A 72089-nucleotide genomic window follows, 5' to 3' on the forward strand; every position below is an offset into this window, starting at 1 on the left:
CCTCCGCCCGCGCCGGCGGGAGACGCGAGCCCCTGCCTGACGGCGCCGCTCCGCCTCGCCCCTCGGCCCACCCCGCCCGCCGGCCTGCCCGCCCGCCACCTCCGCTCGCGGCCGCGCCGCCATCTTGCGCTTCACCGACGACCGCCCCGCTCCTGGGGCGGGGGGCGGCGGGTGAGCCGGGAACTCCCAGCGCCGCCGCCCGCCCGGGCCCTCGCCTCGCCGCCTCCCACGGCGCCCGCTCGCATCCTCCCGGCGCCTCGCCGCCCCGGGGCGGGTGCGCGGGGCGGTCGGGCAGCCGCGGCCGGTGCCCCGGCTTCCCAAGCAGGGAGCGGGGCCGGAGCCGCCCCGCCGCCGCCCCGCCCGTCAGGTGGCAGACACCCGCTGGAGGGCGGCCCGGCCCCGCCGAGGAGCGGCCGGCCGTGGGGGACCTGCCCCGGCGCCGCAGCCCGCGGGCCGCCGGCGTCCCCTCGCCCTTCTTCCTGACGAGGTGCCGGCGCGCAGCGGCTGCGGCAGGGAAGAACGGGGGCAACGGGCCGGCAGTGGCCGGGCGGCAGCGGCGCCCTCGCGGCCTGCTCCTCCGCCGGCAAACTTCGGCTCCGCGCTGGCACCCGTTATGAACTGAGTTCTTAAAACTGGCTGAGTCAGAGTTCCCAATTTCTTTATTTAGCAAGCGGCAACAAGCAAAACAGCGCTGGGCGGCCGGGGAGTCTCCTGCTCCAACAACGGACCGCACCCTCCAGGGCACTCTGTTTCAATCTTATACTACAAAGTATTACATAGTCATTATACACCTATACATATTCATTACTTGAACCCGCCTACTCCCGCTTCATATGGTAATTAGCTTATCAGTCCTTTAGGCTTGCACAGAAGTTGTTAAAACTACGGTCAGGGGTCTTCAAATTGTGGGGGGTGGTCTTCTGGGAGGAAGGCTGTAGGTCCTCCTCACGGTGTAGCTTGGAATGTGATGATCCTCTTGAGTTTGTAGTGTTCTTATCAGTCTAGGCCCAGTAATCTCTTTGCATAATGAGATTCATGGTCGTGAACATCCTCCTGTTTTATTCAATTATGCGCCTGCAATTCTCCACATCTTCTGACATACAGATGCTTCTTCTCTTGTTGTCCCCCCCCCTCCTTCCTGTCACTTTTTTTTTTTTTACACTATCAGGTTAGTTCAATTAAGCATTTGTTGTTAGTATTACACAATATGCAATAGTTCATATTACAGTTTGCTGAATTTGATGAACAGTCAGCTTACCACCTATCACAGCACCCTCCCGCCACACACCCAGGCGGGCGCTGAGGACCGCGTCGGCCGCAGCCCCGGGAGAGCGGCTTTGCCACCGCCAGCCCCGAGCATCCCTCAGGCGCCCCGAGCTGTCGCTGAGGGAGAACACTGCCGCAGGCTCCACAGACCCAATCCAGGGGCGAGGAGCGCAGAGGGAACGACTCTGAGGAAAAAAACACACACCCGTTTTTTTTTTTTTTTTTCCGTCTTGTTAAAGAACTTGGAGAAAGGGGACCTTTTCCTTTAGTACATACCTAGATATTTTAGTCAATATTTATTAAACTCCCCCTGCCTGCTTCTCAAAAATGTTGTGTTTATACGTACTTTCATCACTCTTTGCCTTTTTAGTTCGGACAGTAAAATGTGATTGTTTCCCTGAGAAAGAGAAAGAGGTGGCTTATGGGAACTGTTAAAGAGTTAACCATTGGTCATGGAAGATCAAGATTTACACAATTATAATTTTTTTTTAAAACTGCATAGGTACAGTATCCTGTTGAGACTGGCAACAGGAAGGAGTCTGATCAAAGCTTGGAAGAGCAAAAGTTCCAATCCCAGTAATGTTCCCGGTTCCTCATTTCCAGTCACTCCCGTTCAGTTTTTCCAAGCGTAATCTTGGGGAACACGGTCGGCGAACCACCCCCACAGTCCCATCGAGAATCGGTGACAGCAGCCAAGGTGGAGACCAAGAGAAGGAAAAATTACGTTAACTCCTGTATTACATTTCCAATGGAACACATTACACTGAAATGCAAGTTTTCAGTGTCGATTTTTTTCCTCCTGGACTTGCCTTTGCTGTATAACCAATACAGCAAGATGGGGGTAAGCTGCTCACATACAGTCCTTATTTTGAAGTCTTCAGACTCACAGTGGTTTTTAAGGGTAAGGTTTTGAATGATAAAAATTATTTTGCGATGAAAGTAGGTAGAGCAGACAAAAAAAAAAACCAACAAGGGGATTCATTTGTTATCAATACTCATCCAAACAACAGAGATAGATGAAAAAATTCTGTGTAGGTTTGGACAAACACACTAGAAAGAAACAAAAAAAAGAAAGCTAAAACATAAGAAACCAAACACACACAGAGGGATTGCAGTTAGGCGTTCACTATCACCAGACATTCTGTATGTGAGATGACATTAACACAAGAACAAAGTCTAGTGCCACCTATTTTATTGCAACTGATACAAAATTTTATTCTCATAAAATTAAGCTTTGCCTATCTTAATATTAATTTTAAAAAAATAACTCTGTCCAATTAACTGAGAAATGTGCTGGTTTGAAGAGTCATAAATCTTCAAAATGGGCTATTGCTTTGCTTTTATTCTAAATATATTTATCACGAACAATATATTCACTTCTATGTAATAAGGAGATACAATTCTCTCCAGGTTACTAGAAAAATAGTTACAAATTAATTCAACTACAAGATCACCTCATCTGCAACTAGCAATTTCTATTAAAATGCTACTCCCCAGTATCGAGATTGTCATTACAAGCAAGAATAAACTTCACCTTAGAAAGTTAGAGGGGTAAATCTTGCTTTGTTTCAAGTTAGGCTATTCTGACTGGCAAAAATAGGCCACAGCAGAAGTTCTTACATTTGTGGAAGGAGTGTTTCTCCCACATTCTTCAGGTTGTTGCTCTATGAAAACCACTTAAGGTGCTATCAGGTAATTAAAAAAACCCTCCCTCTGAAATGTGTGAAGAGGTTTCTAAATGTATTGGGTCTGGCTGAACTGGAATCGGTTTTCCCCTATAGCAGCCCTCACGGTGCTGTGGTTTATGCTGGGAGCTGCAGGGTGTTGATAGCACCCTGGTGTTGTGGCTGCTGCTGAGCAGTGCTTACACAGCACCAAGGCTCTTTCTGATATTTTCCCCAGTGGGACGGGGTGGGCAAGATCTTGGGAGGGGACACAGCCAGGACAGCTGACCCAAACCGACCAAAGGGATATTCCATACCATATGACGTCTGCTCAGTATAAAGCTGGGAGAAAGGAGGAAGGGGGTGGGGTCACCCTTGGTCCTCCGAGGCAACTACTACGCGTATTGGAGCCCTGCTTCCTGAGAAGGCCCGACATCGCCTCTTCATGGGAAGTAGAGAATAAATCTGTTTGCTTTTGCTTCCGCGCGCGGACTTTTGCTTTGCTTTGCTTATATTAAAACTGCTTTTGTTTCACCCACAAGGGTTAGTTTATCTTCTTTCCCCTCTTTACCCTGTTGAGAAAACAAAGGGAAGGGGGGGGGGAAGTGATAGAGCGACTTGGTGGATACCTGGCATTTAGCCAGAGTCAAACCATCACAGTCTATTCTGGCGCCCAACGTGGGGCAAAACAACGGCAGTTTTATATTAAATGTGCTGTAGCTATAGTAGTTATTAAGCAACAAGCTCTTGTGCTGGTCACGGGCTTGTTTATTGCGCTGCTTATCTTTATTTTGTTAAGCTCGGGAACATGCTGCAAGGAATCGGGAACATCATGAGTGGTTTTATTTTGCAGGCTCCCGAGGTACTTAGTCATCCTTATGTTAGTTCATTGATACTCTTTATTAATGCTGTTCGCCTGTTGTGGGTTGTGTGGAGCTCGGTATGCTCTTGGTGTAAGAGAACGCAAATTTTGAGTGAATCGGTGCCAAAATGTGCTCTGAGGCGGCCTGTTCCTGGGTGGCAGGGAGAGTGGAAGGAGTTGGGCAGATTCCTAGGACGGTTATCACCTCCTGTAGCCTGGGATCTCACCCCTGAACAGGCAAGCAACCCCACAAAATTGACACATCACCTGATAGAGGGGTGCCTTGCCTATCCCAATGAGAATCAACAACTTCTAGCACTTTACTGGGGCCTGGCCTGTGCTTATCGAGCTGCAGTTCAGCACTCTCAAAGGGCTGTGGTTGACATGGGAACTCAAACAATAACAACAACAGAGATTGCCCCAGTAGTAAAAAAGAAACAATGGACAAGGAGAACAACAGGCCCATACCCTCGATTAATAAGGGAGGAGAAAGAGGAGGAAGAAGCTGGTCCTTCAGCAAAGGTATCAGAAGAGGGAATAACAGAACTGAAACAGGAGGCAGAAACTACCCGGTCCCTGACGTCATCAGAACTGCGAGATCTGCGGAAAGACTACTGCCGCCAGCCGGGTGAGCGGATCGCTGCCTGGCTGCTGCGATGCTGGGATAACGGGGCAGATGCTCAACAGCTGGAAGGTAAGGAAGCCCAACAGCTGGGTTCCCTTGCTAGAAATCGAGGAATTGAAAGGGGCATTGGAAAGGAGACAGCAATTTGCAGTCTGTGGAGACGGCTCCTTTCAAGTGTTAAAGCAAGGTATCCTTTTAAGGAAGATCTTATGGACCACACCCCAGGGAAGTGGGCTACTGCAGATGAAGGTGTCCAGTACCTGAGAGAATTAGCAGTGATGGAAGTCATCTATGGTGATCCAGATAATGATGAAGCCCCTAAAAATCCAGAGGATGTCCCATGCACACGGGCCATGTGGAGGAAGGTGATTAAAGGTGCGCCATCCTCGTATTCTGCCGGCTTGGCCGCAATGTACTACCCAGAAATGGATGCAGGAGAAGGACTAAGATGTACGCCAACTGTGGAGGCAGTCTCTTCCTGGCTTCAGAACTTTGAAGAGAGTCTTGGTACCTCCTCATCTCTACGGGCGAGTGCCCTGGATGTTAGGAGCTCCCCAAGAAATCATTTCTCTTCTGTCCCAGTCAGGGGGAAAGGAAAGCCAAGGCGCATGACACGTGGCGAACTCTGGTTCTTCCTGCGCGACCAGGGGGAGGACATGAGGAAGTGGGATGGTCAACCCACCTTTAAGTTGGAAGCACGTGTACATGAATTGCGAGGAAAGACCCCTGCCAACAAGAAGACATCTAAGAAGGTTGCTAATGTAGCTGGTGTAAAACCACAAGGAAGTAACCAGCGATCTCCCAGATACAGAAAGACTGAGATCACCTCCCTTGATCCTGAAGAAGGAACCTCTGGCCTGGCACGGCAAGAGTCAGACAGTGAGTACTCCGACCAAGAACAGGAATAGAGGGCCCCTGCCTCCAGCCAGGAGGAGGAAAGGGATGATCGGGTGTATTGGACAGTGTGGATTCGATGGCCTGGCACATCAAATCCACAGAAGTACCAGGCTTTAATTGACACCGGGGCACAATGTACACTAATGCCGTCAAGTTATAGAGGGGCAGAACCTATCTGGATCTCAGGAGTGACAGGGGGCTGTCAAGAACTATCAGTATTGGAGGCCGAGGTTAGCTTGACTGGGGACAAGTGGGAAAAACATCCCATTGTAACTGGCCCAGAAGCCCCTTGCATCTTGGGCATTGACTATCTCAAGAGGGGATACTTCAAAGACCCAAAAGGATACCGATGGGCTTTTGGTGTGGCCAGTGTGAATACAGAAAAGGTAAAACAGTTGTCTAATCTGCCCGGCCTCTCAGAAGATCCTTTTGTTGTGGGACTGTTGCAAGTTGAAGAACAACAGGTGCCAATTGCTATGAGGACCGTGCACCGACGGCAGTATCGTACAAACCGAGACTCTCTGGCTCCCATCCAAGAATTGATTCGTCAACTGGAGAACCAAGGTGTCATCAGTAAGACACATTCGCCTTTTAATAGCCCAATATGGCCAGTGCGAAAGTCTGACGGAGGGTGGAGGTTAACAGTAGACTATCGTGGCCTGAATGAAGTGACGCCACCACTGAGTGCTGCTGTACCAGATATGTTAGAGCTCCAGTATGAACTGGAGTCAAAGGCAGCCAAGTGGTACGCCACAATTGACATTGCCAATGCATTCTTTTCAATTCCTTTGGCAGAAGAGTGCAGGCCACAGTTTGCTTTCACGTGGAGGGGTGTCCAGTATACCTGGAATCGACTGCCCCAGGGGTGGAAGCACAGCCCCACTATTTGTCATGGACTAATTCAAACTGCACTGGAAAAGGGTGATGCCCCTGAACATCTACAATACATTGATGACATCATTGTGTGGGGCAATGAGGCAGAAGAAGTGTTCAAGAAAGGACAAAGAGTAATTGAGATTCTTCTGAGAGCTGGGTTTGCCATAAAGAAAAGCAAGGTCAAGGGACCAGCACGAGAAATTCAGTTCTTGGGAATAAAATGGCAAGATGGACGCCGTCATGTGCCATTGGATGTTGTCAACAAGATAGCAACTATGTCTCCACCGACCAACAAGAAGGAAACACAAGCTTTCCTAGGACTTGTGGGATTTTGGAGGATGCATATTCCAGGTTACAGTCAGCTTGTGAGCCCTCTCTATCAAGTGACCCGAAAGAAGAACAATTTTCAGTGGGGTCCTGAGCAGCAACAAGCCTTTGAGCACATCAAACAAGAGATAGCTCGAGCGGTAGCTCTTGGGCCTGTTCGGACAGGACCAGCTGTGCAAAATATACTTTACACATCAACTGGGGAGCACGGACTCACATGGAGCCTCTGGCAGAAGATACCAGGTGAAACTCGAGGTCGACCATTAGGATTTTGGAGCCGGGGATATCGAGGATCAGAAGCCCACTACACTCCGACTGAAAAGGAGATACTGGCAGCATATGAGGGGATTCGAGCTGCTTCAGAAGTTGTTGGTACAGAAGCACAGCTCCTCTTGGCACCACGGCTGCCTGTATTACATTGGATGTTCAAAGGAAACATCCCTTCCACACACCATGCAACCAGTGCTACCTGGAGTAAATGGGTCGCGTTAATCACTCAACGGGCTCGACTGGGGAAACCCAACCATCCAGGGATCCTGGAAGAGATCATGGACTGGCCAGAAGGTAGAGATTTTGGAGTGCGGCCTGAGGAGGTGGCTCGTGCCCAAGAGGCACCGCCATATAACGAGTTACCAGAAGATGAGAGGCGTTATGCTCTCTTTACTGATGGATCCTGTCGTGTGGTAGGAAGCCATCGGAAGTGGAAAGCTGCTGTGTGGAGTCCCACAAGACAAGTCGTTGAGGCCACTGAAGGAGAAGGAGAGTCAAGTCAGTTCGCAGAAGTAAAAGCGATCCAACTTGCCCTAAAGATTGCTGAACGGGAAAAGTGGCCAGTATTATATCTCTACACGGACTCCTGGATGGTGGCTAACGCCCTGTGGGGGTGGCTACAGGAGTGGAAGAAGACCAATTGGCAGCGCAGAGGTAAACCCATCTGGGCTGCTGCATTGTGGCAGGACATCGCTGCCCGAGTGGAAAACGTGGCTCTAAAGGTGCGTCATGTAGATGCTCATGTGCCCAAAAGGCGTGCCACTGAAGAACACCAAAACAATGAGCAAGCAGACAAAGCTGCCAAAATTGAAGTAGCTCGGCTGGACCTGGACTGGGAGCGTAAGGGTGAGCTGTTTGTAGCTCGATGGGCCCATGAAACATCAGGGCATCTTGGCAGAGATGCAACATACAGATGGGCTCGTGATCGAGGGGTGGACCTGACCATGGAGGCCATCTCACAGGTCACTCACGAATGTGAAACATGTGCTGCAATCAAGCGAGCCACACGAGTAAAGTCTCCCTGGAACAGAGGGCGATGGCTGAGTTTTCAATACGGTGAGGCCTGGCAGATTGACTATATTGGACCACTGCCACGAACACGCCAAGGCAAGCGCTACATACTCACCATGGTAGAAGCAACTACGGGTTGGCTAGAAACATACCCTGTAAATCATGCCACTGCCCGAAATACCATCTTGGGTCTTGAAAGGCAAATTTTATGGCGACATGGTACTCCTGAAAGAATCGAGTCAGACAACGGGACCCATTTTCGAAATAATCTTATAAACTCCTGGGCAAAGAAACATGGCATTGAGTGGGTGTATCACATCCCTTATTACCCACAAGCGTCTGGAAAGATTGAAAGATATAATGGACTGTTGAAGACTATGTTGAGAGCATTGGACAATGGGGGATGGAAGCATTGGGATATAAATTTAGCAGAAGCCACTTGGCTAATTAATACCAGAGGATCTGTTAACCGTCCTGGGCCTGCCCAAACAAACCCCCTTCATACTGTGGGAGGAGATAAGGTCCCTGTAGTACACACAGGGAGGTGGCTGGGGAAGGCAGTGTGGATTGCTCCTCCCTTGGGAAAAGGCAAGCCCACTCGTGGGATTGTCTTTGCCCAGGGACCTGGATGTACTTGGTGGGTAATGCGGGAGGATGGGACTACTCAGTGTGTGCCTCAAGAACATTTAACCTTGGGGGGAAAGTAATCTGTGGGATGAGTTGTATGTTGCAGGAAGTGATGGAGGAAGTAGGAACGATGAAGAGTGAACCAGACACGTGCAATGACGACCCAAACCTAGCCGGTGCTGGAGTCCAACGGTCAAGCATACTTCTGTCCTGAGCATCTATCTTGACAGATGGAAGCCAAGACACTGAACATCTGAAGAAGTGAAGAAAGCTTATGGAATAGATAAATGAATATTATGTGGGACCTGGGCATTACGTAAATGGTATGGAATAAGGGGTGGAGACTGTATTGGGTCTGGCTGAACTGGAATCGGTTTTCCCCTATAGCAGCCCTCACGGTGCTGTGGTTTATGCTGGGAGCTGCAGGGTGTTGATAGCACCCTGGTGTTGTGGCTGCTGCTGAGCAGTGCTTACACAGCACCAAGGCTCTTTCTGATATTTTCCCCAGTGGGACGGGGTGGGCAAGATCTTGGGAGGGGACACAGCCAGGACAGCTGACCCAAACCGACCAAAGGGATATTCCATACCATATGACGTCTGCTCAGTATAAAGCTGGGAGAAAGGAGGAAGGGGGTGGGGTCACCCTTGGTCCTCCGAGGCAACTACTACGCGTATTGGAGCCCTGCTTCCTGAGAAGGCCCGACATCGCCTCTTCATGGGAAGTAGAGAATAAATCTGTTTGCTTTTGCTTCCGCGCGCGGACTTTTGCTTTGCTTTGCTTATATTAAAACTGCTTTTGTTTCACCCACAAGGGTTAGTTTATCTTCTTTCCCCTCTTTACCCTGTTGAGAAAACAAAGGGAAGGGGGGGGGGGAAGTGATAGAGCGACTTGGTGGATACCTGGCATTTAGCCAGAGTCAAACCATCACACTAAAGGATTTACTTTTCATATACCAAAAGGAGACGTGGTTTAAACCTTTATGTAATAAGCCATGGACTATACAACCCCACAGATTATTTCAGAAAAATGTATTCCCACAATGTGGAAAACAGTGATAAAAGCATATCACCTTTTCAACTGTTTTCTTTTAAAGAAAGGTACTGAAATTATCTGGGAGATATTCAGATCTGCAGCATTCCAAAGGCAATCACAGCAGTATGCCACATATATGTAGATTTCTATATATAGGACAAAACTATCAAAGCACTTAAAAGACTTTCTTAATAAATTTTAAGATCTATATAATATATGTATAAATATGCAGAAGTAACCTTTGTTGAATTACACACATATAACAACGTGGAATGAAAACATCACAAAGTATGCTGAAATCAATTTTATCACTGAGCATAACTGAAGGCTGCAATTTCTTTCTTCATTTCCTATTAAGAAAAAAAGACAGTAGCAGTCAGCATGAATATATGCTTAAGAACTCTGTTTATGTCTTCATAAAAAGAATCTGTACATACATGAAAATCTTAGTAATACTTAGCAAATACACATGGTATCACCACCACAATGTCTTTCTATACCCACTAGTAGCTTCAAACACACCCTTATGCATCCAAAACAGAGAGGAGGCTAAGGAGACTCTATGGATCTGCATCAACAGTGCTTTCAACAGTTAGAAAGAGCAGGCAGTTCCTGAAAAGCCACAGCTAAAAGCTGGAAATGTTACTTTCTGCACTCTAACAAGTAATTCCTCAGAGTCCATCTCTACATAGAGCAGAGCTCGTTCCTGACTGATTTGCACAGTCACTCTGAATACGAGATATTGTTATATATGTTAAAGCTAAAGGTAGAAGCAGAAAACAAAGAAACCCAGTCACTTTTAATTTAAGCATTAAAAGTTAAGTCACAAAAGCTCACAAGCCCTGAGATAATGTAAATAAATCCCTTCTCATGCTAAACTACGTCATTCTATGGGATGAAAGACGGGCACATATTTCACGAATGGGCTCCCTGGATCCAAGTAATCCTCACTGTTGCACAATCAGAATGGAGTGTCTGTTCTAACTCTCTACCAGGTGGGAAGAAGGGATTGAGATGACCAGGGCCAAAGAGAAGAGGCTTCCTCTTCTTTAAGGCAGACTGAGAGGCATAAAGAATTTTATCTCTCTAAGGCACAAGCATCTCGGAGACAACTGGATTCAATGATCTTGAATCTGAAGACTGAATATCCAACCTATCTAAATGGATTTGATACTGGAAATGCCAGACTGGGACCATGGGTGCCTCTGGACGGTTTCTGCTGAGTTCTGACAACTCAGAGAGCCTCTCTTACAGGAAGAGATCAGAGAATTTGACTCGGCATTAAACCAGCATAGGCAGAAAACACCCCTTATGTCAAATTAAAGATGCTTGAGTCACACTAGTTAAAAAAAGGTTGAGATGAGACTACAGGAGAGTCTCAAAGTCTTGTTATGTCTCATACTTAAATTTCTTTTCAAGAACGGAATGACTGCTATATGAAGTATCACCACCTCTGCCTATAAGGGGAGAAAGAGGAAGCAACAGGTTGAGAAAAGCACCCTCATTTCACAGCCACCCGCCCCTAAAAAGGTTCTGGAGAAGCACTACTGACAGACTGAGGTTAACTGCTTTTGAGAGGGCTGTGTGGGTGTACCCCTTGACTTCAAGCCTTTTCCTGCTGAAGCTGCCAGCAATTATGCCAAATACAACAATGGTTTTGCAATACGGATAAATGTCTTCCAGACAAATGAAAAAGTCTTGTCACACAGGTAACTAGGCACCAAAGAGTCATGCTAAGTAAGCGTGATGTCTAGAGTACATGTACATGCGTAACACACACATGCATAACAGTGATGGAAAGTGCTGTAAGACAAGAAAAACGTACCTTCGCTAATTTGGTTTTGTCGTAATCTTTCCGATGTTGGTAAATGCAGTGACTAAGAACAGCATAGAGTTTTTCCAGCTGAAATATACTGAAGTTCTCAGTTGCCACAGTGACAAAATGCAACAGTTGCTGAAGAAAAAAATGGAAACAGCAAGTTGAGAATAGTGCAAGAACCTCTGCATAGGCTCTTTATGTTTTTAGAAGCTAAACAGTAACAGCACAACACAAGTGACATCCTACTTCCTTATATTGTTAAATAAAATGAGTGATGCTTCAGAGAACAGATAAAATACCTCACAAGATTTAACTGGAGAAAATGAGGTTGGTTTTTTTCACACTTCAGAAAAAAGGAAGGATTAAATTTCAGACAATACTTTATTACTGATGAATCACATCAACAATCATAACTGTGAATCAACTGCTTCCAGAACAGCAGGGAATGACACAATCCACTTTGTTGTAGGGCAGCTGCCACAGCAAAGCCACCATTGCATTTCATGAGAGAAACTGTTTCTGCAATGCAGGGCACCACACAATGGATCTTCTAGATACAGCTGTGCCAGCTGGAAACAGAAGCATCCTTAGGGGCTCACCATTACCTGAACGTGTACTGTGCCTACAGCTGCTGGCAGAACACATTGCTCAGGTGTCTGAAGCACATCAGAAAGCAAAGTCAGATCCGTTAGCTCCCGCCTTTAAACTGACGAGTGGATAAACTAGTAGAGTATCTCTGCCTGTAGCAGATGACCCATCTCTCACATAGTTGTTTCTGGTAAAGATGTGAATGTGATAATCTCTGGGAAAGCAACAGGAACAAGGGAGTGGCAGCACCTTCTTCCCCTGCTGTAGTTGTTTAGTATCTGGGTGGTGTGTGAGGCTGTGAAGATTAGCTTAACAGAGCAGCCATACCAAATGAAAGTATTACTGCCTCACAACTGCCCATCGTCAAAGTCTGGCTGCCTCACATCAGATGCATTTCATGACTGTGTCACTCCTTGCAGCTGAAACATATACAAAGGCTCTATCGTACTTACCACCTGCCAAGTGGACAGTAACCCTGGAGCACATTATTAGCACCCTGACTCTATGAAAAACCTATGTGGCTCCTCTGCATACACAGGAAGACATGAACAAAACCCCCTCCCTGAAATCTGCTTCTGTAGGAAGCCAGCTTTAAAAAGTTAGTTTCACCTCTACAAATTAAGTCACAGCTTAAAAACATGACAGAACTGTGCTGACGAGCCCCTTCACCAAAGGGGATTCCTGTCTGGCCACAATTCCCCAAACAGGGGAAATATCCATGTAATATTCCCTTTCTCATCATGGCAGGTAAACAGCAGCCCTCCTCTGCATTGGCCAACTTCCAGGACTGCAACCTAGCCATTTTCTTAATTTTCCTCACTGCAATATTCCCTGAAGATCAGGTCCTTCTTCTACCCTCTCCAATTCATGTTAAGGAACCTCTTTTACTCCCTGCAGCTGGGCCCATCTTTAAGTCTTTCCCCAGCTGTAGCCTAGGATAGCAACTTCTCTCCTACAAGAGACTGGAAAATCCTTATCACACTGTAACTATGAATGCAAAATTCTAACACTGGATTTTGAAAGAATTTCAGAAAAGCAGGTATTTGTATTTTAGCCATGATGAGCTTTATGCCAGCCTGCTAACTTCAGGTTTAAAGTCATCACTTGTAGCAATAGAGGTCCTTTTCAGGTTCCTAATAAATAAAAACCTGCAAGAAACCAAACCAAAACCCCCAAATCCATCACAGAAACTGTTAGGACATCACTAACCAACAGTACCAGCAGGTTGTCAGTGGGCTATTTTAAAATTCAGCAAGTCCTCTTAAATTAAAAAATGAGGAGAGAACCCAGTTTCCTAAAATTTAGTTCACCAAAAGCAAGAACAACAGTCTACACCAGGTGTGGAAACACAACAGTCATAGCCCATTACCAGTTCAATTACTTCACAAGCCATATATCCTCCCCATATATTGTTTTAATTGCCATTGTTTAATTGGCATTTAATTGGCAACTGTACTCATAGCAACAAAATGTCCCGCTTCAGTATTAACAAAACAGAAATTAGACTTACTGTGAACTCCTGGTAATCGACAATCGTTGGCTGTGTGGCAGTCCCCGTGGATGGCTTGACATGTATCACCTGCAGCTCTTCGACCGGAGAATATCTTTCATGAATTACAGAGCATACCCAGAAATCTGGAATGACACAAATTTCTTAAGTCAGAATTTCTGTTTATCTGGAATACAGTATCAGTGAAGTATCCTGTACCTGGAACACAGTTCTTTCTGGAATGACAGAGACAAAACTGTTACCATTTTTTCACTGATAAATGCTTGACTTTCACTTCCTTTCTGGCAAAAGTCACTGCTCCATAAAAATCAGCAACTCAGACACAAAAAAAAAGCACTACAGAAGGCGGCAGGGGAAAAAATATCGTCACATTGCCATTACAGCACTGCATGGTAAAACTTGCAAAGTAATTCAGGCTAGGAAACACATCTTACATTGCAAACTTTAGGACATATGTCTTCTATTCCACATGTGACTCTGTGTCCACACTGCTTGAAGCACAGCTTGGTGCCATTTGAAAAACACACCTCAGAATCAAAAAAACAGCAGCTGCAAAAACCCATGAGTTTGGCTAGCATAACTAAAGGAGCGGCATCATTATGCAAGAAACATTGAGTGCTGGTTCTAGGGAGATACAGCAGCAATAACAGAATGGCATTAAAGATGACCAAATCCTACTAAGTAGTGTAACCCTCTTAGGAATAAAAAGGAGCTACATGACCTGTTTGACCTTTCACTTACCATTTGAATTTCCTTCTTCCAAACAGTCTGCTACTTGGCAAGCCATCACTTCACTGTTCGTTCTTAGGTCTGAAGGTTCAGGAAGCACGACACTCTTCTTTTCAAAAGCAGGCATTGTGAAAAGGAAAAATGTCTCATCTTCTGCCCCAGATTTATTTTCATTCCCATTTTTCTGTCGTTCTCGAAGTATATTTTCATTTTCTTCCACAGAGTAATCCTGTGTGGGCTCAACTTCAGCATGATCCATATTAGAAACATGTTTTTCTGGAGACTCTTCACTGCTCTCTACCTCATTTTGCTCTTCCGGAACTTTATTTTCTTTATTGAACTGAAAATTCCTCCTCTTTGCCCTGATACCCAAAGAGCCTTTGTTCTTTTTGTGTTTTCTTTTTGATACACCTACAAAGGGATACCAGAAAAAGTAATCCAAAACATTACCCAAGCAGTTTGTCCTTCCAAATCCAGCATCCTCATCTTACTTGACTTACAGGGAAAATGATCAAAGAAGCTCAAGTACCAGTGTCTGTCTCCCTACATGTGTCTAGAGAAAGAGTTGCAAATTAATGAGGTCAATTTGCTATTAGATTTTTCCATTCACAAAACCATCAGCTTCAAGATTTTTTGAGCAGAAAATTCTTACTTTTGATAGGAAGTATTACTGCAAAGCAAGGTTATTAGGTGAAGTTGCTTACTGTCTTACTCCGTGAATTAATCTAGATAAACAGAAAAGCGTTTGGAGACAAGCCCTTCTTCAAATCCGTTTTAAAGCTGTAAACTTCAAAAGCTAAATGTGTGTTGGGCAGAGTTAAAGAGACAATTCTAAGGGAATATTTGCTGGAGAAAACATTGTCCGTAAACACTTATGCCTCATACGCTTTCTGATTCAGTTAACCTTGTTTAAAACATAATTCGCATTCTCGCCTTCCAGAAAAAGCCACCATTCTTTGTATTCAGGGAGTACCGCTCAAAGCATATGGGTGAAGTCAATGGCAAAATTCTCAGTCATGCCAGTGAGACCCAGGAAACTTCACACTATGTCATGTGCTTTAACGGAGACACCCAAGTCCCTTTGTTCTTTCATGTCCTTTTCACAGGAAGAGTGAGGAAATCATGATCTTTCCTTTACATATCTATCATGATTGTTCCCCTATTTTTTTTCCCCTTTCCCCCTTCAATTGGAAATCACAGGAAGAGGGAGCATAGAGTTTAGCATTTCTGGGCAGGAAAGGGAAAAATGCTGTTATTATATAACTAAGAACTAGTTGATTGTTCAGCAACTGCCAGGTACAACATTTTTGGCTTCAAGAGGTAGCAATTTAGGAGCCATTACATGTCAGTTGGGCCATCAAGGCCAGTATCTTACGATGTAAACTAACCACTGTACTTGACCTTCATAACCATACTGAATGAATGATCTCTGGATTTATCTCATATTTTGAAGCAAGTTAAAAAATATGATGACTCTGGCATGAAGAACCAGGCATCACAGTAACCTGTTATGTGATAAGAACAGAGAAGGCACTGTTGACTTTAACACCGTCTCCAAGAAAGTGTGAATAAAATGCCACTTGCCTTTAGAGCAGGGTGTACTGGAATTTATCGGTGCTGCTGGCATCTTCATTTTTTCATTACACTTTGGTTCTGTTTCCTTATACCCAGGAACAGAGTTCTGCTTTGGCATTGCACAGCAGTAAGATGGAGTATATGTTGAAGAGCTACAACCTTGCAGGAAAGAAGAGACCAAAGAATTGTGTCTTGCATTGTTGGTCACAAATACTAAGACAAGTATTAAAGTCCTTAGCGTCAAAAAACATACCTCTTTCCTTACGAGATTCTTCAATCGCCTCACAGCATTGTTCAAAATCTTTGTCCAGTTCTGCCCTCACTATGGCGTATGCAGTATCTCTCAAAGTACAAGCTCTGTGCCTAATGAGGCAACCTGAAATTTTACAGTCAGAACTGAGTATTTTCTACCAGCCAATGAAATCCTTTATTTTGACTACTTAGAAAGATTTGTTCTTGTCATAGGTAGGTTATGAAAGGTTATCTCAGTGAATATTTTCCACATATATATATATCCACATATATATATATCCACACATATATATATATATTTATATATATATAAAAATATATATTTATATATTTAGATATATATATATATAAACCAACATAAGAGTTAATTATTAAAGCAAAAGCACTAGTTACTGATCAACACTTCTATCGCCATTTCACACCCACGTAGTTCAACGCTACAACACTAGCAACCTGGCAAGAAACGCTCTCTGTGGGTGTTTAAAATGATCTAATCCCACAGATGACATCTATCAATTTATAAATTTAAAATTTTTCCAAATCCAGGATAAAAACACATCCTCACCTCCACGATCTTCAGCTGTGTTGTACTCTAAAGCATTGCTGCAGATTAGATCAATGTCTTTTAGAAAATCTTCTGCAGTCAGGTACTGGTGCAAGTCAATCTTAGAAAGAATGGTCGACAGGTCCATGGGCTGCTTAATAACTCTGGCATAATCAGATGCCTACAAATGAAATAAACATGCTCAGAGATTTAACACATTGTCTACCAAAATTAATTATTTTAATAAAGTCAAATAAAGTACTTTGTAAAAACCCCAAATATTTACGATCCATCCGAAAACACAGAAATTAACAAGTTCTCTTCTTGAAAATAGAAGGGCTACTTCAACTAGCTTTGAAGAAACAGACCAGAAGAGGGAAAGAAAGCAGCAGGGAGGTCAGAAGCCTGTGTGGGGCAGGGAAGAAAACAGACACCCAGAGTGGGATTCATTTCACTTTGCTTCAGAAAATCCCAGCCAAGAAACCTTTCTCAGTGAAGCCACCTAAGATTCTCTTTGTTGTTGGAGGCAAGGAAAAGGCTGCAGGAATTACACCATGGAAGCATCTGTCCTAGACATCTAGTTTAGAATGAGTTAACTGGACCCAGAGGTGCTGATTTCTTTTCTCAGACCATAAAAGGAGCCTAATGACTAGTTTAGGTGAGGACATCTATGATTGCTTAGATTATTCACATCTCGGAAACTAGAAGTAAAGGGAAAAACAAGTCAGTGGATGCTTAGGGGAGCAGGACTTTGCTGAAACTCAAAGCTCTATTAAAACTACAGCTGACATGGAAGTATATGTCCCTGGCTTAGACTTATTCAATAAATTCAATGAGAAAGAGACTCAGAAGTGTATGGGAGGAAGAAGAAACCATACAGCCCTTACGGTTGATCTCATACTGAGGAGCCCCAGATGAAACGGAGAATAGAATCTTAACATTTATTTTAAAACTACTGCTTCTACTCTTGTCCTCAAAGAAACTACCAACAGTCAGTGAAAGAGCTTTAGACTTTATTGAAACAGTCCTATAGATACTGTTTCGAATAAAGAAAGAGATCTCTCTGCTTTTCAGTGCTGTAACACGCCTACACGTCAAAGCCTTTTAATGAGCAAACTGTGTTGATGTTTGGTCTAACTGGTAGTTGGACTAGATGACTGCCACAGGTCCCTTCTGACTAAAATATTCTAAAATTCTAATGGCATTTTAGAAGGAACCCAGGGCGTCCAGTGAATAGTCAAGTAACAGACACTCGAGAGCCTCAAGGAGTCAGCAAAAGCAAAATTCACTTCCTGCTTCTTGAAAGACCAGAACAGTATGGTCCGAAAAACAAAGATAAACCTTCCTATAAAGAGAACACAAACACTGAGAAATAGACAGAGAGAAATGATGAATACACACGGATAAAATGGTATTAAAGGACAACAGTCATTTACCTCCCCTGGGTTAACAGGCTTTGTAAATGCTCTGAAACATCCATCAGCGGCAAGTCTGAGAGTCACATTCCGTAAGAAAACCCTAAGGTGATGCAACATCTCTTCCTTCTGCTCCTCCGGCTGTCTTATTTCTTCCTCTGTCAGCTCTGGAGGCTTAGGCGGCAGTGCTACAGGCAGTTCTTCAGGCAGTTCTTCCAGTGGCTGACAAGCTTAAATCAATCAGAAACTTCTACTCAATTTATGGTACTCAAACACAAGCATATGGAAAATTATTGATAGAAAATTACCACCACAGCAAATACTGTGTACCTATTAACTTACAGCTAGCGAAGTATATCCTCACCTGCGTTGCCTTTTGATGCAGGAAGTTTAGCAGCTTGATTTATAATTAAGTCCTCAAAAAACTTTCTTCTTTTGTCCTTATTAGGCAAGTGGAGTTGGAAAACTTCATAATCATTAATAAACAAGTCTTTTATCTAAAGCATGAGGAGAAAAGATATTACAGATAGAAGGCTACACAAGTTTATATTCTCTTCCAAAAAGATGAGTACCTTTCTAAATTAGACCGAATAATCATCTAGATAAGACAAACTGTGAAAAAGTTATCTTCTTGGCCTTAAAAGGCTAGATTTTCATAGGTTAGCACGGCAGATTACGTATCTTCTCTAAGAAACTTCCCTAGAGCTCAAGCCCAACAAAGGGACCATATGACACACTGATAAAGTGGTGACATTCACCACCTCCAAGACTGATGATTTTGCATTTACCTGCCTTGCTGCCCTTTAGTTTGAATCTTTATGGCAACTACAGAAGGAATGGGCAGGGTTCAGCAGATGAGTGCGGGCTTTTTGGTAAGGTGTTTCGGTTTGGGTTTTTTGAAAATTAATTTCAGTGAGGTGTCTGAAGTTGCATACTTCCAAGTTTTACTCCCATTTTTCAATCTCTACTACCAAAAGGTATGGAAGGAATTTCAATACTTAATTTAGAAGGAATTTATAAACAGCTTAAAAACTTCTGTAGAAAGTTAAACCGTTTCAAAGCCCTTGATGATAAAACCGTCTAGCTAAGCAAACACACCTCCCCCCCCCAGTAACTGAGACAAAGTAATCAGAGCAGCATATTCACATTTGGAACACCTTTCTTTAATGCACACTCTCAGATGTCTAGAAAGCCACGCATGTACTCCTACTGAATTGTGTTAAGGAATACAGGTGAAAATCTGCTACCAAGTTAGAGAAGTTGGAACGTAGCTTTCTAATTTGTAAAGCGTTCACTTACATGGAGATTGAAATTTTTATGGAGGTATTTAAATTTGAAATGACATTCTGTCATTAATGGTGTGACCACTCTATTTTTTCAGTAAAAAGATCTTTCATTTTCAGTAAAAGTGTTTTCAGTAAAAATATCTTTTTCCCATTTACATGGCAAACACTGTATATTCTTGACTAAGAACATACCTAACTATCTAGAAGTCACTGGAATTATGATCTGAAGTAAATTTATACATCTGTCTAATAAGCATGAATGTGCGAGAAGGTGGAAAAGTTGGGTCAAAGTCAATCTCTTTACTCAGAAAACACTTTACACAAATGCCTTCAGCATTGTTTTATTTAAGCAAATTTTAAGAGACCTGGATAGGGTGCCTGAGTACTAACAGTGTAAATTTGCTTAACAGGGCACAGTACTCCAGTTCTTAAAGGACTGATCAATTAACAAGAAAGTGAATAAAAAAAAAATAAGACAAATATCAACAGAAGTACCTCGTTCGGGAGATCTGCATGACACACATCAGATGTTGCAAGCAGCAAAACTGGAGCAAATGCTGGAATGTTCCGCAGTAGTGTTATAAAAGTAGCTTTCAATGTAGGTCCAACAGCCTCCCACCACCAATGGATATGTGAGATGTAAATGATACTTGGTGCTGTTCTCTGAGCTTCTCGCATCAGCTGGTAAAAGAAAAGCTTGGATGAGAAAACTAAACCATGTAGAATAGGGTAACGAGTACGTCAAACTAAGAGTCAAGCTATCTTACGAAAGCGCTGTACACGAAGCCAAAACATCAAAACAAACCAGCAGAAGAAGAACTTCTTAACAAGAAGGTAAAAGTTTCACTTTGACTCAAATATAGACATTGCTACGCAGATAGAAACAGATCTGAATTTCTGACCGATTTCAAAACTTCCTAGGCGTAAGATAACTCCTAAAGTGTTTCACAACTCAGCTGGTGTGGTGGTGTGCCCAAGACTAGCAGGAGAACAAGATAACCCTTCAGCAAGATGTACTAGTCTGGGTAAATCACTACATGACTGCAGCGACACCATTTTCAATTCAGAGTGGGCACATATTCAAGTCAGCCTGGAGCAGAGTCAGAACAACCAAAGACCTATGTGAGAAGATGAGGCTTGAGACTGTAGAAGAGGCCTGGCTACAATTCATAATTTCAAGTACATTTTGTAAGATTTGTGACCTTTCTTTAGCCTGTCTGAATAGGTCAGCCACGCACAGCCTCTCATTACCAAAGGATCCATCAGACCAGATCCCAATGCTTTGAAAGATCACAAGCCATTTCCTACAGGTAGTACCTCAACCACAAAGGAAGACATGCACCTACTGCATGAGGAGAGTGGCAACAGTCCTTTCACATAGCAAATTTCTCTATGCACCCTTTGGGATTATCAGTATTCTGGGAGTGCTGTCACAAGATGAGAAGTGCATGTGGTATATCTGGGCAGCGACTAGACATGCTGGTTATAGGACTTCAGATGCAACCACCACATAACAAGAAAGGAATTGCTCCTCTTATACGACTAAAGAGTATCTGGCCATGTAAATGTGTCTGTCATTACTTGTACAGCTCTGAAAAGCTGCTATTAAAGGTCAGAATATTTTAATACAGTGATGTCAAACAATGAAATGGATTTCCTGCCTACAAGTAAAAAGGAAAGCAGTGCTAAATCTGCTTACATTTAATTTTTCTAGTTAAGAACCCACACCATAGTACCAATGCAAGGGTTCCATGAATCTTAATGCTTCTACTGCATATACTGCAGCAGGACAGCTGTATATGTATAAAAAGAAACACTTCTTTTCCCTAAAACCTCAATTGCTTTACCAATATAAAAGGTGGCTACAGAAAGTGCACGACAAACAGTCGGGCTGATGCAGAGCTATCTCCTGGGAGCACAGAGTCTTAAGCAGCAATGAAAACAACGTTCTGGATCCCACCGAGTCTGGCAGGATTCCTAGCCATAATGAGACGTTTATTAGCAGCACCTCCCATCTTCCCCAGCTGCTAACAACATCCTCACTGTTTAATTTGAAATGGAAAATATGGGCATGTACAACATCCTTAGTGTCATCCCATCTAGAAAAAAAAGCGGATTTTCAGACAAAAGTAAACATAACAGTACATTCAAGCCAGGCCAACTCCATTAACAATGAATTTTGCTTACTTTACTGGTTTACATACAGTTCATGTATTTTAGGAGATTAAAGAGGAAACAGATACCTGTGCACATGTTTCTTCTGGAGACGTGACGCTACTAAACAAAACAGCTAGGTCTAGTGCATAAACTGGAAACTTTTCCAGGGCATGTATTACTGCAGGTGCCAAATGAGAAGCTTGCCCATATCCTGAATCTCCAGTTATTAAGAACCGTGGCCTGCAAGATGTCGGCTGATAATGAGCATTTCTAGAACAGTAAGGAGAAAGTAAGTTTAAAAAGGACGTGATGAATAGGCATACAGATGTTAATTTTTTTTTTCCTATGCACTTTTTTCTTTTGGTAAATACTCTCCATTTTCAAGCAAATAAGAAGCTGGCCTGTGATCAGGAAGACCATCACAGCCCATTTTATTACAAACAGGTACCCTACTTCCCCTAAGAAAACCTGCCAATCCCCAGCGTGTCTGCTCTTCGTTGGGCTCAGTTAAGTACCAGCTCTTCAATTCCACAGGGGGACTGTCCAGCTCAATACACACATGACAACTCATCAGTAACCTGATATGGGGGAAAACAACTCTCAGCACACACTAGTCTGGATCTCTTCACCACCCATACGCACCAGTTTAAGTAACTGTGAGATCTCTACACCTGTCAAGTTTAGCTGAAATTTGGCCATAGTTACTGGAGATTGTGGGAAGGAAGGGGCAGAACCATATTTTTAGAAAAAAAAATAACATGGGCACGGAAACACATTAGCTGTTATCTCAAGTGCACAGTTGGATCGGTTAAATTACAGCGGTATACTGAAGACGTAGAAGATTTAGATTTGTTTTATTCAGCCACTCTAATTGTTTCACTTTGAATTGTGCATTCGTTTCTCAGTCATGTTGCTTTACTCCCACAAAACACATTTGTGAAAAGCATTTGATTTTTCCACCCCAATACTGCTGTACTTTTACTGGGTCAAGTCAAAGATCCTAGAGACCTAACCAAGCTCAGCAAGTCCAAAGATTTTCTGGACAGCACAGTGACAGAAAGTGAGAAAAATAACTGACACTACAGGGATGACAGGAATCTCTTTTTTCAACTGTTGGCTTATACGACTTCCACAGTAAAATGTCAAAAGATTAACATTAATTTAGTAGGTGAAAGTTACAAAATGCAGACATCATTTATGTTTTTCTCACAGTGTTTTAACGAGCCCTTTCTCAACTTTGTTTCTGCTACATAATTTGCTACTGGTTTAACACTCCTGGAAGGTAGAAGGTCAAAAGATGGCTACACAAATCCATAGGAGTTTTTTAGCTAGAAGGACAGACAGCACATTTCTCTGGTCTTGAGTCTTTCAAGGAATACCATGGGTTAAATCATGTTCTAATAGTCTGTAGACCACTGACTTGGGAAAAGAGGGCCGGGCCGTTCAGTTTAATGGGTTATGATCATGTACTCCGTTATAACATTAGTAACCAGCTGGACCTTCACCCTTACGTCTTGCAAAGACTGATCACCCCCCCCACCCCCCACTTTACTCCTTCATCTACCGCCCTTCACATCAAAACTCTTTACAGACCCAGCCATCTTCAAAACATAAACATAAAGGGGATAAACATTTACCTGCTGAAAGTGAGGAGGCTTTCCTTTTGTCTATCAGGCATATTATGAGTTGGCTCATCTTCAAAGATTGATGGTAATTCCTCATCGCTGTCAATCACATCATCTCTTAAAATATTATTTAAACTGTCTGAAAGATACGTTTGTTAACTTTCCTCAATAGTCCATCTCTCAATATCACATTAATCCATTAATCAAGCTTCTAACTCAGTGTTGGAAACCACTTGTATTTGAGGGCACATGCTGAAAGCTATTTTCTGGAGTTCATTCTACCACAGATTCAGATCTCTACAAAGCTGTCCTACATCCCGTGATTTGCGTAAGCTATTATCCCTCTGTTGGTGAAAACTTGGAGGTTTTTTTCCTTAGAATAAAGACGATTAGGAACAACTTCTGTAGTTCCCAGACACGTGAAAAACCCAATAAGGCTACTTCTTTCTGGAGGAGGTTCCCCCACTGGATGTGGAGCAATTAATGCGATTCATGCAATTAGTGCATGAATGCGATGGCCACAGACTTCCATTTGTCTCGGACTAGTAAGTCAGAATATAATAACCTACTAAATACAGCTCCTTGCCGATCACTGAAGGAGGAGATAAGGTAAAGCGGGCAGCAGAGAGAGAATGCCATTACCAATCCCCGAGCCTCTCTGCTTTGATTTGGCTGGTGGAGTTTTGCCTCTGTTTTTCCCCAATGCAAATACATCTCCCAGACCTACTGGGAGCAATATTGGTGGAATATTCTCCAGCAATGAGCATAACAACTAACTATTCACAAATTTCCATTAATCAGGAGTGGAGTGAGTCGATACATTTACTTGCTCACACCAACTGACAGACTAAACCTGATCAGGGCTGATACAGTCAGGAGCATGAGGTGACATATGCTATGCAAGCCAGGCCCTGAAGTATCCACTCCTAGAACATTCTGATCTCACGTGCAAGTGTACAGTGTGATCCACAAACATTTCAATTCAGAGACTATGGTTAAAAGTCATGACACCTAAACCAGTATTTAGCTTAAACCCCTTGTCTTGTGGTCCTGACAGTCTTCAGACAGGAATTAGAAGCATTCATGTAAAAATACCCTTGTCTCCCCATTTACACATTTATTTTGAAAGAGGTGCCCCATACATTAAACTTTAGATCCATCTCTAGAAATTACAAATACCGTGTTAGCTACTGTCAGAAACAGGGTGCTCTAGCAGAGAACACACAGCGCTCTATTCCAAACGACAAGTCATTCACAGCTCTCATGCAGCACTGTGCACATGCATATTATCACATTCTACTATCGTTACAGCTGAGAGGTTTGCCTATGTTGACTGCACAAACCAGAACTTTTGCCCTGGCAGAATTTTAAAGTGGATGTTCTTGCTGTACCTTGCTGTTGGTTCTCCTTTAGTGCAGTCTCTGCATGGGGAAATACTTTCTGTAAGGCTTGTAAAATTTCTGCTAGGGTGTTTTCAAGCAGTGGTTTTGAAATAGGGGGTAGCGGTTGCCCAGGTGAAGTCACAGCCCTCTGTGAAGATGGAACAATCTTCTTCATAGCCACGACAAAATCCTTTGCTGTTATTTTAATAGAATTGATATCTAACTGCAGTTTCTCATCACTTTTGTATATCTGAGGATAGCAGCGACGCAAAGCACAGAGGGCAGTTTCAGCACATAACGATTTAATATCAGCACCACAGTATCCTAATAAACAAAACAAGAATCACGTTAGGTCAGTTTCAGGCGACACAGAAGTAAAGGCCAAGGTTTCTAAAGTGCAACCCTGAAAGACTCTGTATACAGCCCAACATTAACTGGTTAAGAGAGAATTTAGAGTGACTGCACTGCGGAGAAATTTTGTTATGTGGTTTGCAGCTTGATATCCTGCACTTATGAAGCAGCATCACAGTCAAAACTTTGCTCCCAAGGAAGATGCCCAAACCCCATTCAACATTCTGACAGACAAAATAAAATCAAAAGAAAAGAAGCATCTGACATTGTCGTTATTTGCTCCCTAGACGTGCCAGTTGCCTCACCGCCTCACTCTGAAGGCAAGGCACAAGAGCTGGGGTAGCGCCTGACACAAGCCCAGATTCCTTGGGGCTCAGTCACATACAGTAACTCACTTAGTTTTCAAACTTACCAACACATTTTTCAGCTAGGTCTTCAAGAAATCTGTCCGATGGCTTAGGGTTCCAGCCTTGCGTGTGAATCTTTATAATCTCTTTTCTAGACTGGAAACAGAATGGTTGCCTTTTAGTTTGTCCCAGTTTTTTTCTTAAAAAAAACCTCAAAACCACAGAACAAAACCCCCAAAAACCTCACAATAATACAAATAATTCTCTTCTCTACTAAACTTCTAAGAATTTTAAAGTTCAGTTAATATGCTCTCTGCTTTTTCAAGCACAATATTTAATCATTCTCAACTTGTTACATTAAACTCTTCCTGGGGGTCTGCAGTGAAATCAAATGCATTTATAGCTTCCATAAAAAGTAAGTTTCCACAAGTAGAAGACCTAATGGTCCTAAGGAAGAACCTGTAGCGAAAAAATAACTAAATTATTTGCAAACAGAGATTTTTGACCAAAGAAAATTCTCTCAAATTCAGCAAAACTTCATGGTGACAGTCTCATTAGTTCATCAAATTTGCTTTTCTGCAGATGCATTCAAGGAAAACAGTCCTAGCACAACATTTCAAATTGCTACAATTGTAACAAAGAATAATAATTATGACTCAAACTACTGTCACTGATCCAGAAAGTGTCAAATGTTGCCTATCCTCATCTCCAATTAGCAAGACTTTCATTTAAGTATTTCCTGGTACATAGTTTAATTAGGGCAGATTTCTAGATTTCCACAGTAGGGAGTAGCATATTTGATTTGTTTCATGGTGCCCCCTCTCCTGTTGCTGAGAGCAGGTAAAAACTGGAGACACATGTTTGTTTTAAATACACTGTTTAGTGCACTTTCATCAGCCTTCAATCCAGTAAGTGTTTTATCCTTTTTCCAAAAAGCACTAATAAAAGAAAAAGAAGTGTCAGTGACAGCCAGAGGGAAAACACAAAACCAGCCTTCCAGTTTTGCACGCTGTCGTCACCCTTTCAATATGTTTTGGTTGCTATAATATTGTAATTAAATAATTATAATAGAATTAGAATGATATTATTATTATTTGGTTGCTATAATACTTTCATTGCTTAGCTATCACCGTTGAGCTAGAAGCTTCCCAAGCCCTCCACCTGTGCAGCGTCCTTCACCCCTTTGTCCAAATCCCTGTTAATAAGTACCTCTCCCAGGATACCCAGCCTGGGAACAATCCAACACAGAAGAGCTGCTACCCCTTCACAAACCAAGAGCAAGAACAATTCAGGGTGAAAGTGCCCAAGTGAATTAAATAAGTAAGCAAGCATGAACTGCTTTGGCAACAGGAAATTTTGCATTCACTCCTGCACCCTGGTTAAGGTTTTTGTTATCAAAAATGAAATTCTTGTGTGCACACCATTTCTTTCATTTCCAAGATGAGATAGCAGTAATTTGTAGCCAATTCATACATTCAATCTTTCTTAAACATTTGATAGAAGCATCCCATTTTCTTGGCTGGTCACAGTGAAACCAGAACTAATTACAGAACTTAATCATAAATATTCAAGTATCAGATCTGCCCTCCACAGTACAAGACAGTCTCTCCAGATATCCCTCTTTCGTCCACGTTGTACAATACCGGTTTTGATTTTAACTGCTCCGTGATACTGCATTGTTACATCGTTTTGTTATAAAGATGGACTCTGCTACATTAGCATTAAGACAGTTTAAGTTCTTACCTCTTTATTTGGCAAGCTGAAGAGGAGCTCTCGATCAAAGCGTCCTGGTCTTCGTAAAGCGGGATCTACGGCATCCAGTCTGTTGGTGGCTCCGATTACCACAACATCTCCTCTGCTGTTTAAGCCATCCATGAGTGCCAGAAGTGTTGAAACAAGAGAGCTAACAGGAAGATATAATTTTAATTCACTGGTTTAGTAAATTCTGTTATGTTTTACATGGCCTTCTCCAACGATCACCCCAAAAGGATAAGCTTTTAGTTGATTTTTAACAGATTAGTGACTCATTTGAAGACATACAAAAAATAGATAAGGTAACACAAGCCTTGTGCTGATCTCAAGCTTAGTGAATTGTTTCCAACTATTGTTTAAAAATCAACGGAAATTTAGTAGCACTGTATTACTAGTTTTCAGGATAAATGAATGTGTCACAAAGTTAAATAGGTTGTGATCTTCTTTTCACAAAGATCAAGCAGTTTCTATGTAGGTACAAAAAATGTACTACCTGTAAACTTGGTCTTGCTTACTGGACCTCACAGGAGCAAGACCATCTATCTCATCAAAGAAAATAATTGAGGGTCGCATCCGGTAGGCCTGGAATGAAAACACAGGAATGCTGACAGAAGTAAACCAGCACTATTTTAAAGAGAAAATGCATGAAAAACGTTATGGTTGGAAGGTCACTAGAACTAGATCTTCAGACTAGCATCAGGGATCTCTACTAATTGAGCAAATGGAGTAAGTGCCATGAGTAACAGAAGACAGCAGCCTATGTCAGCCCCCCTGAGACTGGGTGATAGGAAACAAATCATACCAGTACTTTTTACAGCTCTTTGGCAACCACTGAGAACAGAGCCGGGACTTAATTCAATTACAGGTTCTGGAAGCAAGCTTCCATTATGAATTTGAATGACCGTGCTTTTAGCCTGTATCTTTCTCCCTCTGATCTAAAGCCACCATATCATAAGGAGGTGAAAGTCTCCCTGTGCTCTGCACTGGTGAGGCCACACCTGGAGTGTTGTGTCCAGTTTTGGGCACCTCAATACGAGAGAGACAGCGAGGTGCTGGAGCAAGTGCAGAGGAGGGCAATGAGGGTGGTGAAGGGCCTGGAGAATAAATCCTGTGTGGAGAGACTGAGGGAGCTGGGACTGTTCAGTCTGAGGAAGAGAAGGCTGAGGGGAGACCTCATCACTCTCTACAGCTCCCTGAAAGGACATTGTAGAGAGGTTGGTGCTGGTCTCTTCTCACAGGTGACACAACAAGGGGGAACGGCTTTAAACTCCGACAGGGGAAGTTTAGACTGGACATTAGGAAAAAAATTTTCACAGAAAGAGTGGTCAGACAATGGAATAGGCTGCCCAGGGAGGTGGTGGAGTCACCATCCCTGGATATGTTTAAGGGTTGTTTAGATGAGATGTTGGGGGATATGGTGTAGGAGAGAACTTCGTGGAGCAGGGCTGATGGTTGGACTCCATGATCCCAAGGGTCTTTTCCAACCTGAATGATTCTGTTCTATGATTCATATCTCTTGCCTCTTGAAACCCTTTTTGTGGCTGGTTTTTTTTTGGGGGGGGAAAGTTTGGTGGTGCGTTTTTGTTTTATTTTGTGGCAGAGGGTGGGCGTTTGCTTTGCGAGGTTTTCTTGTTTGTTAATCTTTCACAGTACACCTCAAGATTTCAAGCCCCTAAAAAAACCCACTGAAAAAGGAAACACGGGCAATCCCATTTTAGTGGAAGGAACTGACAAAACACAAAAAAGAGTGAACTGTTCTTAAAAATACTCACCACAGAAAATTACAGTTACAGCTCAGAACACATAGCACATTTCAACCTTACCTGATCAAATAACATACGAAGCTCTCGTTCAGATTCACCCACCCATTTACTCAGGCAGTCAGCACCTTTTTTCATGAAAAAGGCTATTCTCCTGCCACCTTGGCTACATTCATTAGCAAGTGCACGAGCCACCAGTGTCTTCCCAGTCCCTGGCGGACCATAGAATAGGCAGCCTCTGCAATTACAAAAAAAAAAAAAAAAGATTTAAGAAAAAAAACATTACAACCCCCATCCCTAAAACGCACAACTCTTCTCTCCTAAATAAAAGATTTCATCTATACAACAGCAGTAACAGCTGAAGTGTGAGAAAAGACAAATTGGATGGAAGTTTTGTGTTCCTGCACAATTCAACAAGGCAGCAAACAAAATGAATAAAGAATATAACACAGATGTACAAAACCCTGAGAAAAGATCCACAAGGACACTTCCAAAACTGATGACAAACCAACAGGGGTGGTTACAGCACGGGGGAACCAAACAAGAACAAACTTCAGTGAAGGATGAGACTGGGCTCTAACATGAATCACCAGTTCAGTTTTTAGTGATGCACTGCATATTCGTTCTTGTTTTCACAAGAATCAAGATTTGGTAGTAAAGCATTTCATTCTCCTTCAAAAAGCTTTAAGTTACTGTGTTGGAGAACGGCTTGCAGAGAGCAAGGCCATGGGTCTCTGCAGAAGCTGATTGCAGCCATCTGAGGTAAACAAAGGAATAAACCCAGGGTACAGTTATGCCAAACAACAGACTGTTATGTTAACAAAGAGAGAAACTGAGGTACACAATGGCCTTGATGGTAAAAACAACCTTGGGAAAGGAGGCAGGCCAGAAGAGGGAAGATGTTGTGACATGTCTGAGATGCCACAGGGGGCTGGGATATTATAATGTAGCTTTTTACATGTATCCAATAGATTTGTGAGTAGTATGCATGATTATTGTAGAGTGCTTATATAAGGGGTGATTTCTGTTAATAAAGTTGAAGCTTGCTCTATCATTCACATTGAATCAGCTGCTTGCTTCCTCCGCCCGCCGCAAGTGGCGCACCGAACAGGGTTACCCGAACCCTGCTTTTCCACCAGACGGAACCCGGGAAGCGGCGGAACGGATTTTTCGGAGCTGGAAGGCGATAAGGTCGCTGCTGACGGCAGTAAGACGTGTGCCATCTCCTAAAGCGTCGGGATTCGTAAGTCTGACATCGAGGCAGCTGGTCCGGCTTCAGGAGATTTTGGTGTCCGTGGATGGCTACCCCGTTATTGGCCGAATAGGGGTGAGACCCAGGAAAGGCCAGGCCGAATAGGGGTGAGACCCAGGAAAGGCCAGAGGAATTTAAGGCTGAATAGGGAATTGTTACCCAGGAAAAGCCTCCCTGGTGTTTGGCTACTTGATCGGACTTTAAGGAAGGTCGTCAGCTGCGCCAGGGGTGTGGAATTTGTGGAATTTGTGGAGTTGCTGCCCGGGCAGCCACATGGAACGAGAGGTAGCCATTCAACTTTTACAGCGCTTTTTAGAAAAGCGGGGAGTAGGTCCGTTAAAAAAGACTTAGCCGCGCTGATTGGTCTGGGCAAGGCTAAGGGACACTTTAAAGAGCCAAATTTATTGTTTGAAGAAGCAGAATGGTGAGATAATCTTTTAGACCCTGATGCTGTAAATCCTGAAAAAGAGTCTGGACTGTCTGGTCTGTATCCTCCTTTAATTGGGGATGATCCATAGATAAAACTGAGGCGAAAAAATCGTAAAAGTGAGGCGAAATAACTTTGGTGCAAGGGAATATGGACACGGCAAGAAGAATTCTTACTCCTGTAAGCTATGAGCCGAGTCATCAGCCACGTTGGGAAGAACGGCATTTTTCTGTTATTAAAGATGTAAGCATTAATAAGAACGGGCTGCAAAACCTCAGACTACACCAGCTGTACTGGAGGCGATGGCTCAGGGATATCGATTGGCCCCCTAGAAATTGGCTAACACTTTTAAGAAGAAAAACCGGCATTCACGCCGGGACAGTATTCTATCTGAAACAACGAGCGTGTGGATCTCCGTGCTCAGCGTTCGGAGCTGGCGGCGGCGGCCCGGGGCCTCCCCGACCCCCCCGCGGAGCGGCCGCCTGCGGCTGAGCCCGGCACTGCGCTCTCAGCACCCCCCCCCCCCCGCCAAAAGCGGCAGGGTTATGCAGCACAGGCTTTAGATGTTCTTAATGGAATCTTCGTATTTGTAATATTTGTCATTTTATGTTGTGAGTGATGAGTGTCAGGAGCTCCTTTTTGTGTGTGTGTGTGTGTGTGTGTGTGAGACGCGGCCCACTGCAGCTGCGGAGATCCGGCCAGGGAAGCGGCCGGCCAGGAACTGCAGGGTCCTAGTGCCCGCCCGCTGGGTCATCGGCGCTGCGGTTTGTTTGGGCTCAGTGTTCTAACTGTTACAAGGTAAAATACCTCTAGCAGGATGCAGTAATTCTGTGTTGATTGTTGTTTTGAATTTAGGTGCATACTCTGTGGGGAGAGTGCACCTTTGTACCATCTGCCTAACGAAAATATTGTTAAAAAGTCATCTGCAACCTTACACGGGTTGTTTGTTTTACCAGGGGTTGTAGATGCTGATTATGAAGAGAAAAATCAAAATTATGGTCTGTACCCCTGTGTTCTGTAACAAAACAAAACAAAACAAAACAAAAAGTAAAAAAAATAAATTAAAAAAAAAAAAGCAAAAAATTGTTCAGCTTGTTAAAGACGCTGCAATTACTCAGGATTTGGATCAACAGGTATCCCTTACATATTTTTGGACTAAAACAGTAACACAAGGTTAACTTCTGGTAAAATGTACTCTCGTTAAAGCTAAAAAATCTGTCGAGCTGACATGCATTTTAGATACTGCAGCAAATGTGACCATAATATCTGTGAGCAGATTGGCTGTTAGCCCTGGTACCTCAAATGCTTTTCAGGGTTGATGTCATGCGGTAACAATTTAAAGCAAGGATCTCATTCATGTAAGAGGCCCAGAAAATTGGGTAGCAAATATTAATCCATTTATATTGGAAAACCCCTATTGCATTTTGGGGTCATAACTGTATAACTCAATGAGGAACTCAAATTGCATCAAATTTGTCTTAATCACCACTGTAGCACAACCCACCCTGAAACCCACCCTGACACTAACCTTGTAAACCGAATCACCTGTGTGTATTGTCCTGCAACAACTTAAAACTGTTATTAAGACTTTAAAAGATTTACAGACACTGTTAGGAACCATAAATTAGATACAGCCGTGGGCCTAACTCATTATGATCTGCATAGCTTATTTGATATTTGGTGAAAAGATCCTTCACTGACATCACCCAAAGTACTTACAGAGAAACCAAAACAAGATCTTCACCGCATAGCTAACAAGCATCGCAGGTATACTGCATTCCCCCACAGGACAAACCATCGTAGAAACAGCGCACCAGACCTTGAAAGTGCTTTTGCAAAAACAAAAGGGGGGAGAGATCTTGGCTCCAGATCAACCATTTGCTCTGCTGTAAAACGCATGCATTTCTTCCACCAGAATGTCAGAGCAACACAAAACCAGTTTTCTTTATCAAGGTATCCAGCTAAAAACATCACTGCAACTTGCCCTGAATACCAGACAGACTCCATCTCTTCAAACCTTTTAAATATCTCCCCTGTGTTACAGGTGTCACCAGTATTGTGTCATTTTTCATCACAGATACCAGATCAACAAGAAGTCCAGAGCAAAGCTCAAGTGTTAACAAAAACCTAGAAAGGGGTAACTGGGAAGGACCATTTTCTTTAATAACCTGGGGAAGAGGTTATGCTTGTGTCTCCACAGGTCTCAGTCTCCAATGGTCACCAGCAAGGTGTGTGCAACCACAGCTGAGGGTGAGAGGCAGCCAGCACTCAGGATCCAGCTGTGGGTGCTGTGGGTGCCCCTGTGCTGACAGTTTGCGGTCTCTTCGACTGATCTTTTAAGCAGAATGTCTGAGTAATGTTTGCTACTGCAACAGAACAAACTACACTACAGTTGCCAATTCTTTTAAGAGAAAATGCTAACAGTAATTGTAACTCCTTAATGAAATATATAGGCTTACTAGTCACTTGTGCAAAATGTAGTTTAGATAAAATATAGTTATTAATAAGGATAAGATGCTGTAAGAATATATGTATTCCACTTTCTTTGTTTAGTAATATTAAGAATTAAGAGCTCAAGTATTTAACCTTATTTAGAAACTCCCTTGGTTTTCCCCCTGGAGTACTGGCCAGGCTCCAGGTGGAACCCAACAGGAGGATGAAATCAGATGTTTCCGCTCAAAGGAAGTTGCCAGTTATTTTGGCCTGTTACTTTGAAGGCTGGACCTGCTTGCAGCGACTTTGGATGCCTCACCTACGGATGGACGCATCACGTAGGGTTTCCAGTTTGTGAGGAAGGGCACTCTAAATTCTCGCTGCATCCAGGGTTCCCCAGCAATTGCGGATCTGAATGTTAGTACCGTATTTTCCTTACTGTTTATTTTTGTACTTAGTCATATCCCTTAAATATGGATAGTGAAATTAGTCTACTCTTTTTAATTAGAACTATTCTAAGTATGCTGTGTTTTGAAGTTTGTCTAACCCTTAATTGATACAGCTCTCAAACAAGTCTTGCAGGTGCCACAGCAAAACAAAGAAAAGGGAGGGCTGGAAGGCATCGGCCTCGCACAGCTTCTGACAAACAGCTAAGCTTTGACGAAGAACAGGCCTCGTAAGATAGATAAGAAACTGCAGAGTTGTGCCAAGGTGGCAGGGAAAGATCAATCAGAACAGTAGGCATTTTGCCTGGGCTTAGCAACTGCTGCCGACCCATCTCAGACCTGTTTGGTATGCCATTTGTACTGGTCATTATGGTTGGTATAATCAGACAATCTGGCTGAGATGGCAAGATGTGACTCCTTCAGCAGTACCGGTGAATAGCACTAGGTTTTGTAGTGATGTTTATACAATAAATTTACATCTTGAAGAAGGAAGAAAGTTTAATAATGATTTGACTAAAAGGTTACCAATTATTAGATGGTTAAAAAATTCTTTTGTTTTTACATGGAATAACAGTTTAAATTGTCATTGTAATCCTTTTAATGATATTAACCTGTGTGTGAAAGTGTTTTATGAGAACGATGGACTGAACAATAAAAGGGGTCTGGATCACTCAAAAACAAAAAGGGGGATTTGTGGAAGCCTGGGAAACAGCGGACATGTTATGAGTGATCCAGACTGAGTGGCATCACTGTAATCAGGCTGTAGCTGTTGGGAAGAACACCGGCAAGGCCAAGAGGATGAGAAACTGCGTGAGTAGCAAAGAAATAAGGATGCTGGACTGTGGGAAATAAAATGTTTGCCTAACAGAAGAACTACGTGTGAACACCATAACGGGACCAACCATAGAGGGCGTGAAGGCTTGTGGACAGTGGTATAGAACCAATCCTAGTTTGTTTGCTTTCATGTGATTGCTCTTCGATAGTATGTGGGATGCTTTGTACTCGATAAGGTACCTTCGACAGTTTAAGGTGTGCTGTATTACAGAGTCGAGCTGCCATACACTTTCTTTTGCTTGCCCAGGGGCATGGATGTAAAGATTTTGATGGGATGTGTTGTTTTAATCTATCCAACCACAGTCAATTAATGCAAAACCAATTACAATGGATGAAGCAACGTTTACAAAAAACACAAGTGGTTGTCAATCCTTGAGACAAATGGTTACAATCTGTGTTTGGTCTGTCCCTATGGCTACAAGGTCTGTTACAAGAAGGATTGCGGTGATTAGGAATAGTACTATTGATTGTAGTAATTATTAAAATAGCATATAGTTGTATAATGACAAATATTAGTAAATTTATGCTTGTGCAGCCTGCACAAAAAGAAAAAGGGGGAATTGTTGGAGAACGGCTTGCAGAGAGCAAGGCCATGGGTCTCTGCAGAAGCTGATTGCAGCCATCTGAGGTAAACAAAGGAATAAACCCAGGGTACAGTTATGCCAAACAACAGACTGTTATGTTAACAAAGAGAGAAACTGAGGTACACAATGGCCTTGATGATAAAAACAACCTTGGGAAAGGAGGCAGGCCAGAAGAGGGAAGATGTTGTGACATGTCTGAGATGCCACAGGGGGCTGGGATATTATAATGTAGCTTTTTACATGTATCCAATAGATTTGTGAGTAGTATGCATGATTATTGTAGAGTGCTTATATAAGGGGTGATTTCTGTTAATAAAGTTGAAGCTTGCTCTATCATTCACATTGAATCGGCTGCTTGCTTCCTCCGCCCGCCGCATTACTGGATTTGGACTCCCAGACCATCCATTGCTGATGATAAATGAGGAGGAACTCTAAAGCTGGGAGGATATTCTGCATTTCCAGATAAACATACTCTTCATCTAAAAAAACTAATACACTGCTCTTTCAAAGAGAATTCCAATGAAGAAAGAAGCAAAACACTGAGAGATTTTATTTTGATTATTTACAATAGTTTTAAGTTCCTGAAAGCAAAGAATTTAAAGTCATATTTCAATGTCCGTGATCGAGTTTTGCTGACGAAGAGCATATAAAGCTAACAACTAGATCTCTAATAATTTCATCTCATAATGCAGAACTAATTTAGCTGTATAAGAAGTGGACACATTCTTATTTTAGCCCGAACACAAACACACACTGCAAGGTTCTAGTTGCAAGTCTTATCAATTGTAAAATTGCTACTTGAGCACTTGAAAAAAAAAAACACAGAACGAAAGAGTCAGTGGGAGAGACAAGTGGACGACTTCCAAGCAACACACATGACTACCAATAATTAACTCCTCCTTGCTTGTAAACTAATTAAGCTGACTTGTACATAGCACTCAAAAACAACATAACGCCACCTTTTAAAGGCAAGACACCTTTAAAGTGTATTCTCACCAAAAACTAAATCTTTGAGCCCACACGTATTCTGGATTCTATCCATTTTCAAGAAATTACTTTTTGCTACTGCTAAAATCCTCATCAACATCACTGAAAATTTTGAAGCATGTAAATATATTGATACCTCAGTCAAATATTCTACGGAAAACAAGTGAATTATAGTTTCAAGCAATGTCTGTTACCTTGGCGGTTGAATTTTCAATCCCTGAAAGACTTCTGGGTAAAGCAGTGGAAAAATGACCATCTCCTTTAAAGCTGCAATGTGGTCAGAAAGACCACCCACACCATCAAATCGTACCTAAAAATAAATTCAGTAGAACACATTTTTGCATGTTAAAGAAAGCTGCACCCACAATAAGGTTCCATCAGAAATCACATGTCAGCACAAATGTAACATTCTGGGCAGTTTCAAATTGCTCGAGAAAAACCGTTAACCAAGGTAGCTGTAGACAGCACGTTATTGAAAGCTTTTATAAGCCCTGTAAACAATTCACTGACACAATGAACTAAAAATACTTACCAGACCATCTGTTTGCATTGGATCACCATCAGACAGACCTGTTCCAATCTTCATTCGATCCTTGTGAATTCTCTTCAACATATCTTTCCCAAAGTTTAGTGGAAGACACCTGTTTTGAATTAAGGAGAAAGAGAAAGGCGCTTTCTAACTTACGATGCAGCTAGAAGATTTTTGCTTTTATAATGATGGGAAGCGAATGCACAAAAACCTCACGAATTACCAGAAACTTCCTAAATAGTTAAACGTTCCTTCAAATGGGTTTACATTTAATATCCATAAGTAAATAAAGGAAAATGGTCACTCCAGACATTAAAGCATTAATTATTTTAACAACTCTTAGCACTTACGAATATCCACGCCAGTATGAATGCAAGAAACAGCTATGCTGTACGTGGAGACCATGAACTGACCTTGACTCGTGTGATGGAAGAACCCCCTAAAATACACTGACATCTTTTAAAGATTTTACATTCAAAAAGTTACAGCCCAAGGGGATACTTATTTCAGTGTGGATTAACATGATGAAGGCTGTGCACCAGTGCTGGGACTTGCTGAGGACTTTACGATATATGTGCCAGAAGACACACATGTCTGAAAGACATCAGGCTGAAAACTTATCTGTTAAACCGTCATTAAAATAGTTCTTCTAGAGCATTTGTTATGTAACAAAACCTCAGTCATTTCCTCTATTTATAACATTTTTTTTTTACAGTGGTTTTCTTTCTGAATAAACCTCTGTAAAGCACAGTAATTAAAACATGATATAAGTGTTCCTCCCACCATTCCCACCTAGAGATCAAATTGCTTCTTAAAAATCAATTCTAAAAATCCAGTTTTAGAGAGTCCAGTTACAGTTGTCACTATCAACAGATGTGATTAGATATTGCGACAGTTTAGAAAGTGCACAAGAGGAAGAGGATAACATTTCACAGTTAGGCAGATGCAAACTCCTCCCAGATTCTCCAATTTCATTAACCTTCTTAAATCTCTGTTATGGGTGTTCTTCCTATGGCTCTCAAACTGCTCTTCATCTTCAGATGACGATGAGGATGAGGAATCACTGTCGTGGACTGCCTGTCTCCGTCTGCATACATTGAAACAAGCAAGTAACCAAACTGAAGTATGCACTAAGTCATATTGAAATCTAAGTGAATTCTATCGCAGAATTTACTTTGAGATCTATTAAGTTTCCAGATCGTTTCACTCTTATGAATGAATCTGATTTCAAGTTACATTACATGACTTTCCTTGTGACAGCAAAATTTAGTTTTTCTTTGGAAGGTAAAATGTTTAACCAGTTCACAAAATTTCATAAACAGATTACTCATTTTGTCCAATCTTTCTCACACACACAAACAGAACCTCACTTAGCATTATGTATCCACTCTGGGAAACATAATCCTTTTTAACTTATTTAAAAATTTGTCTTCAAAACCCCTTCCTTCCATAACTGTCTGCTTTCAAGGATGCAAAACAAAGCGCTTCCTATCTAGCAAGAGACCCCATTCTCCATGCTCTAACCGGTTACAGGATCCAAAATCCCTTTGTCATTACTATTGCAATTTATAAACTCATTTAGCACTTTTCCTGTTTAAGAACAGTTTCTTACGGAAAAATTAACTGATTCCAGAGAGGAATCAGTATTTGAGTGATCAACAAAAAATTAAAACTTCCATACAGGTTCTCCCTCTATTATCATCAATTTTAAGAAAATAATTTGTATCTCTCAAGATTAAATAGTCTATGATTTTCAGACAGATATGCTGGCTTCAATTACACAATAAAAGAATCTCAGTTCCACAATCTCTGCCACAACCTCCATAATCACCTTATCAGTGATTAGGTAGCATCAGTAAAAAGGCAGTAAAAATCCCTTTTTAAAAAATCTAATGGCTAATAAAAAGTATAGCCTCCCCCCCAACATTCGTTGTCTTTATACCCTCAGACCACATCGATAATCCTACTATTAACTTGTAATTACCACCAATACAGAAACCCTTGAAAGCTTCATTCAATAATGTGACTGACGGCACTATTGATAAAGAAGAACTATCACTATTCAATAGAAGAACTATACACCAACCTCTTATTTCTTCTGGAAGACCCTTGTGACTGGCCAGAAAAATACATCTTACGCTCTTCCGGTTCTGTTGAAAGCAAAGAATTTAGAACAATGTTACAGACAAGTTTAAGAGAAAGCAGGATAGTGAAGGAGGCAGAAAACATGATGTGTTTCACCCATCTCTAATTTCAGAAGAAGTTGCAAGTGATTTGGGAAGGGGATTTCATTTTTTGTGAATCAGTGCACAGTATAAATCAAAAAACACATACCTGCTTTTTAAGGAGAACTGAAGAACACAAGGGGAAGATTATCAAGAGTGTTTAATTACTGTTCTTCGAAGGATATGTAGGTAACTTTTTTACCAAAAATCAACAGTAAGTATGACTGATGGCAAAGAAAGATCATGTGCACAGGATACATGTATTTAATAAAATTTACTTGCAGAATGAAGGTAAGAAATGTAAATAGGAGTGTGTGTATATATATTTTCATTCCACAAAACCTCACTCATACGCAAGAAATTAGTCTGAAGAGGAACTATGCATATAACGTACTTGCCATCGGAGCTTGATAGCGCTGAACAGTTTTCCTCTGTCGAAAGTTGTAACGCTTTTGAGTGTCTTCACCATCACCTTTCGCGTCGCTTTCTTCCGATAAAACTACTGTACATTGATTGACAGAACATTAAATGGGTTTTAAGTACTGTTGCAAATTAGATTAAAAAATGCACTACACAGATGCCTAACAGGTTCTACTATAATGTTAATGTTAAGGACACAATAGATCTGAAAACCTGCAACACCTTAAGGCCAGTTTATGCAAAACACGTGCCAGAAATCAGAAAACACAGAGGAGCATGAAAACAGATATTGTTTTGCCCTCGCACCAATGGCTGGGTGACTTCTAATCAGTCTTAACACCAACAGTTCTGTCATCTCAATTAGCTAAGATGCAGCTCCTATGAAAACCACTATTTCAGAAAGTCTTGTTCTTTTGAGAAAGTGTTTCAAGGAAATGTTTTTAATACTCTACAGTGGTAAGAGTAAGCATGTTGTAATCTAGCTCCAAATGCTGCCTCTGCCACAGATTACATGAGCAACAATGGGCAATGGACAATGGTTTGAATTTCCCCAATCAGAAAACAATGTTGAAGGCATACAGTTCATGCCACTAGCTTCTGGAAAGTAACAAAGTTTTTTTCATGAAAGATGGTAAGAGTGCAAAAAAGCAGTATCATTATCTAGCAGGTTCTTAATAATACCCTCTCACATTCATAGCTGTACACCATGTGAGGAATGGACACACTCTGTTTACCTACCCGCTCGCTACAGGTAAGTGAATTTCATTCCTTGGAAAGAACTACCCTTTTTTTTTCTTCCCAAAAGGTTGCACTGCTTTCTGAATGCAAGGTAATACACAAGATATATAGACAGCACATGGAAAACTGAAAAAATGTTTTGGTATCACTACCATTCCCAGCCACTGATACTCCAATACTCCTCTTAAAGGCATGAATTTCTCTGTTTTTCTGCTTCTCTAGTCCTTCCCCTTGCTCCACTCATCTTCTTTACACCAGCACTGAAATATTTGCCCCACTCCTTCCTGGCATGCTTTTCCTTATAGAATTACATTTTAGATTTTTCCTAAATTAAAATTCCAGAGTTTGCACTTTGATCCCAAACTAATTGCCTCACTCTTACTTCCCATTCCACATACTACCTACAAGGACAAGTCTTTCCTGCCCAACTGCCTGAGATCCACACACCTGAACCAAGCCATACGGTTCCTCCCTCTAGAATGCCCATGCCTTCTATTAAAGCTGCTCTTACTAAAGTCGTGAGTTGATATTCTCCTAACTCCTAATCTCCAAATGATGAGTCCCCTGTCCTTCTCCCTCTCCAGTCAAACGGCCTTGGCATACCTAATGTTTCTTTTTGTTCATGCCTTGTCCTACCTTGGTTTCTTTAGGTCAGCCTCTCACCAGACGACTCCTATGGCTCCAAGTGTTCTCTCACTGCTCTACATGAAGGTCTGATCAGGAGCCACAGGCTAGGTCAGATCTAATCATAGGCCTAACGACAGGCCACGGACTGTTCTCAGGCCTGTTCGTGATTAGGAACAAGATCACCCCAGGGCTCAATGACACCTGGACATTTACCTTGAACCTTTCTGTAAGGTTCTATTGCCAGTGGTCAGGTCTCACACAGTCTGTGTAACATGTACAAGATACTGCCCTCACTGGTTATTGCACAAATCATCTCTTATTCAAGTTCTGATGGTCAGAGAGGTGATCAGGTGCAGGGCACCATCAGTCAAGTGTGCTGACCAGCAAACTGTTGACATGTCACCAGCCCTTTTTATCCTCTTGCCCCTCTACTTTCCCACTCTTGTTCCTCCTGAAATTATCTCAACCCCTCCCTTGTTCTGCCTTTGGTTCCTGCCCTAAAGATCCCATAATAAGTCCTGTGCAAACTGCTCTTCCCCTGCATCCTACAATATGTCCCACCTCTAGGCAGTAATCCCTTAGGCCAAAATGTCATTTGGAGAGCTGCTCCCAACGACTCATCCAGATGGGTTTCACACCTGCACACTGGGGCTGATGGCTCTGCTGGGACAGCCCCAAGAGGGGCCCAGACAAGGGAGCTGCTCCTTCTTGATTTGGGTCCCTGCCTCTCACTGTGCACCCCTGTGCTCCTCTGGGCTCGTGCATATAGGACTTGGATGGGCTGATGGCCCTGGGATGGCCCTGGCAGTAGCCCAGCAGGGTATTATTTGGACTCTCCCTCCTGCCACTGTCCCTCTGAGCTCCCTTGTGGGTGTGCAGAGATCTATCACAAAATCTAACACTGACAGGCTCAACTACTGCCACATTCTCTTCTGTTCTTAAGTACAGTCTCACCCCCTCCTTTTCCACCCAGAAAACTCCTGCAAGGGCCATTGCACTGACTGCCTTCATCACAACTATCACTCTCCTTAAAACCTTAAAGTCTTCCCCTCCTCACTTCAAACATAAAGTTAAGATGGCCTTTTACAATTTAACCTTATTCCTCATGGTATTTCCATGAGTACCAGGATGACAGCTCCTAACTAACTGCCCAGACAGCAGCTTCCACTGACTACTGATAAACACAAAAAGGAACACGTCTATCTTCTCCCCTGCTGATCTTCACACTTGGGAGGAGCTTTCCATACACATCTGGCAGCCCACCTGACTTCCACAAAATGCTCTCGCTGTGCTGTTCAAAACCATGAAAACTGTCGTGCTTGTGCTGTAGCAAGATCGTTCTTTCTCATTCGGAGCAACACCGTTCAGTTCTTTGTATTCCCACCTGTCCACAGCCATCTCTTGCCTTTTATCTTGCAAGCATTTTGCAAAAGCAATGATTTTTTTCTTTTTTTTTTTTTTTTTTTTTTTCTCTGAATACCTGATCTGAGAACACTACGCTACAGCCCTAGAGTCCATGACTATGGCTCGTAATGTCAACAACAATACAGAATGTTTCAAGAGGTAACAAACACCCAGTAGTTCAGCTCATCTCAATTGTTTAAGACAAGGCTTTTGGCTAGAGCACAGTAAAGAAAATCTAAAACAGAACTAACCTACAATGTCATTTGGCTTATCATCTATTTCTTTGCCACCTGTTCGGATTTCTTCCTCTCCTTGGGAGTAAATATCAAGATTTCCCTAATTAAAAGAAACAAGAAAGATCAGTCACAAATATGCAGAAAACCTAACACGGGCATATTTGGAGCCTCTATATTAACACTATCGAGGTACTCCATATACACAAAAGATGAAATTTAAGTACAAGAAGAGAGAATAGGAACATCATTCTGGCACTCAGGATTTCAGGACAAGAATTTCTGCTCTGAAATAGGACTTAGGACACGTGATAGTTAAATACTTCTCCAGATACAAAACCGAAGTGTATCAATCAGTCACAGATTAATAATCCAAGAGTGTGGCAGAACACAAGAAAAAGCATCTCCCAGCAGACAAAAAAAAATCATACAGGCATTTCAGAGATGATATACAAAGTACTAGGGACAATTATGGTTTCATTAGGAAAAAAAAAAAAAAAAAAAGGATTTCAGATCTAAATAAAACAGTACAAAAGTAGGCTATGAATATGTTTAAGAAATGAAGTGCCTGTCATTCAAAAGGACAGCAAGAACTTAATTTAACAGAGCAAAAATAAGACATAGAAAATATGATTGCTGTGTATAATTTTAACAGAAGTTCCTCTAGGGACAGAGGAGTACTTCAGCTCCCAGGCAAGTCTGGCACAAGAACAAACATAGCTGAAGCAAACATCAATGAATTAATTTTTCAGTAAGATTTGAAGTGAAAAGCCAAGACCTAAAACAGCTGTTTGTAACAGTGTCTATTCAAAATTCGTAAGGTAATTCAGAAAGTGTAGTAGAAGACATGGATTTCAGCATCTCACTGCCACCTCATGGCTTCTGAAGAAGATATTCCCTCCACCCTTAGAGCATATCTGTAGCATAACTATAAGAGAAAGATATTATACTATAATTACAGAGCAAAAACAAATGTTGTTTTAGACTACACTACTCTTTGGAAGAAGTTATTTCAGCTAAATTAAAATTACAACTAGTTTCCCTATGTGAAATACACTGCTGATACAAAAATAGTAAATTAAATTAATATCTTACTTTTGTGTTGCGGAACATCTCACAGTCTTCCATCACTTGCTGTCTACGTATCTTCTCCATTTTTTTCAAGACTGCTTCTGCAGTACTAAGATAAAAAGTTGACATGCAAGAGCATAGAGAGATTTAAGAACAAGCTTTGAGGACTTGCAAACATATACTCTTTTCAGGTTTATTTTCTCTAGCTAAACAGTTTGAAAAAAAGTCTGGCTTAGTAGGAAAAAAAGAACTTTGAAGGTGATAGCATCAGAAAAAAATTATGGCAGTTTTTAATAACACTTAAGTTGTTCTGCATGATAGCATTGTCATTTTTAGTTCACAGCCTTCCTCAGACAACAGGTTACTTATTCTTCTCTTAACCGTAGTTTAAGGTTCAAGTTGATTTTCCGTGACGATATATGCTGGAAAAAACATGCTGCTGCTGTTACACTTGACAAACCTTTCAGAAAACAATGTCCATCTGGGCTTCACAAAGAGAATTAAGACATTGACAGACAAGCAGAAACACTAGGACTACTTCCCTTGCTGTATAAAACTTTGCTCAGTAGCTTAACTTAACCAAGCATTATAAAAATATTCATTAAGCATGGAAGAAAAGTTAATTAAAATTTAAGAAGGCACTTTGGATGCTAAGAAAATTGATTCAGAGGGCAAGTTAAAGCTACCAAAAATCACAACATAAAGTGATCATTTGGGTTCACAAGACAACATGCAAATCCACCCAGTCCACACATAAGAGATGCTCTACTGTGAAGAGGTCTCTGCACCTGGCAATCCCAAAACAGACTGGGATTTTAAACGTAAAATTAAACGTAATTTAAACGTAAACTGTGCCCAGAGTCTTTACAAATGAAGCACCTTCCAAAGACAGCCTCCCCCACACACTTGCATGTCTGGAAGTCTAAAACAGCCACAAGCACGTATTCCCCCAAAAATCGGTTAAACAGATTGGCTGTGAAGTAAAAAGGCTCCCACCTTATATAAATCCGTATATTAACAATTACAGGACATAGGGGCATAGGAGGAGGAGGAGGAGCAGACCCTACCTGGTCCACAGCAGCTGAACACTACCAGGTCTTAGAAAGATCCAGAAAGTTCCAAGTTACGGAACGTGGTGGAACCTACTAGCCTGGTAACTATGGTAGCACGGAATGTTTACATAGGGGCACGTGGACATGTCTCAGCCTAACCACTGAATACATCTAGCTCTGGCTGCCACGAGTAGCACCTTTTTCTGCTGTCCAAAGGAGAAAGTCCCTAGCCAGTATTATGCCATAGCACAAAGGCTTGCTAATAAGGCTCATTTTAGTACTTTTGCAAGATGGTGAAAAAAAAGCCCACTTACTTTGTTATAAGTTTGTCAAACAAAACAGACTGATTTGTAGCGGTGTAATGACTCTGTCGAAGTCTGCAGCTTCGGCAGACTTCCAAAGCCTCATTTTCTTCATGGACTTGTCCTGCAGCTTTTGCTTCAGCTCTCATCTTCAATGTTCTGGTGACTAAAATGCATTCGTATATAAAATGTTGTGAGGCAGAAAATACGTTATTCCCCTTTATTTCACCATTGCTCTAATAAAATGTAAAGAAAATATGCAGTGGACTGGGGTTTTTTCTTCAAATACTGAATTGGAAGTTATTGTTGTGACCACAGCATTCAGCTTAAATTACTTCTCTTTAAACTACCTACTTAAAAGCACGACCTGTATCTCAAGTTTTTAACAGACTGAAAAGACACTCTGATGAAAACAAACACACAACTTTTGTTCCATGCAGTTACTTCTTCCCGAATATAACTCCATATAAAGTGTTTTTGCTCCATCCATGTAAAATTGTATCTAATTGTTTTTTTTAAAAATTGTTTACGTGGGAAGTCTCTCATTAAGATGCGTGGTTTTAGTACACTGTTTAAACATGCATCACTTTAATTTTCTCCATCATCACACAAAATCTCTAGAAGGTAAGAAATTCCTCAAGACAAATACCAAAGAACTCAAACCCTTGCTTGCTTGCAAAGAAAGATCTGCCCAGTACTTACCACACACCATCACTTGCCATGGGTTTGTTACTTGTACTATAATTAAAACAGTGGAGAGATCAGTGAGATAGTCAGTATAAACACAGCTATGCTTCCCTCTCATCATCAGCAACAATAACACTAAGGCAGAGCTCATTAAATAACAATGTACATTGCACAGGTAGAACTTGAATTACTACAGAAAAAGTGCATTTCAGGTCCCTTCCCGCATACAGCCCAAGGCTAGCAGGACACTGCCTGGAGCTAACGGATTTTCCCAGCTGCCAGCAAACAGCCTAGGAGCACTGAGCCTTCCTGTGCTCTCAGCACGGCAATTCAGTTCCAAGATGAATCGCTGAGCTCGAGGGACACCTTCCTGACATCAGTGGGTTTGTGCGTCTCCTGACTGAATTATTTTCTAACTTGCATGTTATAATAATTAATTCAATAGTATAAACAAACAATAAAGATTACAACACTACAATGAAATCAATATTATAGTGTATTACAATATCATAAAATATTGCAATATATAATAATCTGTTTGCTGGAGAGATGGACAGGGGGACTGAGTGCACCATCAGCAAGTCTGCTGATGATGCCAAGCTGGGTGGTGCAGTCGACTCGCTGGAGGGAAGGGATGTGCCATGCAGAGGGACCTGGACAGGCTGGACAGGTGGGCCTGTGCAAACCTCACGAACTTCTGTCAGGCCCAGTGCAAGGTTCTGCACAAGTGTAGGGGGAATCCCAAGCACAAGTACAGGCTGGGCAATGAGTGGAACGAGAGCAGCCCTGTGGAGAAGGGCTTGGGGGTGTTGGTGAGAAGCATCTCAGTATGACACTGCAATGTATATCTGCAGCCAAGAAAACCAACTGTATCCTTGGCTGCATCAAGAGCAGTGTGGCCAGCAGGCTAAGGGAGGCAATTCTCCCCCTCTATTCCACTCTCGTCAGACCCCACCTGCAGTGCTGTGTCCAGCTCTGGCAGCATAAGAAGGACATGCTTGAGTGGGTCCAGAGGAGGGCCCAGAAGATGACCGGGGGGCTGGAGCACCTCCCTTACAAGGACAGGATGAGAGAGTTGGGGGTGTTCAGCCTGGAGAAGAGAAGGCTCTGGGGAGTCCTTATAGCAGCCTTCCAGTACTTAAAGGAAAGCTGGGGAGGGACTCGATATCAGGGAGTGTAGGGACAGGACGAGGGGTGACGGTTTTAAACTCTTCAAAAAAGAGGGTAGATTCAGATTAGAGATAAGGAAGAAGTTCTTTCCTGTGAGGGTGGTGAGGCACTGGCACAGGTTGCCCAGAGAAGCTGTGGCTGTCCCCTCCCTGGAAGGTTGGATGGGGCTTTGGGCAACCTGGTCTAGTGGAAGGTGTCCCTGCCCATGGCAAGGGGTTGGAACTAGATGATCTATCTTTAAGGTCCCTTCCAACCAAACTGTTCTATGATAATACTTGTGTTGGTTTAGGCCCTGCTGGGACCGGAGACCACGTTGCCGTTGTCCCTCCCCCACCCCCAGACACAAGTAGGGCACAAACCCCAGGTTAAAATAAGAAGTTTAATACAACAGTGTAATAAAACAATCTGAACAACAACAGTAGCGATAGTAACAACAACAAACAGTAATGACAGTAAACGAGACAAAAGATATACAGAGAAATACCGCAAGGATACAGCCAGCCCGCCACGCGTGCTTTCTGCCACCAAAGCCACAAAGGAAAGCTTCCCGCACTGCCATGACGGACCTGACATCAGCATGGTGTGAATAACCCGGCTAGAGATCCCTTCCCCCTGCTTGGGAGAAAACTTAACCCTATCCTAGCTGAACCACGACAATACTGCAACATTCCCTCCTAGCTGCAAGACAGATTTTCCATTACTTGGTGTCCTGCAAACTCCAGAAAAATCTATGTCACCAAGAAACCCAGGCTAAGGAACAGATTCTCCAGTGCCTAAGAACAGGCTGGAATTCACACTGTGCTCTCCCACAGCCTGAAAGGAATTAACAGCACATCCTCCTATTTGCACTTACCTCTCTTCACAAAACTCATAGGAAATTCACTATCTTGGAGATATCAATACTCACAACTTCAGCCGATTCTGGCTGATGTGTTCAGAAGATTTTGGGGGCAAGTTAAATAGAGTGACCAAATGCAATGCTTCTCAGAAACCAGACTAAAAAGGAATCCTAAGGAATTACAACTACTTACCTTCTTTATAGTCTTCATTTTTTTGGTCTGAGTTCGGCTTTGCCAACTCTCTACATTAATAAAGAGGGCAGAGGAGAGAAGAATTACTGGATTAGAATTACTGTATAGAAGTATTGTATCGTATCGTACCGCATTGTATGGTTCCCCCCTCAAGACTAGGGAACTTCAGGTTTATAATCCAGTGCTCCACATCATGCAAATAAAAGCCTGTGGACCATACGGATTCAGACCCCAAGTCTGCTGTCTATCATGTGCAAAGAGTTTTATAGGGATGGACGTTCCCTAAACCTGCAAATCTTTAAGTCTCAGGGTCGGGCAAATAATCTCCAAAACCAAACCAAAGTGGACGAGAAGTCTCAAGGGATTTGGGGAAAGAGGCATGGTTTTTATACAAGCAAAAGACATTTCCTAAGAAGAGTGATTCTAGTTCTAAGATACTGGCACTGACATTAACATAATCATATACACCCACAGATTTTTAGCTGTAGATTTATCATGATGTGACTCATTGTGCATGCTTTCACTTTTCCTCTTCATTCTATAAAATTGTCACGTCCCGCTCCGACGAGGGGGACAAGTGACTCAGATTCGCAAATCCCCAGTTGGAGCAGACAACAAGTCTCCAAGTTCAAGTATTTATTAACTACCTACAATGCACTAATTGAACACATGATAATTGGCTAAGTACAGAGCAAGTTGTGGTGAGCAATATAATATGCTTTGCATTTCTTAATAGAAAAAGGAAAAGAGGGAGATAGAGGGAATGGGGGAATACAGATCACCGGTCTGGGTTCCTGCGCTGATCCCGCCGGCGAGGGTTCCAGGAGGCGGCCGTCTTCTTCGCTGGCATTCGTCTTCTTCGCTTCACTGCTTTCTCCAGACGGTCGGGGGGGGGGGGGGGGGGGGGGGGGGGGGAGAGGGGCAGAGAGAGAGAGTCCTTTCTTACCCTCTTTGATTTATACCCATTTTCCTTGGGTCTGTCCCCTAGGCAGACCCACATAGCTACGTATCCCATGTACAGGGAGGGGTAAGGTGTTTCATGGGATGATGTCATTAGCATGATCATGACAGCCCTCGTTAGCATATTGAGGGGTGTCAACTTTAATATGCATTTTGTGGATAATGAAGCAAAAGTCATTCACCGGACACATGGCCCTTGAAATTTGCCCAGGTGCCCCAGGGCAGAGCCGTCCTGTCTCCACAGGGCTCTCTCCCCCAGATACATCGGGCAGCGTTATCAGCTTTGGCCTCCACAGAATGCACCCTGTGACTCAGAGTTTTGTCTTGCGAGTGTTTGAGGCATTTCTTCAATCAGCCTCAACTTTTGCTTTCCCAGGTTGTTTGTCAGTTTCTCACAGGCCTGGTTTCTCTTCTCTCAGAAAAATGAACAGAGATTGGACATCTCAAAATACAATACCTCATCAAGTGTCTTCAACTGACATTTTCACTTAATATTTCCATGCTTTCGTCAAAGCTAGAGTCTGAACAGGGCAATATGTTTTTTTTCCATTGATCTTAAACAGTGTCCCTTGAAACATACAATTTTGCCAGAGGAAAATTCCTAGGAAAAGAAGGAAACAAGAACACTTTTATCTGAAACACATCTGTTGAGCTGAGAAGGAAATTCTGCCTCATTCAGGCAAGTTTGTTCTTTCAATTCTCCTGTCTTGATGGCGGGGGGGAAAAATCAGCTTCCAAAGCTAAAGCTCCTCTCTGCCATGCTTTTCTTGTGGATAACTTGATATCCTTTTAAAAAATTATTGCAGCAAAGTCTTTCATATAAACTTGTCTTTTAATGAAAAAAAACAAAGAGTGTTATTTCAAAATTGGTTCTGAGGAGCAATCAAGTTTGAACATGCATGTCCTGGGATTAAAAACTAGTTAGTAGAGTTTTTCTCCTATTTCTGTTCCATTTATAACTGCATTCAGAGGAACAATAAAAGATTTCCTTCAAGAGGACGGCATTTATCTACAGGAAACCAAAGCAACTGAAGATACACTTTTTTTTATGCCTGCTGATCTTGTTCACATTGCTATCGGACCTGGGGGTGTTGATTGATAGCCAGCTGAACATGAGCCAGCAGTGTGCCCAGGTGGCCAATGGTTTAACAGTTGGACTAGATGATCTTCCAGGTCCTTTCCAACCTAGTTGATTCTGTGATCCTGGCTTGTGTCAGCACTAGCGTGGTCAGCAGGGACAGGGAAGGGATCTTACCCCTGTACTCCGCACTGGTGAGGCCGCACCTCCATTCCTGTGTTCAGTTCTGGGCCCCTCACTACAAAAAGGACATTGAATGACTCAAGCATGTCCAGAGAAGGGCAACGGAGCTGGTGCAGGATCTGGGGCACAGGTCGTATGAGGAGAGGCTGAGGGAACTGGGGGCATTTAGTCTGGAGAAGAGGAGGCTGAGGGGAGACCTCATCGTCCTCTACAGCTGCCTGAAAGGAGGGTGCAGAGAGCTGGGGATGAGTCTCCTTAACCAAGTAACAAGTGATAGGACAAGAGGTAATGGCCTCAAGTTGCACCAGGGAAGGTTTAGACTAGATATTAAGAAGCGTTTCTTTACAGAACAGGTTGTTAGGCGTTGGAATGGGCTGCCCAGGGAGGTGGTGGAGTCCCCATCCCTGGAGGCGTTTAAGAGCAGGCTCAACATAGCACTATGGAATATGGGGTAGTTGGGAACAGTCAGTGTAGGTTAATGGTCAGACTGGATGATCTTCAACATCTTTTCCGACCTAGATGATTCTGTGATTCTGTATTTCTGCAAGGAGGAGGAGTACTATTTGCTTTTATAATGACAGGAAAGCTGTGATGACCATGAGAGGGGGCTTGTTCAGTTTACAACCCAAAGTTTCAAAGTCCACCCTGCAAAGGGCAGAAAACAGACCAGATTCTTCTACTTCTTGACACTAACTTTACCAAGAGGGACTTCCATTAGTAGTTGATGGAGATGATGACAGAAGTGCGTGAAGAAGGGCGCTACAGGAGGGCAATGATGCACATTCAAGGCCCTTGCAGGGCTGCGCAGTGAGACCTGCGGACACCCACTGCGGAAGGGTCAGCCCTGAGCCACAGAGCTTGGCAATTCTGCAACTGTCTGATGGCCTTCTCTTCAGACAGGCTTGAAACATGCAGTCCCCAATGTTTACCTGACAACCTCTCATGATAAGACAAGCCTCTCTACGAGGAAGATTTCAATCACCTTTCCTTTCCCACTCATTTTAAAGAGCGCCTCTCTTCCTGCTGTTCTCCAGGCTAGAGCCAGGCCTCACAAGATGCTTCCCATAGCTGGCATCTGAATTGGGGCATCTGAGACTAAACCCCTAAAGATATTTTCTGTTTCTTGGATCCCCATGTAGATGGATGTAACAAGACCTAATGCTTCATGAGAGGCAGTCTGGTCTGTGAGAGTCACCTTTAACAGTTTTCATCTCAAAGGTTTAAGAAAGAAATCATAACAGAAAGCCTTTCAACTTGATTTTCATTTGTCAGAGCCCTAGGTTTATTTCAAGAAGGCAGAGTTTTGTACACACTCACACACAGGAGTACATAAAGACTTAAACCAATACTTTCAGCATACATCACTGAGACAACTAGAAAAAAAAACCAAGTTGTAACTCCTGCTTCGGATATTTCTGCTTCATTGATCTAGAAGTAAGTGTTCCCTGGGAGAAATCTTAAACTGCCACATCAGTTAAAAGATGACTGCAAGAGTGTGCTTCACCAATATCTGGGCCAAATCCCAGACTGAAAGAAGAACAAACACTAAGAGAATGCCAGTACAGATGTTAGGGGAAAAAACTGTACAGTGACCTGGGAAATCTATGTATCGTTAAGCACTTGTTTGCTTTCTTCAACATATTTTTCATGCAATGTTCACAATACAGTACCTGTGTCATTTGTTATCCTTTGTACTGTCTTTTTACTTTAATCTTGGTTCAAATCAGGACATGGTAACAATGTATATTGCTAACTCTGACCGTCCGTCATTCATAAGAAGGCATCCCAGTTCAGTGGGATAGCAAACACCAAGAACCATGAGGTTAACTCCAACAAGCTTTCAGCAGAGCAAGAGTAACCATCAGCTGTATCAGGCTGAAAAAACACACTCAAGAAGTGAAATTCAGTAGAAGCAAATGGCTCAACTGGAAAGATAAGGCCACTGGATGAAGGAATTTTGAAAGCATTTCAAATTTTGAAAGCATTTCAAATTTTGAAAGCATTTCAAATTTTGAAAGCATTTCAAATTTTGAAAGCATTTCAAATTTTGAAAGCATTTCAAATTTTGCTATTTTCTCATGCTACAGGAAATGACTAACAATTATTTCAAAAAAGTCTTTTTACAAAAACTGTGTTTAGCTATCCGGCATCTCTGAGAAGTCACTCTGTGTTGAAGCACTGTCAGAACAGATAAACGTGTTTAGGCAACAAGGCTGTGAGCTCTAATGCTGAGGTCCCTACACAGACAAGTCATGAAGGCTCAGCCTCGAAAAATGAGTTTCCACTTTGTCCAGACAAAAAGGGAACTTTGGTGCACACAGTCCTCAAATACACGCCACAAGAAAACAATCTGGCTCAGCCTGGGGAATTACACCAGGGTTAGAGACCTGCAGACACACAGTTTCCAAAGGGACAGTAGCCACTTTGGATCTGCCATGGAACTTCTTGGGACTGGAAACTTGGAGGAGGATACACCCATCACATGCTGGTTTACCTTAGAGCTCTTGTGCTCCTGTATGCTCTTTACTTGCTATGAATTAAATAAGCTGAATAACTAAACTGCTCGTTAATATCAGAAAAACTGCAAAAGCTGCCACCACACCAAGGCCTTGCACATCAAGGAGTTAGGAAAGAGGCATTACAACTTGAACATGTAACTAGCACCAACATAATCATCTCTCTCATCCCGGGCCCTTCTGCATTGTCTCTGCAGCTAAAACACTCCAGCAGAGCCCAGCCACCCTACAAATGAGGTAGGGATGACTCCGTGCCTCAAAGCATGGGAAAAGTCTGCAAAAACGGGGGGGAGGGGTAGAACCACCTTACAGCCAGCTTCATAATGATCATTCTGTTTCGGTTTCAGTGAAATGTTTACATTTATCTTCCTCATTCCTGTTCTCCACGCTGAGAACATGTGCCAGCTGCTTTACCTGCCTAACTCTGCACAGCCTTCCCCTGCACAAAACGCACAGCAGAATTCCCTGTAGCCTCTGACAACCGTTTCTAGTGTAGACTGCAAAAGCATAGCAGTGACCTTTAAGCAGAATCCATGACTGTTAGCAAAGAAAAAAAAAAAAAAAAAACCACAAAAAAACCAAACCTGCCAAGGATTTCTTCCTTCGTAGTTAATTAATCTTGAAAATAATGAAAAAAAAAAAAAAAAAAAAAGACTCTGTACAACTGAAAATCCTGAAAGAGTTCTGCTGGAAGGAAACGGTCCACTACAAGCATCACTCCGAGGCAGAGGTCCCCTGAGGAGCAGACCACTTCTGAGCTGGATCTGGTCTGCCTATTTTGTCATGGAAGCAAGACACCCTGCCGAGAAAAGCCTGACTTGGAAAGCACAGAGAAAACTTTTAGTTGTTGAAGACTACATTAAAAACAATGAACTCCTCAAAGTGAAATGGTTTAGTTCTTAAAGAAGCCACACAGAGATGCAGATAGCATGGATTAATTAACATCCTTCATCATCACGGAAGTTGTCTCTTTTCTAGATGAAAAATTATAGAATATACAATATAGATCGTCATTAAAATTACAGATTATAAAAAGCTTAAGTAAAGTTTTCATCCTTTTAAGTTACAGACATAAGTGCTTTAAGTACATGTTAGTCCCAGTTTCTAAACTGAGCTTTGTTTTTAATGCATACAAAGCAGTACCTAGACACACCTGACTAAGAAGTATTTCACAGGCACTTCAGGCCAGCTCGAATACAGCTATAGGTCTAGTATATTTTGTGTCGAGCACTGGTTTTGATGCATTTTTGTCATCCAAACAGCAAGTGCTCTGTAAGCATTGCCACAACTAAAGCAAAGCGGGCTCGAAGACCTTTTGAAGATAACTTTTACTCGAGGTAACAGAGGGAATCAAAATAAACGGGGAAGGGGAAATACAGATAACACACCGAACCATACGGGGATGCGAAAAGTTTCTATCCACAGGGCAGCAGACGACCCAGGGGCTGTGCCAAGCCCCCTCTGGCTGCATGGCAACCAGCAATGGGTGCCGGGGGGGTGGGACGGGACCGGCTGCGCCCCGAGAAGCTTCACGCGCAGCCGCGCACCCGACCGAAGCTGTCGGCACTTACCCTCAAGACGAGTTTTTTCCCTGTTTTTCCCTCCACGTGACAGCGATCTCCGGCGCCTTTGCGCGGGGACTCGGTTTCCCCGCTCCTCCTCCCAGCAGCTCTCGAAGGGCCCGGCGGGGTCAACCACCCCCATCAGCGACGGCTCTCCCGCCGCGCAGCCGCCGGCGCCTCCCGCCGGGCCGAGTCCCGTCTCCCCACCCCCCCGCGCCTCGCCCGGTGCTCACGGCCTTGTGGTCTCTCCCGGCCCGCCGGGATCTCGCGGCCCCGGTACGCGTCCAGATTCGGCGGGTGCTGAGCAGGGGGGCTCTAGCGAGATGAACTGGGCGCCGGAGCCCATGAGGACGAAGGGGGGCGGCGGCGGCTGTCGCGGGCCGCCGGGCCCGGCATCCGCGCGGCGCCGCTCCGTGAGACCACCACAGCGGGGAGCCGCGCCGGCCCCGCGCCCGGCCGCGCCGCCGCCCCTCCCCGGATCCCGGATCCCGCCGCCCGCCTTCCGCCCGCCGCCGCGGCGGCCGGGCCGCCCCGCTCCCGCCGCCCGCCTTCCGCCCGCCGCCGCGGCGGCCGGGCCGCCCCGCTCCCGCCGCCCGCCTTCCGCCCGCCGCCGCGGCGGCCGGGCCGCCCCGCTCCCGCCGCCCGCCTTCCGCCCGCCTCCGCGGCGGCCGGGCCGCCCCGCTCCCGCCGCCGCGCTCTCCCCGGCCGCTCCTCCCCTCCGGCGGCCGGTCTCTCCCGGCGCGGGCGGCGGAAGGACAGGCGCCGCTCCGCCGCGCCAAAGCTCCGGCCCGTCGCTGCGCCGGCGCGGGACCGGCCCGGCGGCGGCGCTGGGCCCGATGCCCGCCTGTGAGAAACTGACTTGCGGAAAAACTAACTCCACAACTGTTAAGTTGTGAAGTAGGTATGTTTATTCAGCGCCGCGCACATGGTGGATCGCTCCTCCACAAGCATGCGCACCCCTTGCAGCTCTCGTCCTGCTTATATATTACAAAATAATGCATATTCATAGAATGCTTATACATAAACATAATATTTCCCCGCCTCCCCTCGCTTCTCATGGTAATTAGGTCTCCTCTTGCGTGTGCGCGTTGAGCTCCTTTGGTGGTCGCAAATTCCTGGGCGAGGGTTGTACAGATGAAGTATCTCCTCTTCCTCGCTGATGAACTTTTTACCTTATTCTTCTGCACAGCCTCAGTTGTTCCCTGGCTCCTAGCTAAACCGCAAGGCCAATTAGTGTTAGGATTTGAGGTGATCTATTGCTGATTTGTACTACTTCAAGGACAATAGGAAGCTTCTGTTTGAGCCAGAAGGTATGTCTTCACGTATAGCCCCCTCATCTTGGCGCAAGCTCTACACCATCAAACTAAAATTCTTTAAATTCCCTATCTCATTCCCCCCTTTTCTTCCTACTTAGTAAATTCTTTTACTACTCAAACCATCTTACAGCTCACTTTTATAACTAAGTTGTGTTAGTCTTCACTACTCTTTTGAAACTCAGGTTATATTTTATCTGTTGTGTGCATTTGCTGTCTTGATGTTTTGCCCTGTATCATTCCTTGCTTTGTTCAGTTAATCCAACATGTTGTATCTAGCATGCAATTTACATCTACTGCTTCACCTGATGGTGTAAAACAGATTCGTGCTGTTCGCCAATCAAAGTCTACTGCTGTATTAATCATTTAAACTTTATATACACATGTATCCTTGTTTATATTTAGGATAGGTGCTTTTAGGCCTAAATAACACATGCGCGTTGGGCTGGGGGCGTGGAAATTCTTTTTCTTGCTGCGTATTTGGACTTCCATTTTGGAGCTTTGGAATCTATCGCAACCATGGATATGGATTGCATTTCTGCGCTAGCTTTAATTCTTGTTTTATCAACTATTGCCTCATTTGTTATTGTAATGTTTCTTTTTTGTCGGTGTGAATGTCAGTTTAGTATGTTATTTTCACATTCTTCTGCTGCTTCGTCTGAATCTCCTGAGCAGCAACCACTGCAATCCTCTGTTAATTCTCCTGCATCTCCTCCTCAACTATCGTCCTCTTCTGCCGCTGTTTTTACTGCTACTATCCTTGAACCTCAACCATCGTGTTCTTTTGTTGACTTTCCGGAATCTCAAGTTTAGTTTATAAGATGTTTTTGTTCTATAAAGTTAGAAATAGTAGTATTGCTTATTTGTTTTGGTTGAAAATCAAAATAGAACTTTCTAGGCTCACATGACGCATGCGCTTTGGGATTGAAAAAAGGGGGGGTGCGGAGAGCCTTTTTCCCATTGCGCATGCTGATCCCGACCCCAGCAGACCGGAGCAGCCGACCGCGTGGATCTGCAGGGCCGTAATCAGTTTGTGATATCTTTTGTTAAAAGAATGGATCACCTTTTGGCATTAATTTTGATTCATGTTGTCTTTTTTTCTTTACTGGCTATTATCTTACTTATCATTATTATACTTTTGTTTTGTCCTGGTAATTGTTGTTCTTGTAGAATGTCGCTTCGTCCCTCTACTGATTCATCGGAGCCTCAAACTTAGTTTATAAAATGCTTAGGCTTTGTAAAGTTGATGAGTTTTAAACATGATATATTTGTTAGATAAAAATGTTTAAATATTGTTAAAAATATGTGTTTGTTAGATAAAAATGTTTATTGTTAAAAATAGTGTTAAAAATATGGTTAAAAAATATATACTTGTTAAACTAAAATGTTTTGTAGTAGTAAAGAATAATGTTAAAAATATATACTTGTTAGTTACAGTACTGCACTTTTCCTAGCTTTTCTCTTTCTGTACTGTTATCTTTCACACCACCACGACGGCAGCAATGTTGAGCCATGGAGTGGTGTAGAGACTTTTGGTTTGTCTCAGCATTGCTGCCTCCAGGTATACCACTTCCTGGCTACAGCATCGTGTTGTTGTGGAGGAGTACGTTTAGGAGGCGACAAATAGTCCCTGGCAAAACCACGACATCCGCCAAAGGCGAAAAACAGCAGCAGCCTTACTAGCACCCACCGAGCTGCACCTGCGTGCGAGCCAGGTGGAGGGGAAACCACGGCGAGGCTGAAGACGCCACAGATCGGCCCCTCACCAGCACGACCACCATGGACACTTGGGCATGCGCGTATGGAGGACCATGGGGCGGCACATAGAACAACGAGCCCCGTGGAAATGGACGGACAGATCGTGAGGACGGGGACTATAAAAGGACAGACTGTGTACTCCTTAGTAGAGGGGAACCAACTTGGAGCCAGGAACGTGGAGCGTCATCGGGCCGCCAGAACATCGCTGGATCCATGGTCGTGGTGGTGGTAATTAGTTGCACTTCTATCGTGTTCTTGCTTAGGGATTCTGACTTTTTCCTTCTTTTTCCTCTCTGTCCTATCGCTTTGATTAATTGTTATAGAGAATAAAGTTTCTAGGGTTATAAAGCATCTGACCTCATTTGTGTCTTAATCTCGCTTTTGGCTTGGTTCGTATTCGTAAAAGAGCTATATGGAGAGATAGAGGCCAAGCCAAATTAATCTCCTATAGCTAATTCAGTGTTAGTAGAATCTACCCCAGTCTTTTAAAACTCGGATTATGGTATAAAGCTTCATACATAATTTGCAGGCGCTTTGTAAGTGTCCAGTTCCATATATATATAGCTACAGTAAGAATTAACAAAATTACTACAGATATCAAAAGAACTACTACTGGGTGAAGGATTGCGTTAAGAATTCCGGTTGCCGTTGGTGACCATCCAAGGAGGGTGTCCCACCAATGATGTTCTCCTACCTTTCGTACTTTCGTCAAAAATCTCATGAATTTGCTCCGTATCATGTCTTACTACTATTAGCATCTCCTTCCCTTTTTGTTTTACTTCTTCTAGAATGGAAAGTAAGTCCTCGTGCTGTAGCATCTCCTTCACTCTCTTCAAATTCATTCCTATGGGGGTAGAACCTATTCTTCGATACAGAGTATATTTCGTTTCTATTACTTGGGAGCTCAGAACAGGGCTGACACAGTTAAAGTCACAACCTTCGATTTTTGTGAAATTACATACACAATGATTGGAGTGGTTTCCTATTTCCATTTCATCACCATCGACTATAAAGCTCTTACAAGAAGTGCGTAAACATAGGCACCCCTCTCCTATGTATATTAGAACTGTATTGTGGTTAGGAGAGGGTTGTACTTCAAAGTTGCACTCTTTCTGGTGGGTGTCCAGGCACATATCTTGAGACTCTATGGAGTTTCCTTCGCAGACATATCCCTGATGTCCCATGTTAGTGCACAGATCTGTGTCAATAGTCTGCCATTTATCCCCTTGTTGCCACACCCACCCTTTATGTCCTACCGGATTGATTATTACTCCCTTATGATACAATCCTATGGCAGTAATAGGGTAGATTTTATACTGTGTAGCCCTTGATATGGTCAGGACGAAGGCAATTATTTTATCATTCTTATCATCATACGTGAAATTTACCAATTTCCACCAGGATTGCAATTCTCTTTCTTGATCAAGTGCTTTATCCCAAACTACCTTCCGAATTTCCTTAGAGAGGATTCCTTCCTCCCCTTCTCTCAGAATATTGGAAATAATCGATTGTATCCACATTTGTGCTTGTATACAACTAAGAGCCAATGATGTGTCTTTCTGTAGAGCCTCCATCCCTTCTACCACTAATGAATGGTCTTTGATATTAACTCTCTCCCAGTCAGGGAGAAGTTTTGATGTTAGCCATTGGTGAGTCCCTAGGGCTAATAAGCATGATTTTAGAGGCCGTTTTAACTGATCCAGTTCTTGAGTTGCTGTAGCCAATTTGTTCATTATTACTTCTGAATCTACACTATTCAATACCCCCAATCCTGTCCCTAAAATTCCTGTCGCATCCCTTTTTTGTCTTTGAACAGCCCGAGCCTTTAGCCAGGCAGCCCATCCCCATTGAGTTGATTCCAGATATGGAAGGCACTTTGGTTGTATGTCTGTCAGATTCACCTGCAAATGCACTTCCACCTGTTTTAGTGACCACTGGGGATTAAACAATAGGACTTGCTGGCCAGTTTTCCGTATCACATGTGGACCTATTTTAAAGATTCTTGGTTTTGACTTTAGCACTTGCCCAGCAATTGCTTTTGTAGCTCTTACAGACATGACAGGTGGCAGAGTGGTTGCAGTAGACTGCATGGGGTCAATTCTGACCCTGTAGAACAATGCCTGTCCCCTTGACCCTTGTCCTAAGCATGTTACAAAAGTTGTCTTGGTTAAGGTAAAGTTAAACCAACACATTGATTTCCCTTTGCACGATTCTCCAAATTTATATGGGGACCCTATCATTCTCACACCTATCATAGTGTCTTCTAACACTGGAACTAGACCGTCCTCATGATATACTTGACAACCCACTGTTATTTCATCCCCCGTTTTTCCTTCTAATTGGTCAATTTCATCCTTATCGTCCCTTCTCCACTGGTCCCCTTGGTATACCTTATTGTTGTTAACAACCACCATGGCTAGTTTTTTTCTTAAGTCCACATCCTTCACCATCACGGCATGATTTTTCTGGGCGTGATTCCAAGGCCAATCTTTGGGTTCCTGGGCACAGGCAAGAAGGGTAATCCTAAAACATATTAACAGTTCCAACTCACGGTTGATCATTTTGAGGTCTTAATCCGAAAGTTTTTGTTTGAATCTGAGTTTTAATGGTCCAGTGCCTGTCACCTCCCAGCGTTGTTTAGGAGCCTTCTTGATCCTAGTATGATGTATCCATGATGTGTGTTCTTTAACTTTCACTGCAGTAAAGGTCGTAAGCAGCACCTGGAACGGCCCCTCCCATTGTGGTTCCAATGTTTTTTCTGCAAGAGACTTAACATACACATAGTGTCCAGGCTGTATATCGTGTACCGGTCCGTCTAACCCTCTACCCTGAGTTCCGAATACATGTCTCCCAATTTTGTTAAGTTGTTTGCTTAATGCTATCATGTATGAAGTCATAGTTTCCTCTCCAATTTGCATTGATATTCCCTTTTGCACTGCGTAAGGTCTGCCATATAACATCTCAAAAGGACTCAATCCTTCTTTGGCCCTCAGTTTTGCTCGTATGCACAAGAGTGCCAATGGGAGAGCTTGGGGCCAGGTCAGGTTTGATTCCTGACCGAGTTTTACTATTTGCTGTTTAATCAAATGATTCATTTTCTCTACTTGGCCACTGGATTGGGGATGATATGGGGTGTGAAGCTGCCAATCTATGCCCAGATAGTAACTGACTTGCTGGACTACTTTGGAAACAAAGTGCGACCCCCTGCCTGAGGATATGGTCGCTGGAACCCCAAAACGTGGAATTATTTCTTGCATTAATACTTTTGTCACTTCTCTGGCTTTAATCGTTCTGGTGGGGAACGCTTCTGGCCAACCTGAAAAGGTATCTGTTAATACCAATAGGTATCGATACCCCCCTTTTCTTGGAAGTTCTGAAAAATCAATTTGCCATTGTTGTCCTGGTCCGTTTCCTTTTCCAATCTGGCCTACTTCTAGATTAGTGGTATTCTTAGGATTAGTCTGGAGGCAAAGGTCACACTGTTGAGTCACTTGCCTTACTATGGTATACAAATTTCTGGCTCTAATATTCCTAACTAAATATCGGTATAGGGCCTCTGCCCCCCAGTGTCCTTTTCTGTGCTCTTCCCTTACCAGGTGTCTGGTCAAATAAGAGGGAATTACTATCTTTTCTTGGGGAGTGACAGCCCAACCTTCTTCATTATATGATCCTTCCAGATCTGCAATAAGCTTTTTGTCTTCTTTCGTGTAAATAGGCTTACCTTCTAAAATAGTCTGTCCATCAGGGACTAAAGCACCCTCCATTTTTACCTCTCTTTTGGCTGCTTGTTTTGCCTCTCTGTCCGCCAGTTCATTTCCTCTTTCCAAGTCGGAATTCACCTTTTGGTGTGCCTTCATATGCATGATTGCCACTTTTCTTGGAAGTTGGACAGCTTCCAGTAGCCTCAGAATTTCCTTCCCATGTTTAATGTGTTTCCCTTGTGAATTTAGCAGTCCTCTTTCCTTCCAGATTGCTCCATGAGCATGAACTACCCCAAAGGCATATTTTGAGTCCATATAAATGTTCACAGTTTTGCCTTGGGCTAATTCTAAAGCACGGGTCAGAGCGATTATCTCCGCCTTTTGTGCAGATGTACTCACAGGCAGTGGTTCTGATTCCAGTATCTCTTGGGTGGTAGTAACAGCGTACCCAGCATATCTTTTACCGCTCAGGACATAACTGCTCCCATCTGTAAACCAGTTCTCTGCATCTTCCATAGGGCTGTCCTTAAAGTCTATATGACTTGAATATGTTGCCTCGATGGTCTCCAGGCAGTCATGTTGCACTGGTTCTCCTGTGTCTCAACTAAGGAAAGAAGCTGGGTTGATAATGTTAGTCACTACAATCTCCACATCATCTTGTTCTACCAGTTCAGCCTGATATTTTAGGAATCTTTGGGGTGAGAGCCAATGCCCTCCTTTAATTTCCAATACTGCTGACACTGTATGAGATACTAATACAGTCATTTTCTGGCCTAATGTGAATTTTTGTGCTTCCTGTACATTTAGGATTACTGCTGCAACCGCTCGTAGGCATCCGGGCCAACCCTTAGTGGTTGTATCCAGTTGTTTGGAGAAACAGGCAACTGCCCGACGGTATGGGCCTAAGTCTTGTGCCAATATTCCCAATGCAATTCCCTGTTTCTCGTGTGAAAAGAGAAAGAATGGCTTACTTACATCTGGGAGTCCTAAAGCTGGAGCTGACATCAGGGCCTTCTTTAGTGAGTCAAAGGCCCGTATGGCCTCTTTATTCCACTGGAGGTTCTTCTGTTCAGTGACAGTTAGTGCATATAGTGGCTTAACAAGTAATCCATAGTTATAGATCCATAGCCTGCACCAACCAGTCATTCCCAGGAATGTTCGCAACTCTTTCACTGTTTGTGGTCTCGGAGTCTGACAAATTGCCTCTTTCCGAGCTTGTCCTAAGGTCCTTTTCCCAGCACTGATTTCGTAGCCCAAATAGATCACGCTGCACTACTTGGGCCTTCTTTTTAGATACCCGGTAGCCCTGAAGTCCCAGAAAATTTAAAAGGCTTACCGTCCAGGTTACGCAGGCCTCTTTCGTCTTAGTGGCAATTAGGATGTCATCTACATATTGCAGCAGCTTTCCCTCTTCAGGTGGAGTTGGGGCTTCCCATAGTTCAAGGTCTTTGGCTAGTTGGTTGCCAAATATAGTGGGGCTGTTTTTAAATCCTTGTGGCAGCACTGTCCAAGTTAACTGAGTTTTACGTCCACTCTTAGGATTTTCCCATTCAAATGCAAATATTTTCTGACTGGCTTCGAGGAGAGAGAGACAAAAGAAGGCATCCTTGAGGTCTAAAACAGTAAACCAGATTAGTTCAGGAGTTAGCTTTGTTAACAAGGTGTAAGGGTTTGCTACCACTGGGTAGAGATCTTCCGTTATTTTATTTATTGCTCTTAGATCCTGAACTATCCTGTATGACCCGTCGGGTTTCCGGACAGGTAATATGGGAGTATTAAAATTAGATTCACACTCCCTTAATAATCCTATTTGCAAAAACTTGTCTATAACTGGCTGGATCCCTTCCCAATCCTCCTTCTTTAAAGGATATTGTTTAATTCTTACCGGTTGTTGTCCTTCTTTAAGGTTTACCTCTACAGGTAGAGTATTCTTCGCCCTCCCAGGGGTATCAGTGGCCCATACTCCACGATACACTTGATCGATAATTTCCTCGCTAATTTCTCCTTCTGTGGGGACACTAGTTAAAGATAAGCTCATGATTTGTATAAGTTCTTGGTTGTTTACCTCCAGAGTAATCTCTCCATGGTTAAAGTTAATGGTTGCTCCTAATTGTTCTAACAAGTCTCTCCCCAGGAGCGCTTTTGGGGAGTTCGGTATATACAGAAACTTGTGTATGCCTAACTGCTTTCCCAATTCATATTTCAAAGGTTTGCAAAAGTATGCCTTTTCACTTTGGCAGTGGCTCCCACCACCATGATATAATCTTTCTCCAGGGGTACTAAATTCATGTTCAAAACTGAATATGTTGCTCCAGTATCCACTAAAAATTCTACTTCTTTTTGTTCTTTCCCTAGCTTTATTGTAACCAGCGGATCCGCTAGGGTAGATTCCCCGGGTCCCCGTCATTGTTCTTCTAAATTAGCTAATGTCTGCCGCTTTCGGCGGTTTCCCCTTTTTCCTGTGTTTCCCCATTTCTCTGGACACTGCCTCTTCCAATGTCCGAACTTTTTGCATATAGCACATTGATTTCTGTTAAGCGGCTGTCGCTCCGATCTCCTTTGCTCCCCTTCTTTTATTACTGCCAAGATTTTCTTGTGCCCTTTCTTGTAGTCCTCTTCCCTATTCCGAAATACCCTCCATGCCTCCTCCAATAGTGTCTCTAAGTTCCTTCCCCCAGGAGGAGGTACCTTCTGAAGTTTTCTCCTAATATCCCCTGTGGCTTGCCCTAGGAACAGAGAAACCAGATGTTGTATCCCTGCCTCTGAAATTGGGTCTAAGGAAGTGTTACAGCGCATTGTATCTCTCAGCCGATCCAGGAACTCTGATGGGGACTCGGATGGACCTTGTTTAATTTCATAGAGTGTTGCCCAATTTATCGTTTTAGGGATAGCCCTTTCCATTCCCTTTGCAATCCAGTCTCGGTATGCTCTTAATCTTTCCACATGTGCAGACCGATTGGGATCCCATTTCAGGTCATCTTGTAAGGGGAGGAACTCCTTATAGTCCCCCCCAGTAGCTCTATAGTGATCCTCAGCCAAATTTTGTGCTGTTTTTAAAACCAGCTGTTTTTCAGTCTCAGTTAAGTGATCCAGTAGCAGCTGCATGTCTTCCCAGTCAGGGTTGTGTTGCCTTATAATGAACCGAAAATGCCTAGTCACACCCTCAGGGTCATTTCGGTAGTTTTTAGCTTTCTTTTCCCATATCTCTAAATCAGAGGTAGAAAACGGCACTTTAACCAACATAGTGCCCTGGGGTCCCACCGCCTCTCTGAGGGGTGCTTGGAGAGCTTTAGGAGTTCTTCCCCGCGTCCTGGAGGAGATTTGGCTATCTGGAGAAATGGACTGTTCCTCCGAGTCCTTGTCCTGTTCCTGGGACTGAGGAGGGGGTTTGAATAGGTCTTCCAAGCTCTGCTCTTTCGCCCTTCTAGTCTTATCTGTTCTAGTACACCTCTGTCCGATGCTGCATGATGAACAGGACCTTTTTAGTTTTCCTTTAATTTCTCCCTTATAATTCTTTTCCAGGGCAAGCACTAAAGGGTCTTGTGGTGGGACTAATCCACAATCCCTCTGCCACTCCGGGTGATTCCGGAGGGTGAAAAACATATCTGCGTAGGACACCTCGTCCCACTTCCCATCTCTCCGTAAAAATAACTAATTGCAGCAGCGTATGGTAGTCTAAGGTCCCATTCAGTGGCCATTTAGCCTCCTCTTCCAGTTCGTAAAGTGGCCACCACTGATTACAATATTTAATCAGAATTTTCTTGCTTTCTGTGCTTCCCCTCCCCGCTATGTCTTTCCAGTGTGTTAATATACAATCTAATGGGCTTTTCTTTACAATTCTTCCCTGCTTATTCCCCATTATTATTTCTTCTCAAAATCCTTTCTTTCCACTTATAGCAGTTTCTACACTGTCTTTCAGCCGAGAGGTTTAACGACACCTCTGCTTCCCAGCACTCTGCACACCTCGACCTCCTCTTATCAGACACACAGTACCACTTACATCGACAATCTACGCCCTCTGCTAATACCCATGCTTGGTGAGAATTCCCTTACCGGGGGGGGGGCAGGAATACAAAGAAAGCAGGGGATTCTTCCACGGACCCGGGGTTATAATCGGCTGGTTGTTCCCAATCCAATGCTACCAGCTGCCCAGAAGGAGTTGTGTACAGACCTTGTAGCAGGTATAAATCATCTCCCCGTGCCAACCATTTATTCCTTCTACACAAATAATCACTAGATTCCAACCCAAACCAACGGAGAAGGGATCCGCTTTCCCGGTTCATGCGATGTTTTCACAAAACATACAAAGACAGTGCATTACTTAAACAGATAGAAACTTCTCGTTTGTTTTGCAGCGGCTGCGTCTCACTCACGCCCTGCAGGCTCTCACTCACACAGCAGCGGCTGCTCTCACTCACACCCTGCAGGCACACACAGCAGCGGCAGCTCTCTCAGGCAGCAGCGGCTGCTCTCACTCACAAAGCCGCGGCTGCCTCTCACTCTTAAAGGGCCCGTCACACCTTCCACTCACACCACAAAATAAAACAACAACTAGGTCCGTGTAGCATATATCATAAACCATTAACAATTTGCCGTAAGTTCAAAACCAGTATATCCACAAGTAGTGCACTATACAATAACAGCCCGGAAAAATAGGGTAAGATCTTACAGGTGACGGTAATTGGTAATTACCAGTGCCCTGCCCAAATGCAAACTGCCTCTTATATACCAGTCATCGGTAGTTTGACCCAAAAGACCTTACACATTTCCCTCGGCTTTCCAACACCAGAACCAAATGGGTATACCCCCTCCTTGGGACTACGCTGTGCACCAGACGTCTCTGCGCGTTTTACCAACAGCCCGTTACCCTTTAAACATACCTTTGTCCGCGATTTAGATGGTCCTTGTCTACTCCCGCAGTGGACAGCTGGGAGCGGAGTTCCTCCGAGAAAAGCTCGGGGTGCGCACCTAGGATGTCCAACCCTCAGCAGTGTCCCGGCAGCCGAGTAGAGAGTCCCATCTGGGTCGCCAAGTTGGCTTGCAGAAAAACTAACTCCACAACTGTTAAGTTGTAAAGTAGGTATGTTTATTCAGCGCCGAGCACATGGGGGATCGCTCCTCCACAAGCATGCGCACCCCTTGCAGCTCTCGTCCTGCTTATATATTACAAAATAATGCATATTCATAGAATGCTTATACATAAACATAATATTTCCCCGCCTCCCCTCGCTTCTCATGGTAATTAGGTCTCCTCCTCTTGCGTCTGCGCGTTGAGCTCCTTTGGTGGTCGCAAATTCCTGGGCGAGGGTCGTACAGATGAAGTATCTCCTCTTCCTCGCTGATGAACTTTTTACCTTATTCTTCTGCACAGCCTCAGTTGTTCCCTGGCTCCTAGCTAAACCGCAAGGCCAATTAGTGTTAGGATTTGAGGTGATCTATTGCTGATTTGTACTACTTCAAGGACAATAGGAAGCTTCTGTTTGAGCCAGAAGATAATATCTTAGCAACAGTGTCAGCCCCTGGTATGTCTTCACGTATAGCCCCCTCATCTTGGCGCAAGCTCTGCACCATCAAACTAAAATTCTTTAAATTCCCTATCTCAAAACTATGGACTAGAGTATTGTTTATTAAGATTTATGTTAAGCTCAATGTAAAGGTTAGGCAACAAAAGATATGAAATCGCTTATGCAAACAGATACCAGACACCGCTTGTGTAAGATAAGATAACCGCAACTGCTTACACAAACTAAACCAGATATCGCTTATGCAAGCATAACAGTTGCTGCTTGTGCAAACTAAAGATAACTGTAAGATGTTCTGAGAAACTGGCAGAAGTAAGACGAACAACTCCATATAAGGACATATGAGTGAGGGGTCAACTATGGGACAAAGGAGGAAGACTTCTTACTTCGGCCTCAACGACCACCAGGAGGCAGAAAACGACCCCCTAACATCAACTGAAGCATGCACAGAGTACCTCCACTATTTCAGGAACATGGAAGTAAAGATGTATAAAAAGGGACTGTTTGAACTAATCAGTACGGCAGTTGGCGGAGCGCAGACTCCCCTGCCATCCAGCGCTGTCTTTGCTCATATTCTATTTGCTATAATTAATAAAATTCTAATTGGATTATGATCCATTGTCGTCGCAATTTATAACACGCCGGTAGGGGCCGGGGCAGGTGCTCGCTCTGGTGGCGCTCGGTGCGGCGCCGCCTCGTCCCTCCGCGCCCCGCCTGAGGGAGCCCCGGGGCGGAGGGGCCGCGCTCCCCGCACCCCCAGCCGCCGCTCCGGCGGGGCCCGGGAAGTGCCTGAGGCGAGCTGGAACGGCGGTCCCGCCGCCTGGCCGCGTTCCCTCGGGGAAGGTGTAGCAGGCGGCTGCCGCCGCGCCCGACGTTTCCCGCGCCGCCCTCACCCCCCGGCCGAGGCCGGCCATGGCGCGGCCGGCGGCCGCCTGCGAACCGGCGGTGCCGCCCTGCCCACACTGGCTGGCACTGGTAAGGGCCTGGGGCTGGACCGGGAGGCGGGTTACCACCCCCAACCCCCCCCCGGGAGGCGCTGGGCCTCGGCTGGAGGCTTCTCCTGAACAGCTGTGTGACCTCGGAGAGCCTTGGCCACAGAGGGAATTTACATAGGGCGGCTCTGGAGCGAGCATCGCCTCTCGGCTCGCTGCTGTTCACTAGAAGTGGAGCTGGGGGGGAAAATAATCAATTCTTGTGTCTTACAGTGAAGAAAATGTTTGGAAACTTTGTGACTCCATCAGGAGTCAGGATCAATACCCTTTAGAAGAATTCTCTGCTGCTTTCATATCCAATGACGGGAGGATGGTGAGTCAGTGAGATGTGATCTGAATGCGGCTATGGAGAGATTCAGGCCTTTAGACCACAGCCCAGTGTAGGTGAGTTGTGGTCCAGGCCTAGACCACAGCCCAGCATCGGCAAGACGTGGTCCCAGGCATTTTAACCACAGCTCAACATAGGTGAGATGTGCTCCCAGGCCTTTAGACTGTAGCCTGACCTGTAAGTGCAATGTGGTCCCAAGCCCTGTTGGCTCAGAGGCACACACACCACACCACGTGAGATTATTTAGTTATCTGATGCACTCCGGACCGTGGGAAGAGGCACGATGTCACTATGAGCTGTGGGTGTAGTTGTTCCCTGTAATCTGTCAGTTTAGGAGGATGATTATATTGTGCAGTCCAGAGTAGTATCTCCAACTTCATGCTTCTGAAAGTTAGAAACTAGAGAAAATTCTCTGACTGTAGCACAGATGTAGCGTGCGGAAGCGGGTAGGTTAGCAAAGAACCGGCCAATTAACCTGGAATTAATCTGTATTAATCTGAAAGGTTTTATTCACTTCAAATCCGTTCACTTTCAACTTTCAGATTCCACTCTGGAAGCAGAGATCGGGACATGGCAATGAGACTGTTGTCTGGGTAAGGCCTTCTCTTCTCTCTCAGTAATTTCAAGTGCATCCTTCTGTAGTTGGATAGTTGCAGAATCAGACATGGGCAGTGTCACCCGCCTTCACTGTAACCCACTGATATGTTTATGTTCCATCTGAACATAGAGAAACATTTTTTTACTCTGAGGGTGATGGAGCACGTTGCCCAGAGAGGTTGTGGAGTCTCCATCCTTGGAGATATTCAAAAGGAGATGGTCCCAGTCAGCTGGCTCTAGAGGTCCCTGCTTGAGCAGGTGGTTGGACTAGATGATCTCCAGAGGTCCTTTCCAACCTCAACCATTCCATAGTTTTGTATTAATATTTATTATTCTTTTACAACAAATTTATAAAGAGCCTCTATCTGGTGCTCCTTCTTGCCATTTGTAGTAAATTAACAGCGAGACAGTAAAATGTACAGGTGATAAACCTTAATATTGGCAAGAGTATGTAACAGATTTGTGGAAATTATCATCTGAATAGTGTTGGAGCTACCAGGTTTGTAGAATTTGAAATGGATGTCTGTATTTATAAGTAGATGGGTGAAAAAAATCCATGTAGGCCTGACTGAGGATAGAAAAATATAACCACGTAATGTATTCAGTGTCAGCAATTAAACTGACCCATAAATGGTGGCTTTGGAGTGTCATTTGATCAATTAATGTAATTGAGTAATTGCCACTACAGAATTCCTTTCAAGTATGTATCATTACAGAGTTCTTTCAGTTACCTGGCACGGAAAAAAGCTATTTCTTGTGGCAATTTCTGTTTCTGAAATTCGTCAAAATAATCTGCAAACTCCTGAAGCTCTGCGATGGCTGAATCGTTCATTTTCTCCCAAAATATCAGTATTTCTCATATACATAAAAGGTTTAGTTTAAAAAGAGAACCAAGTGTTATGAAAATTATCTAAAAAGGAATAGGAGAGTCAGGAAAGGCCACCACAGGATATGGATTTCTCATGAAAATTAATGAATTGAAAGGTGTTTTAACTTTGACGGTTTTGTGGATCATAGGATATGTAAAGCTTGTAGTGTAATTTTTCTTATACTCTGTAACAGAATCTTCTAAATATTGTGGCAAACAGTTGTATATGCGTTTGGTCTGTTCAAATAGCTTGCCCAAGAGGTTTTCCATGCCAGTCCCTTTTGGGTTTATGTAATATTGAAAGTGTCAAAAGCCAGTGCTTCAGGATCATTTTGTGAGTGGATTTAATGTAAGGTTTAGTAAACTGTTAACAGCTACCTTTAATTTAATTTTGGAAAACAGCAGTGTACATACCCGACACCTAACATAAGTAACCACAGTGTCTCCAAACCTCCACCACACCTGTGTTTCTTACAAGTTAAGAAATAAAACTGCACCTCATAAGCCAAGTGTCAAGACAAAATTGTTACCTTGAAAAGTGTGATATAGTACCCATAGGCATTTTTCTTCCCTGCTTCAAGAGCTACTGCAGGAATTCATCTTAGTCTTATGGTCCTCTTGATCTGAGCAGTTTGCTCCTTTCTCAGTGGCATTTTGTTTCAGCTGCTTCTGCCAGCTAGACACTCGGCACTTAGATTCACAGCTCATGTAACTGCAACAGGTACAACATCTGTTGTTAGAAGAGATCACTAGGTAATTTTAATGTTAAGCTACCATCATATGTTGTTGGGAGCTTTTATTTAGGACTGGGTCTAAGCCAAAAATGCTTACCCCACTCAACTTTTGCCTTTTGGTGTGGGATTTGAAAGAGATTTGCTGTTTCCTTAGGAGCAGCATACACTTTAGTTTAGCTGTCGAGGCTTGAATCAAAGGAGGCTGGAAAGGAAGGAAGAGAATATCAAGGTTTCTTGAAAGGCACCAATGGATGAGACAGGCATCAGGAAATCTCTCTCCTGGTGCCAGAAGTGTTACAGGCTTAATACTTGAAGGGCAGAAAGCAGTATTTAAAGAAAGGATTTGTAGCTTCTGCTTTTAGGAAGCATTTTTTTTCACTCTCATGGCCAGTATCTCACTAACAGTTGTTAATGGCAATTACCCTTCTTCCCAGGACTACCATGTTATTCTACTTCATGTTTCCAGTGGGAAGCAGAACTTCATTTATGATCTTGACACAGTGTTGCCATTTCCGTGTCCTTTTGATGTGTACAGTGTGGAGGCCTTTACGTTGGATGACAGCCTTCATCCAGAATTTCACAGGTGACAACATAAAAGATAAAGACCGTGAATGTTATTAAATGAAATTAAAGTTCTCTTTGTGGATGCATATTGACACATTTTTGCTGAACTCCAGTAAAATAAATGCACTGTCTGTTGTTTTTCTAAAGTTCTTTACCTTAGTCTCATGAAAAGCTCTTTCCTTTCCTACTGCAGTTTCTTGTTAACCAGTTAACTGCTTGGCACAATATTGCTGATTTATGTATTTAATGAAATTAATGCTCCTTGATGGGACAAGTTCTTGTTCCAGCTGACTAATGCAGTATTGTATACATGCATCTTCTGATACAATTTTGCATTATTATTTAGGAAAATCAGAATGATTCGAGCAGATTTTTTACTTGGAAGACGTTTGCTTCAGACAGATCTCCTATGAAAGATGCAAATGGGAAATGGCAGAAACCTCCTCCTTCATACCCTTGCATTGAAACTGCAGGTAAGCTGCCAGAGCTCCTTTTTCCTGCTTACAGTGTTGAATGACGTAGTCCAAGACACACACAAGAAATAAATATGCTTCCATAACATGTGTCCAGAAGCACATCCAGCTAGTTTCTTATTTCATCTGGAAAAAAAAATAAAAATAGGGCTATGAAGCATTTGGCACTTGCTTTTCTGAACATGTAAAGTCTAGCATGCCTCCTGGCATTTACCATTATCAAACGTTAATTACTCATCTTCACAAACTGAGTGGAGAATGAATTAAGTAATACTGTTCTCTCGTTGCAGCACGGAACTGAATCAAAGAGGTCAAATAATTTGGTTACGGTCACAAAGTGAATTTCTAACACACTAATTATACTACACTTTAGTTGTCAGGCCCCATCCTGCCAGAGCCGGTTATTTTAACAGGAGGCAGTTTTCAGGCTCTGCTCAGTGTGCTGCGTTTGCCTGCATGAGATGTTTGAGGTTTTCCTACCAGTGACCTGAGGACACTTCAAGGCAAACTGGCAAGTCAGCAAATTTCCCCCAAGCCTTAAGCCTCTTTTAAGTGATCATCTAGATAACAGCCCCTGGGCCAAGCAGAGAAGTAGAGACTTGGCATCTCTTCTATTTTGTAGAGCTGCTGAAATCATTCTTATCACACCGCATTTCAGCTTATTCTGGTGTGCTTGGCAAGCTGGCTAACATTTGCCGTGTGTGTTTGTTTTCTCATTTGCCATGTGTGTGTTTGTTTTCTCATTTGTTTTCTCATGGAGAAAAGTGTGGTGAAATTTTGCTTTGAAAGAGTTTTCATGTTATTGCTCTGCATATTTGGTTTTGTTGCTTTTTTAATAATGCAGTACTGCTATGTATTTATGTTAGAGAAGACAGGGTCAAAGAAACATGTTTTGTGTTTATGTCCCCATTTATTGCGGTTTTAGGTTGCTGGGAAGTTAATTCTCAGTCTTTGCTCTGGCTTCCAAGGAAGCTTCGTGTTTCACACTGGAGTAGAAATGAATTATGAATGTGGGCAGGTGCAGCGGGCGGAGGAAGCAAGCAGCCGATTCAATGTGAATGATAGAGCAAGCTTCAACTTTATTGAAAGAAATCACCCCTTATATAAGTACTCTACAATAATCATGCATACTACTCACAAATCTACTGGATACATGTAAAAGGCTACATTATAATATCCTAGCCCCTTGTGGCATTTCAGATATGTCACAACATCTTCCCTCTTCTGAACCTGTTTTTCTCCCAGGGCCGTTCCTTTATCATATGCAAGGTCATAATGTACCTCAGTTTCTCTCTTTGTTAACATAACAGTCTGTTGTTAGCATAACTGTACCCTGGGTTTTTTCCTTTGTTTACCTCAGATGGCTGCAATCAGCTCCTGCAGAGACCCATGGCCTTGCTCTCTGAAAGCCGTTCTCCAACAATTCCCCCTTTTTCTTTTTGTGCAGGCTGCACAAGCATAAATTTACTAATATTTCTCATCATACAACTATATGCTTTTTTAATAATTACTACAATCAATAGTACTATTCCTAATCACCGCAATCCTTCTTGTAACAGACCTTGTAGCCATAGGGACAGACCAAACAGTGATTGTAACCATTTGTCTCAAGGATTGACAACCACTTGTGTTTTTTGTAAACGTTGCTTCATCCATTGTAATTGGTTTTGAATTAATTAACTGTGGTTAGATAGATTAAAACAACACATCCCATCAAAATCTTTACATCCATGCCCCTGGGCAAGTAAAAAAAAGTCTATGGCAGCTCGACTCTGTAATACAGTGCGCCTTAAACTGTCGAAGGTACCTTATCAAGTACAAAGCATCCTACATACTATCGAAGAGCAATCACATGAAAGCAAACAACTATGATTGGTTCTATACTACTGTCCACAAGCCTTCACGCCCTCTACGGTTGGTCCCGTTATGGTGTTCACA

General features: G+C 43.2%; 1 pseudogene; it reads right to left on the reverse strand.

The window, feature by feature from the left end:
- Positions 1 to 9766: 9766 nt before the first annotated feature.
- On the reverse strand, positions 9767 to 55582 carry LOC141955029 (ATPase family AAA domain-containing protein 2-like; annotated as a pseudogene).
- Between the last annotated feature and the right edge of the window lie 16507 nt (positions 55583 to 72089).

Source organism: Athene noctua, unplaced genomic scaffold, assembly GCF_965140245.1.
Source record: "Athene noctua unplaced genomic scaffold, bAthNoc1.hap1.1 HAP1_HAP1_scaffold_79, whole genome shotgun sequence".
Classification (NCBI taxonomy): Eukaryota; Metazoa; Chordata; class Aves; order Strigiformes; family Strigidae; genus Athene; species Athene noctua.